Genomic DNA, 72,089 nt, shown 5'->3' with positions numbered 1-72,089 from the left:
AGAAAAGACTTCAGCTCTACTTCTCAAGATACTACTGAAATCCTGGCTTGTAATTCTGTCAAATCTTTTTTTTTCTTTTAATTAAAATTTGTTTAATGTTTATTTATTTTTGAGAGAGAGAGAGAGAGAGAGAGTGTGCACAAGCAGGGGATGGGCAGAGAGAGAGGGAGAATCCCAAGCAGACTCCGCGCTATCAGCACAGAACCCAACACAGAGTTCGAACTTGTGAATTGAGAGATCATGACCTGAGCCAAAGTTGGACGCTCAACCAAATGAGCCACTCAAGCGCCCTACTGTCAAATCTTTACTGAAGCAGGAAACAAAGACAACTAGAAACCAAACACTTAAATTAACAGTGCAGGAATTTATATCTTGAATCTTTAGGTTCTGGAAATGATTTTTTTTTTCTTGAAAACTGCCGTAATGTTACCTGTTATTTAGTGTATAGAGTTAGAAAAAAGGAAGGGGGCGAGAAGGTAAGGAATGTTTAGGTGGGAGAGAGCCAGACAATAATTTGGGGAGCTGTTTTCCTTAGAAAACCATATATGACATTTTTAATAGTTAAACAATTTTTCCCAATAAATCCATCCAGCTATGGAATTTGGTTAAGATTAGAATTTGTGAGGGGTACCTGGCTGGCTCAGTCAGTAGAGCACGTGACTCTTGACCTTGGGATTGTTCAGTATGAGCCCCATGTTGGGTATAGAGATTACTTAAAAATTAAATCTTAAAAAAAAAAAAAAAGATTAGAATTTGGAGCATTTTCTTCTGCTTAAATTTAAGTGGAAGCTATAAATGCCATTTTCAGAATCCTGATCTCTCCCACAAACCTTGCCTGTTTTTTTTTAAGCATAATGAGGTATTTGTATTTATTTTTATATGTATTCCACCAAGACTTCAACTAGATTCCAGGTGTTCACATTTCTTTTGACCTTAAAAATTCTACTTCAAAGCCATTAAATTAAATGTTTAAATGGCCCTTCCTAGCTTTAATTATATAGCTATATAGTCAGTAAGAAATGAATCTATATGGATAAGAACTTTATGAAAGAAAGAAAATACCCATTCTAAAGCTTGGCTTGAATGAGCACTCAGATACTCAGAAAACTTATTTCTGTATTTTTAATGAGGTTAATAGGCTTTCCTAAACATGATGGGAATATTTCCCATAAATATTGACTACATTTTAGGGGTTCACCATAAACAAAAAGTCTGATACAGACTCCTCTCTGAATCAAGGAATTCTTACAAAAGAACTCAATTTTATAGGTCAGTTTATCAATAACTATGTTCTAAAAAAAATAATAATAATAATAAGTCTACCCCAAAACTTGCTTCTGAGACTTCAAATGAAGCACTTTTTAAGAGCCTCATTCACAAAGAGAATCTTCCAGTTACTTCCATTTTCCTAACCAGGAAACAAATTTTAATGCACTACTTCTGTTCAATCATAGCCACCCTCCTCATTTTCATCATCTTATTTTTATTTTAACAGTTGTGTGTGTCCAGTAGGAATTGAAAAAGCAGACAAAGTCTACACTAATACCTCTTGAATCTATTAAGAGATCCAGAATTTTAAAGAAACCTAACTGTTCAGGCCCTTGGGCTCCATGATTCTGTATAACTTAAATCCTTTAAAAACGCCCAAGGAGAGGGGACGTCTGGGTGGCTCAGTCGGTTAAGCCTCCATCTTCAGCTCAGGTCACGATGTCACTGTTTGTGAGTTCGAGCTCCACATTGGGTCCTCTGCTGTCAGCACAGAGCTCACTTTGGATCCTCTTACCTCCCTCTTTCTCTGCCCCTTCACAGAGGGGCACATGCCCCTTCACATGCCGTCTCTCTCTCTCTCGCTCAAAAATAATAAATTAAAAAAAAATTAAACAAGAAAAAGAAGTCCAAGGGGTGGGGCACCTGGATGGCTCAGTTTTAAGCGTCTGACTCTTGGTTTCAGCTCAGGTCATGATCTCACGGTTCATGACTTCAAGCCCCGCATTGTGCTCTGTGCTGACAGTGCAGAGCCTGCTTGGGATTCTCTGTCTCCATCATTCTGCCCCTCCCCTGCTCCTTTTTTCTGTTTCAAAAATAAATAAATAAACATTAAAAAAAGAAGAAGAAGAAGAAGCCCAAAGGGTTGAGAAAAGGCTGGATAGGACTTTTAGGGTTTTTTTTTTTTTTGTTTTGTTTTTTGTCCATCGGCAGGACTCTACACATGGAATTAACAAAGAAACATTCTTTTTCCCAACAAGTAATTTTGAGCTGTATTATGATCTACTTCCGACAAGTGATGCTCACAACAATCCTACAAGGCTGAAATTGTCATCCCTGCTTTACAGATAAAAACAAAAACAAAAAACTGAAGCTTAGGAGGAGTCAGTGTTATGCCCAGGGCCACACCACCAGCCCTGAGATAGTTGTGATGGGAGTCCAGATCTCTCTGACCTTAAGTCCATTCTGCTACTATCCTCAGTGAACAGAAAGGAGGTCCTGGCTTATTCTTAAATGGGAGAAGCAGCTTTGCCATGATCACAAACACTATGGTGAACCTTGATGCATCCTATCATGGTGTATCTATAATAGTCAGAACAGGTTAATTATGCTATGAAACAAAGTTTCGTTCATATTGCGTATCTGAAAGCCACTAGCTGGGAGGCTCTGTATCCCATAGTCACCCCAGGACAGAGGCTGTATCATCTTACTAAGTCAACATCTCAATATAATGCTTTACGATTCACTACAGCAAGGGAAGGGAACATGAAAAGTTGCAACATGGCTCTTAAATGCTATTGACCACAAGTGACAAAAATCCATTCACATTTTGTTGGCCAAAGCAGGTCACAGGGCCATACCTAGGTTCAGGCCAATCTTCCCATATGCCTGAAAGAAGAAGAGAACCAGAAATTTTAGTCAGCTTCCATCATGTCTACAACAGGACTCTCGGTAACAGGGAGCACTGGGTCGAGTCATAGGTCTTTCATCCTAGTACTAGCTGTGCCACTAGATAAGCTCCGTGACTTTGTCCATGCTCTTACCCCACTGGCCCTCCTCTGTGAGGGTTTGGGATAGATGGTTACCTCTCTGATTTTGTACCAGAACAAATCTATTACCTTAGCTAGATCTCAGAGCCCTTGCACTTGGGATGGTATCAGTGGGATTCATCTCCAACTAGAGCACACGGCTCAGGGAAGATCCTGCAGGGTGTTGCAGAAATGGACTCATTTGTGCACACAATAGGGAAGCTGGCTAGAGTCAGCTCTTAAGAATTTTGAGATAGTCCACAAAAGCTTGATGAATATGCCAAGGATTCCAAGTCACAAAATACATTTTGTTAAATCACTTTGACAAAGCCATTTTAGTTTTAACTTCTGTGGCAGAAGCTTACTGTTGCTCAAAAATGGGCCCCACATATAGGTATTTCTCATTTTATATCATAGTTGCTTCCCTAAAAAAAAGGTGGTGTGTAAATTACGTTTAAAACATACAGAACCACTGTTTGAATTTATGGAAAAACATATTAGTTAAAGAAATCCAACGACAAAAATCTTTGAGAAAGAGTGAAAAGATCATTTCTAGTTTCACTTTTTCTGTAAAATGTTGCTTGATAACGCTCAGAATTTCTGACACAGTATACTAAGTATAAAGATAATCAACTGTTCATCTGTGACTGACTTGCATTTTCATAAAACAGCAATGATACCTTACATTGGTATAGCACCTTCCAGTTATAAAGTCTTCGTTTACCTTGGATAAGAGTAGAAAGAGCATAAACTTTGCTGTCACACTTAAATTCTGATATTGGTTTTCTTTCTTAGTAGCTATGAGCTTGTATACATTACCTCACCTCTTGGAGCCCCCATCTCATTTGTGAAATAAGAGTTTCATGACTGTTGAAAGACTGTTAATAAGAACTGTATGGTAACATGTCTACTATAGGACCTAACATGGAGAAGATGCTTAATGAAAAGTGATTTCCTTTTCTGGGAAGCAGAAAGGGGAGGTATCATTACCTGCATTTTACAGATGAGAAAGCTGAGGCCCAGAGTGATAAAGTGACTTGCCCAAAGTCTCACAAATACATGATTAGAGCCCTCACTGGCGCCTTCCTCTTTCTAGCACACTTTCTAGCACATGAAGCCCACAAGTCATTTCTAGCCCACATGAAGAGCAAGGACTACACGGTGGATAATTGTACAGAATGCGTGTATCATGTGACTTGGGGCTGACATTTGTTATCCTGTATGTGTTGTTTTTTTGTGACTTTGTCTTTTCTTTCTGCCTGGGCTAGTTATGCCCTGTGAGCCTTGTGCTCACGGGGCATCTGTCTCAGTGGTGGGTACTCAGTGAGTGCTTTTCCACTAACTGATTTTCAAGTTTTTGCAAATCCACCTAGCTCACTAGAACACAGTAGCACGTTAAACAGTTAAGAGGAATTGGTTTTTAGGAACTTTGTCATCCAAGAGTGAAAATTACAAAGGGCATAATTTATTTTAGGGTACAGTAGAAAAGTTAATAACACTACCAAAAATGCTGCGATGATTAAATGCTCTTATTGATGGTGACAACCTCCCTTTCCCTTCTGTGTGGCACTCAATAGTCAGTTATGACCTGGGTACTTTGCATTCTTTAACAGATGCAGACTAAGGACCTCGAGATGGCAGGCACACACCTATAATCCAGGTTATTTTTTTAAATAATTTTTTAATGTTTATTTTTGAGAGAGAGAGAGAGTATGAGTGGAGGAGGGGCAGAGAGAGAAGGAGACACAGAATCTGAAGCAGGCTCCCAGGCTCTGAGCTGTCAGCACAGAGCCCAACACAGGGCTTGAACTCATGAATAGTGAGATCATGACCTGAAATGGAGTCGGACGCTTAGCTGACTGAGCCACCCAGGCACTCCTACAATCCAGGTTATAATGATGAACAGGCATAATCCTTAGCTTCATGGAACTTATGGGGAGCTAAGACTGTCGACAAGTAAGTACACAAAATATTTATGACTATACATTGTATATTATGTATAATTATAAATTATAAATGAAGGAACAGAACAAGTAACTAAGAAAGAGCATAACTGGGGACAATTTACATTAGAAGGTTAAGGAAAGAAAGCCTCCACGAAGAGGTGATAATTACACTGAGATCTGAGAAAAACTGGTAAATATCAGCCAGGTAAAAAGTGAGAGAAAGAGAATTCCAGGCAGAGGGATCAGCATTGTGGAGTCCTGAGACAGGAAAGAGCTTGGAATGGAAATGAGGTTCAGGGGCTCTGGCAGAGGAAACTAAAGTAAGGCAAAAATGAGATGGGGGATTGGCCAGGACCAGATTCTTATAGGCACAGCAAGTTGCAACTGAAACATTATAAGCGGTGACGTCATATGATTGAACTTCTGTCCTAAGGGATCTCTGAACTTTTAAAGTAAGAATAGGTTCCATTTAAGAATGGATTCGATCTGAAGGGGGAGATGTAGAACTGAGGAGACCAGCTGGGAAGCATTGCAGTGGTCCAGGTGAAGAAGAGGGAGGCTTGCACTTAGTGGGAAAGTGAAATGGAGAGACATGAATGAGACTGAAATAACTGAGGGGTAGAATCAATGGGACATAGTGATGAATACGATATATAGCAAGACGCAAAGAAAGATGATTCTCATGTTTCTGGGAATGTGGGTTGATGTACTAAGATTTGAAGGGGGAGCAGACAGGCAATGGGGATAGGAAATGACATTTTGCATTTGAGATGCCTCTGAGACATCCAAGAAAAAGAAGTCATTTGGTATAGGAGTTTGGAGCTCAAATACATATTTGGGAGTCCTTGGCACATAGGTAGTATTGAAGCAGTGAGCTGGTGGGATCACCCAGGAAGAGAGTGTATGATATGCTTAGAGGAGACCCATAGCTGGGCCCAGACCTCTGAACTGATAAAGAAATTGGGGAGAACACTAGAAAAATGAAGTGCGACAGAAATAAAGAAAAATTGAGGCTTGGGAAGGAGGGAGTGGTCGGTTGCACTGTGAGAGGTAAGGTACGATGGAGCCTGAACAATACTCACCAACTGGGACTACACAGAAGTTCTTTGTGACACTGACAAGTCACAGGAGGGTGGGAGATGAAGCAGGAAGGGAGCTACAGAACCAAGAATGGGGCATGAAGAGAAGAAACAGCACTCCGAATACCTCCTGTGAAAAGCTTGGCTCTGAAGGAGAGCAGAGAGAGAATAGCTTAAGGAACATATGGGGACTAGAGGGATCTCTTACTATTTTATTTGAGAAATGTTAGAGCATATCTGTATGCCAAGGGCAAGGATCAAGGAGAATGCAAGAGGGAAGATGCCAGGGTGAAGAGAACAATGATGTCCTGAAGCCGCCAGACACCACACTCTACCTTCAGCCCCAGGTTCTAAAGTATCCTGCCTAAGGCCTGGAGGGGGTGATTTCCCCAGTGACTTCTTGGCAGTGGGGTCCTATGTATCTTCTAAGGAGCATTCACCTAGCAGCAGAGGGAAGCAGAGGCTCCTTCCTACTGTGGAGGAAGAAAGGAGAGATAGATGAAAAAGAAAAGGGGCAGAAGGGGGAAGAGGGGAAGAAAATAGAAAACGGGAATGGCCAGCCCTCCCCCGCCCACCTCCAGGTGGTTGATACAGGAGTGAAAGTGAACTCCAGGTGATAGAGGGGGGCTCTGACTCCTCAGAGGGCTGTCTTCCCCAGCTGAAGCTTAAGACTTGCCCAGACTCAGGAGGTTAGTTGCCAAGTCTTCTTTCCTTGCAGACCTCAGTCTTGTCAGTCCAGAGAAACTTCCAGTGTGGCAGCCACTATCCCAGAGCTGAGAAATCTGACTCTCATCTCTTTTTACCTCCCAATCCCCATCTAGGTCTTTTTGTTTTGTTTTAAAGTTTATTTTGTGAGAGACAGAGACAGAGACAGAGAGAGAGAGAGAGAGAGAGAGAGAGAGAGAGAGAGAGAGAGAGAGAGCGCAAGTGGGGGAAGGGCAAAGAGAAAGGGAGAGAGAGAATCCCAAGCACACTGCTTACTGTTAGCGCAGAGCCTGACACAGAGCTCAATCTCACAAAAACTGTGAGATCATGACCTGAGTCAAGATCAAGAGTCAGGTTTTTAACCAACTGAGCCACCCAGGTGCCCTTCCACCTAGGTCCTGAGCCACAGAGAACTGCGTGATTTCATTGAGCTATCACAAGAAGAAAGTGTTTTCCCTTCCCACCAAATTGGTTGTGTTTCCTGTAGGCATGGGGGTGAGGTGTGGGGAGGAGATGGCTTGCCCTGGCATCATTCATTCACTCTCTGAGGCATGAAATTTGATCACCAGTCTTTAACATGCATGACAACAAACGTTAATATTTGCCACAGAATTATCTAGCTCCCTTTGAAATTCATCTACAATGTTAGGCTCTTTGACCCCTACAGGTAGGGAATGCTACAGACTAACTTCATGTCACTTAATGCTGCTGCATCCACTATACAAATAAAGCCTTTCTTATAATATAAGACATAAGAACAAAGAAGTTCCTGACTTCTGGAAATAAATAGTACACTTCAATATTACACTACTACACTTCAACTCATTAGATTTTTGAGTTGCATAACCAGCCAGAATCTTCTTTACTTGTCTCCTAAGCATCAGCTTACTTTATAAAGCAACCAGCTAGCAATGATTCTTCAGCCTCCCACTTAAACCTTCAGTTAGTCTTTTGCCCAATGAAATGTCTTTTTTGTTGTGATTAGCATCCTCAGTCACTGTTTTTAGAACATTAAAAAAAAAATCACCAACTAGCACTGGTTAACACGCTTATTACCTTACATATCTCTCAACTCTTCCAAATTCACTAGTATACCAGAAAAAGATCCAACTTCTTTCAGCCTTTAAGTCTGCTGTCCAAAGGTCTGAGCATTTTCTAACTTCCAGGTGGTGGTGAGCTGGGAGGCATATCTGAAACTTTTGGCTGGGGGAGGAGACATTCAAATTTTAAAAGCAGGAGCCACCACTTGACTTCTTTCTCTGGAAGTTCAACTGCCTTCCCACTGCCTCTTCTAATATTCATCATAGTCTTAAAACCCATTATTCAACATAGTATCTTTCCAACTGCTGACAAGGAGCCATTTCTGTAGTGTGTGCTTTCTCTGCTCCTTCCTTTCCTCTCTCGTGCATCCCTCCCAGATGGGCCTGTGCTTCTTGTTAGAGTGGCTTTGTTCCTTGTTCAACTACACCTGGCATTGTGCTTTTGCCTGACCACAAGGCCATTTCAAAATGCTCGTTCTTTATAGCGTAACCTTTTCTTGTGCTGAAGCCTTATCCTTCATTTTGCTCTATACAGCACTCGTCACAGGGCATAATATAATCAAGACAATGGTGGCACAGAAGAAATAACAACTGAATGTAATTATCTATTGTGGAACTGTTCATGAGTAGTCTGCCTTCTGACAAACTATAGATAATAAAGGACAAAGCTGAGGAAAAGTCCATAGAATCTCACCATGGGAGGACTCCACCTCTGTCTCCATCAACTCATTAGATTTTTGAGTTGCATAACCAGCCAGAATCTTCTCTACTAGTCTAGGGCCAAGTGTCTTGTCAGTACTAAGCAAAATAATAAAAAATAAAAAAAGAATTGCTTTTTATCCATGCTGAGTTACTAAGATACAAACTTAGAAGTAACGTTCATGTTGAAGATTGTTACATATTTTGCAAATACTAAAAACACATTAAGGTTGATATAGTTTATATGAAATCAGCATAGTTACATATATGTGTAATAAAAAGAAGCAATTTTGTTGTAACCAATTTCTTAAAAATTACACAAAGATAATATCTATGGTTTATGCTGTTTCTGCCATTTTGACTAGTGTTTTCACTTCTTGGTATATTAGGTTAATGCTCAAGGTCCATTCTGTTTTTCAGCTTGCAAAATTAATGTCTAAGTGCTAATATGAGAGAAGTCAAATCTTATTTTTTTAGACTGCCTTGCTTCCAATGACTGGAATCAACATATCCATCCATTCACACACTTCTCAAATGTCAAAACAATGATGTTTATTCTTTCCTAATATTTGTTGAGGGCTTACTATGCCAAGCATTGTCTTAAATGCTTTGATATATTGGTTAGTTTTATCTTCATGCTAATTCTGTAAGGTAGTAATATTGCTGTCTCCTAGATGAGGAAACTGAAGCCCAGACAGAATAAGTACATTGTCCAAGGTCACAGCATGAATTTGCCTGCAGAACCTAGGCTCATCTTGACTAATTGCAACCCTGCCTCCATGATGGATCTGGACTATAGCTGAGGAATAAAATCTGAGAACTTACTGGTAACACATGGAGAAAACTGAAATTACATAATCAATTAAATGATCAAATAAGTTAATATTTGGAATAGGTATGAGGTTGGATTTGTAGATAAGATTCCCCAACTCGTCCCACCTGATATCTTATGTTCCTAGTACATCTGGAAACAATGTACATGACTCATCACATGTCCCTAATGCAGTTCTTGAGGACTTTGGTAAAATTTTACATGACTCAGCACCTCACTTCCTGCTCTGGCCATAGGACTTTGGGCCAGAAATAAGTATTTTCATGATTTCATTTAGCAAATATTTAGCTGCTGAAGTGAAGAGACAGCCAGGGCTGCTGTCAGATGTACTGCTTAGGGGTGGTTTGCTGGGATGTGAAGCCTAGAATGGACTATAATTCAGCCAGGCCAGAATACAAAGCCTAAAATTTGATTCAATTTTCTAGTATAATCTCATAAAACAAAAGAAAACAAAAAGTAAACAAAAATGTCTCACCTAAGAAAATATCTTAATTTCTTCAAAATTTACTTCTATGCAAAGTGTCTTGGAATGGAATAGTCATTAATTAGGCCAGAGATTTTACTACCTTTTATTATCTTCTAAGAATACACCTCTTTTTACTGACACTACAAGGCAAATTCACAGCTTTATTGTGAGCTCAAAACCAAATTTTGTAGAAGGGGCTTCTGGTATCTATCAAACCTTATTTAAAAGTACTTTACAAGGCTTTCTGCTACATTTCCTGACTTTCAACAGCTAGAGGTGCAGGTAGTGAATTGTTATGTGTGGACGTACCTAGAACCATCAATGGTGTATCTATTAATATTGGTTTCTAATGGGTGAGAGATGCAAAGAAAAACAAGTACCTGGTCCCTGCCCAAACATAGGCAGCTGGTCCAGTAGATGGTAAAACCAGGTAAGCTGTCATGATATAGCTAGAGAACAATTTTAAGCAATACAAATAATTAGGGTGTTTGTTCTGTTAGGGAATGTAGTGTTAGAGGAGCACTTTCATCAAGAGAAGCTACTTAAAGTCAGAAGTAGTAATATGTAATTTTAGAATGATTATGCTAAATTAAGTATCTATGTAGTGGCAAGAAAGCTGAATAATTTTACTTCCTAAATTTGCAAAGGATGTCTGCAGGGTGACTGAGTTCTTGGCAAATCAAATAAGGGCAATGGGAATAATTTCCTGTGTGACTTGAGGCAAGTTCATTCCTTGTTTTGGGCTTCAGTCTTCTTGTCTATAAAAGATGGGGTTAAACTGGAAAATTCTGTGGGTCTCTGACAGCTGTAACATCCTGAGGTATGACTGTGTCTCCATGCATAGAAATAAGACAAATCTGTAAACTGCCCAGCTTTTAGAAGGATCTATGAAACAAGGAAGGGTGTACCATGACTGTCCCCTGGGGGAGGCAAGGGATGAAGACATTTCCCAGCCAATGTTCCTGAGATATTTTCTTCATGGCGCTCAGAGAAATCTTTTCTTATCTTGGTGAATCTTCTCTGAAGGGCTTCATCAAACTTCAGGACAGATGGCATCCCTCACTTCTGCTAATTCTGAATCCTAGCAACATCTATACCCTCTCTCTAACTTTTAAGTTGTTTGATAGAGTTGACTGATTTTCTTTCTAAACTCATATGCTCTCATTTATCTATTTCCCTAGGATCTCTGTTTCTCTCTCGAATTCAGATTGAGTTAATCAATTTTACTATCACCACTCCCCAGTTGATTAAATCCTAAATTTTATCATCAGAGTATTTTCAGGAGATAATATGTTATAAAGTTTAAAGTAATTTTTAATTAACATCATAATATGCTCATAATTGCATTTTCCATAAATTTCTTTAAACTTATGGAATCCTGGTTGAAGGCAGAGTTTGAACCCTAAAACTAATCACTGGATATTTCCCAAGATACAATATGGTAGACTTCTCACCTTAACAAACTAATTTTTGTAGCTGCTTTCGTTATATGACACTAGGAAAAATAATATTAATACATTTGACATTTTCCAAGTATAACCCAAATAATACCACATAAATGTAAAATGAGGATGCTCATAATCTCTGTAGAAACTTAATGTATGATATTTAAAAACAAGTTTCTATGGGGCACCTAGGTGGCTCAGTCGGTCAGTTAAGCATCCGACTTCAGCTCAGGCCATGGTCTTGTGGTTCGTGGGTTCCAGCCCCGCATTGGACTCTGTCCTGACAGCTCGGGGCCTGGAGCCTGCTTCGGATTCTGCGACTGCCTCTCTCTCTGCTTCTCTCCCGCTTGCACTCTGTCCCTCTCTCTCAAAAATGAATAAATATTTAAAATTTTTTTTAAATAAATAAAAGGAGGAAGTCATTAAAAAAAGCTTCTAGAATTAACTAATTAAATTAATTAAATGCCACATGGCTAATGTATAAGTCCCTGTCATGTTAGTATATTAAAACCACAATCCTTATTTTACTTAACAAATGATCCTTATTACTACAAACCAAAGTCAAGACTACAGTTTCTTGGGGCGCCTGGGTGGCGCAGTCGGTTAAGCGTCCGACTTCAGCCAGGTCACGATCTCATGGTCCGTGAGTTCGAGCCCCGCGTCAGGCTCTGGGCTGATGGCTCGGAGCCTGGAGCCTGTTTCCGATTCTGTGTCTCCCTCTCTCTCTGCCCCTCCCCCGTTCATGCTCTGTCTCTCTCTGTCCCAAAAATAAATAAAAAACGTTGAAAAAAAAATTAAAAAAAAAAAAAAAAAAGACTACAGTTTCTTGTAACACATCCCTCTGGACAGAAAACTTCACTTAGTTATGCATTCAAAGAGCTTATTTGCTTCTGAAGATGTTTATGTGACCTCTGGAGAACACACCGCAGTGCAGATTTGCCCAAATCAATTTGGCTCTTTTGACTGACCACAAGGGCCAAGTCAATAAGAAAACATCAAGTCAGTCAAAAAACTGCTTTATGTTTTATAAACCAACTTCACTAGTCAAATGGGCTAAAACCATCAAACCAGTTCAGGTTGATGGACAGTCTTCATTTAATCCCAGTAGAAGAGAAACTGCCCATCATTCCCATTCCTTCAAATAACAAGAGTTGGGCCCACGTGGAACAAACCTGAGAGTGAGTTTCTGATCTAACACAAAAGCCAATCCTCAAACATTACAACAGAAACAGCACAGGGAAATAGGAGCGTGGCCCCATCTCAGCCAGCTCAGGGCCACAGTTAGGCGGGGGGTGGGGGGGGTGGGGGGGTGGTTAAGGGGGACCTTTTGATTCACAGAAGTGAGCTGCAAAGTAAAGGTGAGGCACTCTGAATCTTAACATCCATGTTGGATATTTTCCAAACAAATGCTCTTTTCTCCTTTCCAGTAATAATTCCACATCCATTCTCTGTATTCTTGAACCATCACACCTGTTGACATTTTGGGTATCACAAGAAAGCCCTGAAAGATGAGAGGAGAACCCACTGAAGTTATTTGTGCTTTTAGTTATTTCTGAGAGAAAGGTGAGACTGCAGCAAACCAGTAAAGCCACGTGCTGTATCAAAGCTCAAAGTCTCACATAAAAGCACCACCTGTAGCTTCTCCTTTGAAAGAAAAGTCCTTGGCAAACAATGGCCTGAGTGAGCCAGTTTAATCAGGCAGGAGTCAAGATCACTGAGACATAAATTAAGCATTCATCCTTGAGTAGCAGCCAAGCAGCCAAAGCCCCCATAATCCCAATTAATCCCATTTTGTGCAGTTGTCCTTGGGCCAAGGGCAGAGGGGAAGAGAATTTGCACATGTTGGTTCCGCATCAGCTCTTTACCTTTACAGAGGGTGGGTCTGTAATAAAGGAGTGCACCTATACAAGTGTTCTTGTCCTGACGGTGTAGCAATTAGCGCCCTCCCCTGCCCAGCTTCTGCGATCTTGTCAGCAAGAACTTACTTCAAGGACACCCTACACTTACAGAGAGTTAGATGCTCGGGATCCTTTACGACAGACATGACTCTGTTTCGTTCTTTTTGTACAACCGAATTCCCATCACCAACTCCTGTAGTCACACAAAAGGAACACTCTACAATCTCCTTGGAACTCATTTTTTTCAACTGATGCTCTGTTCTGGACGAAAAGTTGACTAGCTTCCCAGGGATAGGAAATTTCCCTCCAGAGAGCAGCCATTCTGTCCACAGATAGAAATCAGCCTAATAGGACACTGCTCACCTCTCTTGCTCCTTGTGGAAAGGAAACTCTACTTGCTCTCTGCGGACAAATCCTCACCTTTGCTACAGATTCACTGTGCGCAGGGCCTCAGGTCCACTTCCCACTTTATCAGAAGCTGGCCCAGACACCAGCTGAGTGGAAAGGGCTCTGTGACAGAGACTGCTAGCTGACTGGCCACCAAAAGCCTTCCCTCCTTCTTCAGACATACTCATAGGCCCTTGTCTCCAGACTTCCTTGTAGTTGGGGGAAAGAAAGATGACATATCTTTCTCCAGTCCATAGACTGGAGTCCATAGACTCTCTCCAGTAGAACATGAGCACAGGTGGTGTGGACCTTTATTACCTTGGCCTACAAAAACCTCCTACATATTCCTCTGTGTTCTTTCCCCCTTTCTGGCTAAGATGGAAATATATACCTAAACATACATACACACACACACACACACACACACACTCCCCCATATTGTCCTGAAATTTTTTTTAATGTTTATTAATTATTTTTGAGAGACAGAGAGAGTGAGAGGGAGAGAGAGAACATTCAGGCTTCCAAGTGGGGTTGGGGCAGAGAGAGAGAGAGAGACAGAGCATCCAAAGTGGGTTCTGCACTGACAGCAGGGAGCCTGATGCAGGGCTCAAACTCATGAACCATGAGATCATGACTTGAGCCAAAGTTGACTTAGCTGACTGAGGCACCCATGTGCCCCCCCCCTTTTTTTTTTGAGAGAAAGAGAGAGCGAGCAAGCACATGCAAGATGCAAGCTGGGGAGGGGCAGGAGAGGGAGAGAGAATCTTAAGCAGGCTCCACACCTGGTGTAGAGCACAACACAGGGCTCAGTTGTGAGATCATGACCCGAGCTGAAATCAAGAGTCAGATGTTCAATCAACTGAGCCACCCAGGTGCCCCTGAAAGTCAAGTTTTAAAGATGGGAGTGTCTGGGGCACCTGGGTGGCTCAGCCAGTTAAGCGTCTGACTTCGGCGCAGGTCATGATCTCGTGGTTTGTGAGTTTAAGCCCCATGTGGGCTTCTGTGCTGACAGCTCAGAGCCTGGAGCCTGCTTCAGATTCTGTGTCTCCCTCTCTTTCTGCCCCTCCCCCATTCATGCTCTGTCTCCGTCTCTCAAAAATAAATAAACACATTTTTAAAAAGTTAAAAAAAAAAAAAAAAAGATGGGAGTGTCATCAGCCTGGATCCCAAAGGACTACACAGAGCACAGCCACATATCCTCTTTATCTTTTTGAACCTTATACTTCCAACCTTATTGTACTGTTAGGCGAAAAAGAAATAAATTCCCTTTGTGCTGAGCAATTACATGTTTGGGTCTTTCTGTTACCATAACCTAATCTACCCAACCATGCAGGCTAAAAACCCACCAACTTCTTGATATTCTATAGGGCTCTAACTCTGGACTGTTGATCTTCTCTGGCCACAGGTCAGGAGAGAGGAAAGAGAGGTCAAGGTGGTCAGGACTCCACAGCCCAACCAGAATCTTGCAAACCTGAGCTTCAGAAGCTCCCTGAACTCTCTGTCTACATCCATCTTTTCCTGTATGTGAGCCCTTATGTTCTCTGTACTGATGGTGAGCCAGGCTCTCAGGGTCTTCTCCATGCAGAAGTACAGGCCTTTCTGGCTCTCACTCAGCTGACTCATTTGTGACTCAGACCTATGAGTCAAGCCCCTCAAGGTAATAGAGAAGTAAGCCCTGACCTTTTGTGCAAATTGGGCTGAGAAGAAATCTGCATGCCTTTCACTGAAACTTTTCACTCTAAATCAAATTTAAAAGAATGATGTCTGTGGGCTCTTGTTTTAACTGCAATGAGTCTCTGTCCCTTGAAGTCTTTGTTTCCTGAAGAATGTCAACTTTAATTTCCAGAATTTCAGTTAATTGTTTAAAAATAAATTTGAGAAAAAGAAATAAAAATAATGCCTATTTATTGATCTTTGAAGATGTTAAGCATTAAATTTTTTAGAAGAAGTAGTAGAAAATAGTACTAGCATTCTCATGACAATATACTGGCATCAAGAGAATTGACTTTAGGGGATCTAATTAGCATTAATAACAGGACAAATGGGACATTAAACACTTTGATCAATGTTAAGTTTAAAAAAAAACCACCTGTGCTTTAAGCAGATAGGGCTTTGAGAGAAAAAATACACTAATTTAATTAGAAAGGATCAGACTTGTTAACAGACAATGTAGAAAAGGTTCAGCTAAGGAAATCATTTGCTCATAAAAATCATTATTTATTTTTTTTTGTTTTACTCAAACTCATCGATATTCATTTTGTGTTTGTTGATAAGAAGTTACAAAGCAAGGTAAGAAGCTGTACACTCCTGCAGGTAAGTCAGCACCCCCCTAGATAGGTAGGGCTGTTAAAACTGAGTTTCTACTTATCTCTTACATTGCTGGTGGGAGCGTAAATCTGGCAGTTTCTACAAAAATTAAACACTTACCATATGACTCAATAATTGGTACGTGGAGCATTTATTCCAAAGAAATGAAAACTTACACTTACATAAAACCTTTACACAATTGTTCATTATCAGCTTCATTTGTAATAGACAAAAGCTAGAAACAACCAAAATGTCCTATAATAGATGAATAATTAAACAAAGTGTAGTACATCTATACCATGGAATATTACTCAGCCAAAAAAAGGAACCAACTATTTGGGTGCCTGGATGGCTTAGTCAGTTAAGTGTCCAACTCTTGATCTCAGCTAAGGTTTTGACCTCAGGGTCATGAGTTCAAGCCCCATGTTGGGCTCCATGCTGGACATGAAGACTACTTAAAAAAAAAAAAAAGGAACCAACTACTGATACGTGCAACAACCTGGATGGATCTCAAGGACATCTGCTGAGTGAAAAAAAAAAATCAATCTCAAAAGGTTATATACTATATGATTCCATTTATATAGCATTCTCAAAATGACAAAATTATACAAATTAAGAAGAGACTAGTGGTTGTCAGGAATCAGGGATTGTCAGCTATGGGGATGGGGAAGGTTAGTGAAAAAAAAACCAACAACAATTTTCTAACTTCCACTTCACATGGTACAAGTAATTTTAAACTCTTAAGTATTTCTTTTTTTTTTTTAAGTTTATTTATTTTGAGAGAGTGAGAGAGCATGTATACATGAGAGGGGTAGGGGCAGAGAGAGAAAGAGAGAGAGGGAGAATTCCAAGCATGCTCTGTGCTGTCAGTGTGCCTGACTTGGGGCTCAATCATATGACTGTGAGATCATGACCTGAGCTGAAACCGAGAGCTGGACGTTCAACTGACTGAGCCACCCAGGTGCCCCTACATTTTTAAATATTTCTAACTCTGTTTTCATGTGTGCTAAATATTTTGAACAGGAGTAGTCAATGACACTTTCAGAATAATGATAATGCAAAGCATATTTTCCCATATGAAAGAAGCGGTCAGATGATCTGTATTAATCAGGGACTTCAAAAGTGAGGAAGACACTTTAGGGAGTATATAACATGATCTATTAAGGAGTAGGAGAGAAACATTAGAACACCTGTTTCTATTTATTGCATACATAATGCATCTAAAATTTCTATTTTGGAGAGTCTTTTATAATACATATATTAGTTTAATAGTACCATTATATCATTTACACAAGTAAATGTGACTATGTACATGCAAGCTCAAAAATGTATCCCTGATAGGACTGTATGAAGGAATATTCCTCAGAAAGACGTAAGAAGAGCCCTGATTGTTGGTCTTCTGTTTGCTTTCAACTGTTGGTATCTGTGGCCTAAATTTCTGCTTTTAGTCTTCTTTTTTCCTCACTTAGTATGCATTTCTTGTGTGAGAAATCAACTCCCATAGTTATAACTGCTGTCACTGTGGTAAAATGGTAAGACTCTAGAACCACAACATGCTCCCGAGCAAGCTTCAAATTCAGCTGCCCACAGAACATTAGTCCATCAATATGGCCCCAATAAGTAAGCATACCACCCCCGCTCAAATTGAGCTCAATATTTTCCAGCCCTCCTCATTTTAAACCTGCTCCTTTTATTGTATTCCTCATCCTTGTCTGTAATTCACATGATCACCCTAGCCAGAAATATGATGGTTATCTGAGATTTTTTCCTTTCTCTTGCATTTCACATTGTTAACTTTTACTTTTTCATTATCTCTCAATTCCTCCATGTATTAGACCTTCAGGTACCAATGTAGATAAATCTCAAAAACATAAGAAAAGCAAGTTGTAAAAATATAGTATAATATGTAAAATTCTAAACCCATAAAATAGTGTATATTGTTTATGGACACATACATTCACCTAAAAACTAAAAACCTGCATGAAAATAATACACCCAACCCCAGGACAGTGATTATCTCTGTGGAAGGAAGGAGGAGGAATTAGAGATAAGGCCACATTTCTTTTTAAAAAGTTGCAACATGTTGACTTATGTTAAAGCTGGGTAGTGGTCACATGAGTGTCAGTTATATTACTATGTGAAGTTTTCTGTGTTTAAAATATTTCATAATTGAAAACTTTTTAAGAAAAAAAATTTAATTCCTTTCCTTACCTCCCCTGCCCATGGCCAAAGGGCCTAGTTCAACCTCCTGGTATTTCTCTATAGATGATTACAATGTTCTCACTGATCTCCCAGCCTCCTTTTTTGACCCTCTTTAACATTATCAGTCACATTCAGACAACACAAATATTCTATAATAAAAACTGGTGCATGTTACACCTCTGCTATGACCCTTTAATGGGCCTGTTATTAGTTAGAAAATGGCACAAAATGCTGAATAACAATCACAAAAATCTCAGATGCATGCAACAATAAGCATTTATTTGGCCTACGAATTATAGAGGTCAGCTGGGTTACCTGGCCTAGGCTGGGCTTTGCTGGTATGAGTTTGCTCTGGTCCACATGGCTCTCATCTTGCCAGCCTGGATATGTCCTCATGGTGATAGCAGAGATACAAGCAGGGAAATGGAAACATACCAGGCCTTAGCTTGAAGCAGGTACACCATCACCTACACCTCATTTTATTGGCCAGAGCCAGTCACCTGGCCACACGCAAAGTCAAGAGGTAAAGAAACATACTTTTATTTTTTGATAAGAAATGAAAAGTCACACAACAAAGAATGTAGATACAAAGAGGGGTGAAGAATTAGGGCCAATTAGAATCTTCAAAAAGCTGAGCATTTAAGGATAACTTTTCCTCCTTAGTGAGACAGAGACAGTACTCTATGAGGGCACCCTGCACCACCTTCCTACCCTCATACCTGTTGCTCTTCCCTTTATTTAGGCCATTCTGAACTATATGCATATTCCTGAATGGGTCCTGCTATTTCTTCTCTCTTTGCTTTTACATATGTTACTTTTTATCTTTATTAGGCAAACACCCACTTATTCTTCACTGCCTGGACTCAGATCTATTTATTTGTTTATTTATTCAGATGGAAAGAGAGAACAAGTTGGGGAGGAGCGGGGGGGGGGGGGGGGGGGGTGGCGGACAGAGGATACAAAGCAGGTTCTGTACTGACAGCAGAGAGCACAAACTGCAAGATCATGACCTAAGCCAAAGTCAGATACTTAACTGACTGAGTCACCCAGGTGCTCCCCAACTCACAACTTCTTGACCAATCTTTTCCCAGGCAGAATAATTTTCAGCTCCTACCTTCATCCCAGCAGAATGGCCCACACCCCCTCTATCTTCACTTATCTTGAGCATACAATATCGAAACCCAGGACGACTCTTACTGGACTATGAATTTTTTAAGAACAGAGATTTCTATCTTCAGTGCTTAGGATTTTACTGAGGCTCAATAAATGTTTGTTGAATGAATACAATCTTCCTAGGAACTAAGTAAGGCATACTGTGACAAAGGAGATCACATATATCTGGTTTTCAAGGGAAGTGAAACTCTAGTTGTAAATTAATATACTGATATCCTAGAAAAACATTTATTTAGCTTAGAACTTGATCATTTTCAAAGGAGCTGCACCAGGGGTCTCAACCTTGAATCATGGAACCACCAATAAGATGCCATACACCCAAGTGAAGAGTGGGCTAAGAGCCATCTGACCTTATCCATTACGTTACTATGCAGTACAGTTTGAAGATGGAAGAGACCTGAGGTATATATGCCTCATGAAAGGCACATCAGTAGGGTATATGAAGGAAATCAGAGGGCAAATCCCTTTCCAATATGTTAATAGCTAGAATCATTCACTGCCGAATTCTTGGAAGAGGTCCTAAAATCAGGTTGTGATTGATGACTCTACTATCCACTATTATAGGAGAACAAAGGGAGGGACTGAATCCATGAAAAGCCGTCTTTGGAGTTCACATGACCTTATGCGCTGCTATATTTAAAAATTATCTATATTTTCCTTGGTCAATACAGTCTCAATTTGGAGTGATAAATACCAGCCCCTTCTTTAAAACATCCATGGGTTTTGTATTCAACGTGAGGCCCCAAGCAGAAACACCCTGTGACACCACCTAGATTTATAAATAGCCAGAAAAAAAAAAAAAAAGAACAGTTAGCTAGAAACAATGGAATCACTGTTTTTGTTTGCTTGTTTCTTTATGGGGAAAATGTAAATTAAGGAACAAGAAAACAACACTTTAGTCAATCAAGAGGCATAAATGGCACCCCCAAGGCTTTACACATTCAAGAGAGAGCTAATTACAGCATTAACAAACGCTTTACTACTATCAGGAGAGAGAACTAGCTGCTTCATCTGCTGCTTCCATTTCTAATTTCCTTAAATCCAGGAAAATGTACAAAATGACTTTATGCCAATATTACATGCTACAAAGCAGAGTTCATTTGGGTGGTTCTGGCAAAGAGATTGTTCGTCAATGTTGTTAATGTACACTAGAAGACATCTGATGTGAAATTCATAATTGAAATGTTATGAGCGGTTTAGCATATGGATCCTTCACATCCACTTAATTGCCAGTTTAGTAATAATTTTATGTAATGAAGCATTATTAATAATACGTGAAATACTAAATTGACGTAATGCCCTAAAAACGTAATATGACATTTGCCACTGAAAGAATATTATGATTCCAGGTGTCTTTACTAGGATTTCAAAAACATATGTGATATTACATAAAACACTGAATTAATCTTTGGAAACAGCTTGGTTATGATGTATTTCAAACTGACTCACCAAGTTATAATCTTTTTTTTTTTTTAAGTGCAAAACTTTGACTGCCTTATGGAGTCACATTGCAACTGTTCCTTGAAGCTCTCACATTGTTAGATGTTTGCCACCTTGCTCCTCCATGGCTGAGGTGGCATTTGATATGCCAGGAGGGGAAAACAAGACAGAAAAAAGGTTTGTCCCAGTCTAAGCACTGAAAAAATACAGGGAAGCAGAAGCCAAATGGTCTCTATCGACAGATCCTCAAAATTTCATCACATTTTAAGGATTTTTAAAGTATCTTAATAGTTTCCAAAACCTTCTGATTGGGGTCATGACTATCATTTGTGAGGCCTGGGGGAAGAATGCAAGTGGAGGCTCACATACCATATGTTTACATACATAACAAACCATTATATAAAACATGATTTTTCCTATTGACAGATATTCTGTCATGTTACCAAAATGGAAAAATATACAAAAAGGCTTGGTTTTTGTTGTTCCATTGATGGGCTTGGATGAATAATAAAATAAAAATACACATAATTCATAAAAAATTAAAATTCATTCCATAAAATGTGTTTTTCCTGCTTTTATTTCATTCAGCGAAATTACTAAAGATGCTAAACACTAAGTTGTGTTTTATTGACAGTAGTGACCTAAATGACTTAAAAATAGAATGTAACTGTACTCAGGACAGAAATTCTAATAATTTTCATAACCTGTAAATTAAATTTTAAAAAATTAATATTATTTTTCCAATAATTTCTCTTCTAAAATATTCAAAATTATATATTAAACTTAAAAGGCAGAATTAAAATAATGAATATAAAAACTTAAGTCTGTTTATTTAAATAATGCTGAAAATTCTAAATCAATATTTTGAATTTTATTTCTTTTTAAAAGTTTATTCATTTTAAGAGAGTGTGCATGAGTGGGGGAGAGGCAGAAAGAGAGAGAGATTCCCGAGCAGGGTCTGTGGAGCCCGATCTCACAAACTGTGAGAGCATGACCTGAGCCAAGATCAAGAGTTAGATGCTTAACGAACAGAGCCACCCAGGCACCCCAATATTTTGGATTTTAAATGAAATCTTATTAAGAATTTTATGAAGATAAAACTATTTGCAATTATAGCATGCAATGTTCATCTTGTTGCCAATGTAAAGAACTAGTACCACACTTTCACATGTATGTCTAGACAAATATATCTCTATCTATATTTATATACATATATAGATATTTGAGTAATATGAATAATTTAATACTGTAAAATGTTCCTAATCCACCAAGTACAACCATTGCAAATATTGCCCTAACTTGTCAACCAAGAATTGGAACTCAACTGGAACGTGGAAGAGGAGTGAGAAAATGGGTGCTTAGCACTACTGGGAAACAATACTTCATAGTATAAGGGTCTATTGCATTCATGCTGACAGGAAGGATTTGACAAGTTAATTAATTTGTCTTTTCTCTTACCTAAGTGCTTTAGCCACTTAAATCCCCCTGCACTCAAAAGCAGTGTCCATCTCTGAAGCTGGCAGTGGCACAACCCACAACTCTCCTCAGCATTTAGATGCAGTTGCTTTTTGTTTTGAGGACACAGGCTAGGCCACATGGAAAAGTGTTTCTTGGGGCTTGAAAAGTGTTAGGCATATAAGCTGACATTTAGGGATTTGGGATTCCTATGTCAGCAATGAGTACTGGATCCTAAGTGACCAAGGTATAGGTGTTCCTTAATAAACTGTGTGTGTGTGTGTGTGTGTGTGTGTGTGTGCGCGCGCACGTGTGTGTTTGCATGCGCATGTGTATGTGAATGTGATTGTATGGTCCTCTAGAATGCAGGTCCCTGAACAAGGCCATCTCTTCCCTGGCTCTAAGTGTAGCACAGCATGTGGTACATGCATACTGAAAAAGTTTAATAAATGTTGCTTTCACACCAACTAACAACACTACCTCGTAGACTCTGTAATATTCCCCTACATGCTTCCCTATTTGAGCCAGACTATAGCTTAAATCTTCCCCCATCTATATGTGGTATGCTCTGGAGGAGTGGCCATCACTGGAGTTTTTGGGATGTCCAAGGCTGGTTTAGTTGGTTCACCTAGGTATTGTCATACTGCTTGTTAAAGTACTGAAATATCCTCATACCATTTGTTAAACAATAGTTTCCTTGAACCCCATATATGCATTCCACCCTCATGTCCCCCTCCTCCCTTCTCTGGGACCGTCTGCCCAAGATCTCCATACAGAATCTCTCCAGGACCCTGCTTCAGTGCCTAAGCCACATGTATTGCTCAATATTTCTAACATCACCTTTGTACATGTCTTACAGCAAGGCGAAAGTACAGGTGAAAGGGACAATGGATTAACACCATTCGCACTTATACCAAATAGATCTATTGAAGAGAGCATCACTGGTAGAATATTGGTAGAATATTTCTGGATGGCACCAACTTATCTGTATAAATAGAAGGAGAAGAGATGCCCTTTCATTGTGAGGTTGGCTATTGAAATCTGATTGAGGGTCAGCTAGGAGAGCTATTTCCATACTGACAGATGTTCAGTGGCTTTTGTCAAATGAGTTGGTGGCCTTTATCCAGTTCCAAGTGGCCAGATGTCCAAATCACTAAAATCACTATTCTAAGCTGATGTGTGATCTGATTAAGGTCCTTCTTGGGCTTTTTGGCTCAGAGTTCAGAACTGAATTAGAGTGGAGATTGAGACAGACCTATAAAGAAGAGCTACCACACACTCTGATTCTAAGACAAAACCAAATAATGAAATGTACCCAGCACTAACCTACTTTGCAGATAAACCTAGAATTTAATCTTTATAAACTATTAGTTTAGTACTTTTCAAGAAGTCTGCAAGAAAATAATTTGTTATTAAAAATAGTTGTGGGGGCTGGGTGACTCAGTCAGTTAAGCATCTGACTCTTGATTTCTGCTCATGATCTCATGCTTCATGAGATTGAGCCCCACTCTGGGTTCCACACTGGGATTGTGGAGCCTGCTTGGGATTCTCTCTCTCTCTCTCTCTCTCTCTCTCTCTCTGCTCCTCCGCTGCTCACATGTGCTCTCTCTCTCTCAAAATATATAAAACCTAAATAAATAAAGTAATTGTGTTATTTCAATGTCGTATATTTTTTATACTGACCAGTAAAGGCTGGGAGAGTGAAATAAAGGAAGAAGAGTCTACATGGTGGGGCATTTTCCAAGTTGAAATCAATTACTTTGATTTCCAAACCCAAGTCAGCCCAGCCTCTTCCAACCTCAGATTGAGGATGGCCTAGAGTATCTTCTAGAGCTTGGCCCAGTACCAAATAAGAGCTGAGCTTTATATGTACTTTGGTAACGTCCATGTTCAGAGGCAGATCCAGCTTCTGTGGGGCCTTAAGCTCACACAATTTGCAGTCTCTCTTTAAGAAAAAGAATACAAAATCATAAATTCAAAATTGCTGGGGTCCCCACCAGGGCCTTTCAGAGAGTAAGGGCCCTGAAGCTTAAGCTTCATTGGTATTAGGGAAGATCTGTGTGGGCTTTCTTTGTGTAGCAGACACCAAAAGACTCCAGCTGTGACCTGTTTTCCTTCTTGTAGGTTTTTTTCTTGTGCTATTGCACCTACCCTAAAGGAGATGCAAGCTAGGCAAAATTCATGAGGTTTATGTAGCAGGGGAAAATGGGATTTTCTGTCTTTACAAGAGATACAATTAAAGGGCCACTCCTGGGGCACCTGGGTGGCTTAGCCGGTTGAGTGTCTGACTCCTAATTTCAGCTCAGGTCATGAACTCATAGTTTGTGGGATAGAGCCCTGTGTTGGGCTCCGTGCTGACAACATTCAAGCAGAGACTGCTTTAATTCTCTCTCTCCGCCCCTCTCCCACGTACTCTCTTCTCAAAATAAATAAATAAACTTAAAAAAATAATAAAAGGCCACTCTTGAAATTTGAGCTCTGTGGCCATATGTGAAAAGGGTAGAATTTGTGCTTTTTTCAAGCTTAAAAATGGGGATAGCTGATAATTACACCTAGAAAACTCTTTCAAATCAAGTATATACATAAACTCTTGTGTACTCTGAGATGTCCAATGAAGGGAAGCAGGCTCTTTATTGTATACTTAATGGCTTACCCCCTTACGATGCCATACAAAGCCGAAGATGGGAACGGAACTGACATTATCATTACCATTATCACTCAGAAATTTTAGTTGAGATGTTGTTTCTGAAAGCCTATTTCTACTTGGTCTAAGAAAATAAATTATATAAACATCATCACATCTGTTCTTCTTTCTAAGTTTATGGGAGGCGATGGCTTTGAGAGTCAGGTGGGAGTGCATGTTCTAGTGCAGCAGTCTGAGGGAAATCGTACATACGATGCTATGGGACAGCAGGGATAAGACAAAAGGGCCAGGCCCCTGAGCTGGGTAGGGCATATGTGACGGGGAGAAGAGGAGGCATATGGATCCTGGTGATGAAGGTGAAGTAACTTTATTTTTTTCATGAAAAATATTTTTAGATTTCCAAATATATCAAGATTTCTTTTTTTTAAGTATTTATTTTCAAGAGAGAGAGAGAGAGAGAGCAGGGGAGGGGCATATAGAGAGGGAGACAGAGGATCCAAAACAGGCTCTGAGCTGACAGCAGACAGCCTGATGTGGGGCTTGAACTCATGCACAGTGAGATCATAACCTGAGCCGTAAAGTCAGACGCTTAACTGACTGAGCCACCCAGGTGCCCCTCAATATTTCTTTTAACTTACTTTTGGTTACTAACTTCCAACCAGGTTGTGGTGACTGTTCTTTAAAATGGGTTGAAATATATGACCTAGAAAATGACCTATTTTTGGAAACGTTCCACTTGTGCTCAAGAAGAATGTCCACTCTCCAGTTATTGGTAGGAGAATTCTATATGTGTCCACTAAATGAAAGTTATTAATTGTGTTCAAATCTTCTAAGTCTTCAATGATTTTATGTCTACCTAACTTACCAAATCTGAGAAAGAAAAGTAAAAACAACTCAATTTTTAAACGGGCAAAAGACCTGGATAGACAGTACACAGCCTAGAAAGTATTTATAGCCAATATGCATCCAAGAGGATGCTTAACCTCATTAGTAATTAGAGAAACATAAATCAAGACCACAAAGAGATACCATTTCTCATTTATTTAATCTGCAAAACTCAACAAGTCTGACAATATCAAGTGTTGAAAGGATATGGATCAAGAAGTTTTCTTATATATTACAAGTGGGACTATATAACCACATTGAAAAATAATATGGGGATGAGGCGCCTAGGTGGCTCGGTCAGTTGAGTGTCCGACTTCGGCTCAGGTCATGATCTCACAGTCTGAGTTCGAGCCCAGCGTCGGGCTCTGTGTTGACAGCTCAGAGCCTGGAGCCTGCTTCGGATTCTGTGTCTCCCTCTCTCTCTGCCCCTCCCCCGCTCATGCTCTGTCTCTCTCTGTCAAAAATAAATAAACATTAAAAAAATTAAAAAAAAAAAGAAAAGAAAAATAATGTGGGGTGGCACCTGGGTGGCTTAGTCAATTAAGCATCCAACTCTTGATTTTGGCTCAAGTCCTAATCTCACAGTTTGTGAGATCGAGTTCCATGTCAGGGTCTGTGCTGACAGTGCAGGGCCTGCTTGGGATTCTCTCTCTCCTCTCTCTCTACCCCTCTGCCCCGCTTGCAGGTGCACATGTGCTCTCTCTCAACGTAAATAAACACTAAAAAAAATAAAAATAATGTTGCATTACTTTGTAGAAGTGAACATTAATACACTCCAAGATTCATCAGTTCTATTCCTGGAGATACAGCCAAGAGAAACTCCTACATGCATGCATCAGAAGATGTGTGTAAAAAGCTCATTATAGCACTACTTGTAAATAGCAAAAAACTAGAAGAGACTCAAAAGCCCACAACACAAGAATAAATAGCTAATGAAATATTATACAGCAGTACTAATGCAAGAACATGGATGGATCTTAGAAATATAAGTTATTTGTATTTCTACAAAATACAAATGTTGGGGGGGCTGGGTGGTTCAGTTGATTAAGCATCCGACTTCAGCTCAGGTCATGATCTCGCAGTTCATGGGTTCGAGTCCCGCATCCGGCTCTGCACTGACAGCTCAGAGCTTGGAGCCTGCTTCAGATTCTGTGTCTCACTCTCTTTCTGCCCCTCCCCCGCTTGTGCTCTGTCTCTGTCTCTCAAAAATAAATAAATGTTAAAAAAAAAGAAAGATGAGTTATGTTTAAAAACATCAAATCCCAGGGGCGCCTGGGTGGCGCAGTCGGTTAAGCGTCTGACTTCAGCCAGGTCACGATCTCGCGGTCCGTGAGTTCGAGCCCCGCGTCAGGCTCTGGGCTGATGGCTCGGAGCCTGGAGCCTGTTTCCGATTCTGTGTCTCCCTCTCTCTCTGCCCCTCCCCCGTTCATGCTCTGTCTCTCTCTGTCCCAAAAATAAATAAAAAATGTTGAAAAAAAAAAAAAAACAAAAAACATCAAATCCCAGAAGTTATCTACGGCATGTAATGTTTTATGCAGTTCAAAAACAACCAAAAAATTGTTTAGGCATGTATGTGTGTATGTATAAATATTAACATATGCAAAAAACATTTACCATATTGCATATATGTAAGGTAAATAAACATTTTAGGACAGTGATTTTCTTATGGGAACAAGTGACAGGATGGGGGGGGAGCACAGAAGTAGATGTAAGCTACTGTCAGTGTTTTAGTTTTGGGACTGATTGGTTTCATAAGTGTTCATTATAAGAGTAAATAAATAAAGGATAGGACCACACATGGATAATGAAGACTATGTGTCATAAACTAATGAAATAGAACACTTCTGTTCACTTGAGGTTCCATTTAAATATAAATAAATGAAAGCTAGAGGAAGGCCTGAAGAATATCCAGAAATAATAAAAGGGTGGGAGATACCCAAGTTTTAGCTGTCTGTTTGTACTGTGAAGTATAATTTGGCCAGAATTCCAGACATCTGATCCCCTCAGAGCTGTTGGCAAACTATAACCCAAAGTGAAAGCCTAAGGCTGGGTTGATGGTAAGCAAGTCTGATGCTTATTTTCACACAACGATAGGTGTCTCAGCTCCTCTCAGATTCAAGAGCAAGCATCTGTTGCAAATGCTGTTTGTAGAATGAACCTTTTTCCAGATCTCATCAGCGCCTGTCCACTCCCAGTCCTGACTCTCAGTTAATTCACAGGGTCAAAGGAGATGGATTTAGCCAACATTTGATGAAGAAGCAGGAAGAGTTAAGGAAATGTATCATTCAACCTCACTCTTCTCCTGCCTTCCCATCTCTTTCCAGTGCCTCCCAATGGCCTCACAAAACAAATGATGCTACAGCTACCTCTGGAAGCCAGAAGACAAAGGATCTATTGAGGTAGTCCATATAGGTCAGCCTCTCAGGGCACAGAGCAAGATGGAGAAGCAGAGGAGTAATTCCAGAGAGATAAACAGAAGATATCCAACAAGGAGACAGGAATAAAAGTGAGAGTGAGGTTTCTTAGAAAGCTTCTGAGAGACAGACTTTTTAGCCATCTTTTTGCTCTTTCCTTGGTGGAATACAGACACGATGCCTAGAAGCACAGCCATCATATTTTGGACATGGAAGATGCAAAACACACGCTAAGAGTGGTGAATCAGGGAGAGCCTGGTTCCACAGCTGCCCTGAAACACCTATCCCTAGAAACACTACATGATAAAAACCAAAACCACCAAACAAGCAACCAATGAATCTTTTAGTTACTTAATGTCAGGTTTCCAAATTCAGCCAGATGCAATACTGACTAATTTAGATACCTTGCTAAAGTCTACAGTCAGATGTGCTCAATTGTTAAGTTTCTGTCCTCTTTGATGTTCTAGACAGTAAGCATCATCTAGGAATGACTGGAGTTAATTGTTGATACTTCATAAGACATTCATCTTCCTTCTTAAAATTAAAAGTTAACATAATTGAATTGACAGTAGAAATAAGCTGAAGTCAAAATTTTCTATTATCTGCATATTAATTGATAGCCTAAAGTTATTTCTTTTAGCTCATTTAAGATAGCTCTGGGAGCAAATAAGGTGTCAAATTTGTAAAACTTGTTTAGCATTTCTACTTAAAATGTCCACTTTTTAAGTTAAAAAAATATTTGATTTCTAGTGCACCAAACTGTATAAAGATTTTTTACCTAGAAAATAATTATGAAAATACAGCAAGAAATAGAATGATACCAAAATTACTCGTGTTTAAATAAATTCTCTCATAAAGATAAAATGAAAGTTATGTCATAGCTGAATAAACAACAAAAAAAAGATACTATAGCAAACTAAACTTGTACCTACTTATCCATATATCTACCCATTAGTATGTGTTATATGATGCATTAGATATTACTAAAGAGACATACTACTTTCTGGTAGCATCTATAATTTTTTAATATAAATTCATATTCTGACTACACCAAAGAAGTCTGACAGTTAAAGGAATTCAACTGGTGGATTTTATGGTAAAGAAAACAACTATATTCTAATTTAACTGTTTTATGAAATTTGCCTCTTATGAATTGGGGCAAACTGTATACAGATAAACCTGTGATTTGTGACCAATCTGAGGCCTTAGAAGCCTATTAAAGATTTTATACACTTTTATAGACCAGTTAGATCCCTCAGTCTCACAGTCACCAGTGGCCTATTCTAAGTGCATCCGTAAACCCTAAACTGTGGGGTGCTGATGTTCAGAAAAATGAGGTGTCAGTGGGGTTGGTGACAGAAATTAAGAGTGGTGGGTCACAGGCAGGATCTCTATATCCCAGAGCATCCACAGGGCATGCAAAGGGGTGGAATGTCTATACACACCAACTTCCCCTGGGCTCAGACATTGATGAAACTAGTTTTTGTTTGTTTGTTTTGTTTTTTTCAATATATGAAATTTATTGTGAAAATGGTTTCCATACAACACCCAGGGCTCATCCCAAAAGGTGCCCTCCTCAATACCCATCACCCACCCTCTCCTCCCTCCCACCCCCCATCAACCCTCAGTTTGTTCTCAGTTTTTAAGAGTCTCTCATGCTTTGGCTCTCTCCCACTCTAACCTCTTTTTTTTTTTTCCTTCCCCTCCCCCATGGGTTTCTGTTAAGTTTCTCAGGATCCACATAAGAATGAAAACATATGGTATCTGTCTTTCTCTGTATGGCTTATTTCACTTAGCATCACACTCTCCAGTTCCATCCACGTTGCTACAAAGGGCCATATTTCGTTCTTTCTCATTGCCCTGTAGTACTCCATTGTGTATATAAACCACAATTTCTTTATCCATTCATCAGTTGATGGACATTTAGGCTCTTTCCATAATTTGGCTATTGTTGAGAGTGCTGCTATAAACATTGGGGTACAAGTGCCCCTATGCATCAGTACTCCTGTATCCCTTGGGTAAATTCCTAGCAGTGCTATTGCTGGGTCATAGGGTAGATCTATTTTTAATTTTCTGAGGAAACTCCATACTGTTTTCCAGAGTGGCTGCACCAATTTGCATTCCCACCAACAGTGCAAGAGGGTTCCTGTTTGATGAAACTAGTTTAACTCAACATACTGTGGTTCAATAACATGAAACTTTTCTCTGGAATTATTATTGCACTATTTTGTGCAACCCTTGCTCTCCAGATCAGATTTAACTTAATAAAACATCTCTGGAGGATATGTAGTAAACAATGAAGTTTTGGTTGCCTGCCTTAATGTAGCCAAGTATGAAAGACGCTTATTACTTTTGGTTACCACCCTTTTTCTTAGCGACATTGCTTCGGTTAATCTTACCTAGTAAAAAGTGGCTAGATGTTCTTTTTTACTCCTGGCAACCTGCTAGACTATATTTCCCAGTCTCCTTTATACTCAGGTACAGCCATCTGATAACTTCTTCCCAACAGAATGTGGGCAGAAGTGACATATACCACCTTTAGACCTGGCCTATAATGAGCTTCTTTTCTCTTTCCCTTATGTCAGCTAAACGCATAGGATCCTGTTAAGGCCTTAGAGAACAACATAGCCATTAACTGCAAGGAGCATAGGTCCCTGAAAGACTGAGTAGAGTCTTCCTGCCAACCTTATTGGATTGACATGAAAAGGAAAAACAAACAACAACAATAAAACACATTTAATGTTACACCACCAAGACTTTAGGACTATATGGTATAGCAATTAACCCACCCCAACTAATAATACTCAAGATCTGTATATGGAAAGATTACTATTATCTTCTCAATTCATATAAATAAATAAAAATAAGTAGATATGAGACTTACTGATTATTCCAGTGAAAGTTCAGAAAATACTTATTCCCAGGATGCCTGGGTGGCTCAGTTGGTTAAGCTTCCAACTCTTAGTTTCAGCTCAGGTCATGATCTCATGGTTCGTGAGTCTGAGCTCTGCATCGGGCTCTGCGCTGATGGTGCAGAGCCTGGTTGGGATTCTCTCTCTCTCTCTCTCTCTCTCTTTCTCTCTCACTCTCAAAATAAATAAACTTAAGAAAAATAAAAAGAAAATACTTATTCCCAAATGACTTTAACAGACTTTGGCATAGAGTTCTATAGGCTCGATAAGCATCAGACTTCATTTTTGGTGAATAGATGCCACAAAACTGAGGACTTTCATTCCTGTTTCTTTCACCTAGAATCTATTTTTAAAACCCAGTCTTCAGAAAATTATTCATTTTCAGTATTACTCACACTATACTATCAATAAGTCAGAATACAAGACTGTCATCCCTTCTTAACAAGGAAGAAAAATAATTGCATATATAGTTTTTTAATGTTTCAACATTTTTTATCTAATCATTGCTTTTGGTTCAATAAGAGTAAATGCTTGTGCCAGTGGCACATGCTTACAAGAAATAGTTTAGTTAATGCGCTAATTAGTGCATTCATGCTACTGCCATGGGTTATCCTATATTTAATATATACTCATTATATTCAGATAAACTCTAGCTTGCACAAATTGTTCTTGGAAATGGCTTATTCTCTCAAAGTCTTTTACTCACCCCAATCTTTTATATTATGCTATTTGACCAAATTAGTAATGTTTGACTCATTAGCATGATGGGCCTCCAGTTATTTTTTTCTCTTAGATGCTTTCAATCGACTATTCAGAGATTAGTTTTCCTTACACAGAGTCATTGAACTCAGTCATCTCAAAATAGCTAAAACAAAGCAGTATAGATCAGCTCCAGGTTCAATGGTCACACTGTAGGAACACAATTCATTTGTTAATTAAATGCATACTATCTACACTACTGCCTCCTGCTAGCTTCAAATTTCTGTGAGAATTCTCCATTTGCCTGAGGAATGAAAATAAAATAGACGCACTCTCTGCTTTGCTAAATAGTCTTCCTTGGAAGCTTTCCTCCTACTCCTATTTTTTAAACGTTAGTTTGTGGATTAGCCTAGCAGAATTTTTATATCAACTCAGCCACTTGTTTCTGCCCACTGCCTCCAAATTAAGGACATTATATCAATAATTAGATAGTAACACAACTTTTGGAAACAACCAACTGCCATATTACAGTTCTGCCCAGAAGCCCCAGAGACAAATCTAATTTGGACCCAAACTTGTAGACAGATTTTGCCCTGCATATACGGTTGAGTCTGCTCAATACTGAGCTCCCTGAAGGCAGGGACTATAACTGTTTGGCTTTGTGAGTATATGCAGCACCTGGTACAGTGCCTAGAACATACATGTTTCCCAAAAAGTATTTTATTGAAAAGAGGAGGTTTTAAGAGATAAGGTTGGAGTACTTCATATGCCATACTAAGTAATTTGGACTTCATCCTGGAAGAACCAGTAATTTAGGCAGGGGAGTTACATGAATACATCTTCATTTTTAGAAAGCTCTCTCTGGCAATATATGCTAGATACATTGGACTCCAGGCTATGTGAAGGTAAGGGACTTTGCCTATCTTGATCATTCCTGGTATCCCTTGTACACAGCACAGTGCCCGGAACATATAATCTACTTAAGAGATAATTGCTAAATGAATGAATAAAAAGTCCATGAAGTTAATCTCTGAATCCTCCAGAAAAACAGGGAGATTTTAAGGCCTCATGAGAAATTTTGATCTTCTCTAGGTTACCCTTGTGATTTGATTTTGGAGCTCTTAGTTGGTTGTTGATCCATCTGAACCTGAGAAATTCACCAGAATAGAGTGGGATGTCACTCTGATCTGGAGAAATCTTTTTGGAACCACCTAGACCTATCTCTTGGGCTTAAACTGGAACTGATTTATTCTCCAAAACATAGAGAGGGATGAGCCATCCTTCTTGAGAACATTTTCTCAAGGGACACATGGAGACTGCTTGAGGTCCTTGTCAGTCCATTCTCAAAGTAACAGCATTCCAAAAGAAGAGTACAAACCATGGGACCAGCAGTTAATTTTATGGTTGATAAACATGTTTCAACCTTGAGCTCCCAGATGATGCGTTTCTATGGGTCAACTGAGCAGCCTCTGGAGTGCTGACCTGTGAAACATGGGTATCACAATCTGCCATTTGAGGCTTTTTACCGACTCTGGTGTCCACAGAGTTCGGTAAGTCTTGCTTCTCACAAAGCCTCCTCCCTGCTAACCCTAACTGTTCCCAAATAAAAATGAGAAAATTAAACATTTACCTTGATGAGAAAATAGAGCTCTTTCATTGACACTTCTTCACACCCTCACCAATGTGATTTAGTTATAGTTTTTAGTAGCTGTTTTTACATTTTTAATTATTTTGTAGAGTTAAAATATGTAATAATGGATAACTGTGCAATACATTAAATACTTATGGGTATGTTGTGCCTTCTGTTATAATATAAAATCCATCTATTCTGGTTGATGGGTTTTAACCTCACACAGAATACTTTAAACTCCATTTGGACTTGTGCCTACAATCACCTTAGCAAAGTCTCTTAAGTAACTGCGCACAGCCTAATTAGTATGCATTATCAATTAACAAACTTAATAGCCGGCAGATTGATTAGATCCTCTGTTGCAGGGGCAGAGCTGAAGCGAAACAGAATGAAAAATCATTGCACGCATACACTGCAGCTTTGTTATTTTCTCAGATCCCCTCCTCCTCCTTCACATTCCTTTAATTAATGTATGCATATGGTTCTGCATATCTGGTAAACCTGAGCTTTTCCGAACTCTTTCATAAAGCTCATTTGTAAACAGAGGGAGTCCATGCCTCCCTTTTCTTCCAGGGGTTCCGTATATCTTTTTCACCCCTCTTCTTGCCCTTTGTACAGCACTGAATTTTAAAGGGCTGCTTCTCCCATTCTGATTACCCTCCCCGTGCTGGAAATGGGAGAGGAATACAAAGATGAGTGGGAAGTATAAGCTTTTTAACACAGAGGACTGCTCAGGAGTCACATCGGAGGGGTTTGACAACCATAAAGTGCTTCTGGCAATTATTTCCAAAAAGAATGGTACAAATGGACTGTCCTGTTACATCTTGTCTATTTTTGATGGACTGGAAACAATATGAATAAATGAAGGAAAATCCACATTTTCTGAAAGCAGGGATCAAGCTAAAAGGAGTTGCTAACTGCACTGTTCATAAAACGCTGGCATTATAAGAATTTTACACCTTCCATAAACATTCAACACAAAACTCTAAAAAGACTTCTGAAGACATTTCCAACACCATAAATTGTCACCCTGTAGTGCTGGTTTGGGTTTTATTTTTCTATTTTAAACAAAGTAATGGTTCACGCCAGTTTTTTTATTTATTACTGTTCTCAGGTATAGTATCTTTTTTTACTTCTATGTGGGAAGAGTTATAATTAGAAAATGGAGGAGACAAAGAGAAGTTTTAATTTCTGGTTTGAAGGCCACCTATATGCTGGTGGTTTATTGACTATTCCCTCTAAAATCGTATTAGGGATAATCCCAGGAGTCCCAGGTCTAGTCAGTTTTTTCTTGACTGTCCTTTGCAAAGAAGGTCCTGCCTGCCTTCAACTTCACCTCCTGCCATTCTCCCCCTTGTTCACCGCACTCTAACCACATTGGCCTTCTCACTGTTCCTGAACAAAGTTCATCTCTCTACTTGCTTCCCTCTGCCTAGGATGCTCATTTTTGTTTTTCTTATGACTTTTTCTTACCATGGAGGCCTCAGCTCGAATATCATCTCCTAAGAGAGGCCTTCCTCAATCACTGGTCTAACGTGATGCCCACCTGCCTCACCCAACTACCAGTACTCTTTTCACCACTCTAATCATATTGATGTCATAGCTCTTCCACCATCTTACATTTCCTAACTAATTTGCTTCTTTATTTAATACCTGCATTCCCTGTAAGAATGCAAGATTCTCATTAGCAAAGACCACACGTGTTTATTCATAGCTGTTTGGCTTCAACACTAAGCACAGTGCCTGGTACATTTTAGGAACGTAAACGTTTGTTGAATGATAACATGATTCAATAAATGAAAAGGGAATAAATAAGAAGTGGGATTAATGTGTATGTGCACGGGCAGAAGAGAAAAAGTAATCAACACTGAATGAACCTGAAGCAATATCAACATTTACAAAATAAGCCCATGGACAAAGGACATTTCTCCAAAGAAGATATTCAAATGGCCAATAAGCATATAAAAAGATGTTCATCCTTATCCATTAGAAAAATGCAAATCAAAACCACAATGAGATACCACTATACACACACTAGGATGGCTAGAATCAAAAAGACAGATAATAACAAATGTTGGCAAGGATGTGGAGAAAGTGAAAGTACACGGCTGGTGGGAATGCAAAATGGTGCAGCCTCTGTGGCAAACAGTCTGGTAGTTCCTCAAAATGTTAAACATAGTTAGCATATGACCCAGTAATTCCACTCTGAGATATGTACCTAGAGATATAAAAACATATGTCCATGCAAAAACCTGTACACAAATGTTCATAACAGCCATAAAGTGGAAACAGCTCAAAGTCCATGAATGGATGAATGGATAAATAAAATGTGCTATGTCCATACAATGGACTATTATCCAGCCATAAAAAGGAATAAACTACTGACACATACTACAACATAAATAAACCTTAAAAACATTATGCTAAGTAGAAAAAGCCAGTCAAGAAAGACCACATTATGTGCATTTCACTCATATGAAATGCCCAGAACAGACCAACATATAGAGACAAAGTGTATTAGTACTTGCTTTGGGCTTGGACAAGCAAAAAATAAGGAGTGACTGTTAATGGATACCAGGTTTCTGTTTTAAGTGATGAGAAGGTCATAAAATCAATTATGGAAATGGTTGAACAACTCAGTGAATATACTAAAAACCAGTGAACAGTCCGTTTTAAATGGGTGAATTGTATGGTATGTGAATTACAGCTCAGCAAAGCTGATTTTCAAAAAAAAAAAAAAAAAAAATCCGTAAAAGAGACTTTTAAAAAGGAATGACAGGAGCTGTGAGGAACACCAGGAGCACAGGGTATCAGGGTGTTTCATGAAGAAGGTGGTTATGTGTGGCCACTTTCGCCATTGATCAGATAAAACAAGGACTGAGAAGTGCCCACTGGAGCTAGAAAACAGGGAGGCACTCAGTGGCTTTGGCAAGGCAAACATGAGATCCTGGGAGTCATCTCATTTGGGGTTCCTCTGAAACAGCCCCTGAAATAGGGATTCACCGGCAAGTGTTTCTTTGAGGATAGAGGGGTATCGTGGTAGGGGAGTGGGGAAAAAGGTGCCAGGTATCAATCAAAGCTGACTCCCTCTGTACTTCTGGAAGGCTGTGCCAACGCTTGCCCCAGAACTGTCCTGTCCCGCAAGGGAGTAGCTGGGGCGGGGGAAGTGGGGGAGCAGCCCCTACCTGCTGCCAAACATCAGGAAACGCTGAAAAGTCTGAGGGCTCTGAGTAGGCACCTGCGCGTCCTCTGTGGTAGCTGGGGCCGCTCCTTCCAGAAAAAGCGTGGGTGTCCGCAAGGTTGAGCCGGGAGGCGGTAAGCGCTGCAGAGCGCATGTGCGAGGCAGGAGCTGCGCGCCTCCCGGAGAATGCTGGGAAGGGCAGTAAAGTGGGCGATGGTGCCTGGAGTGGGTAGGTTCCTGAGGGGGAGGGGTGCAGCTTCCTCCGGGGGGTATGGGGCTCTCTGCTGAGGTGAGCAGGTGGCAAGGTCAAAGGTTTGAGGAGGGTGAGCAAAGCTTTACCCAGCTGGAGTCTGACCTTCTCTGAGACAAAATTTCCATGTTCCAAGCTGACTGAGTCAGCGCCCACCCTTCTCCTTCTCATCTCGCAGGGATCCCATATCATATCTCTGCACATCTCCTTCTGAGCCTTGTGCTTGTCTTTCACGTGTCAATCCCACCAGCAATCTGTGAGCCCCAGAGGGGTATAGACCAGAACTATGTGATCCCAGTGCCTAACTGGCCCCCATCTAAGACTATAGTTACTAGGACAACATGGAGGGTAGGTAGTAATGCTGTTTTGTTTTGTTTGGTCGTCTTACGAATTTTACGCCCAAATTAATAGAAGGCTTTTCTGTCTGGGGTGGGGCTGGTGGAGGGGATGGAAGGAAGAAGAGGCGTGGAGAATGCGCGGCCGAAATGTAGGGCGAGGGGAAGAAGGTCCTGCTTGTCCTAAGCATGCTGGTGTTCCCTGACTTAATCACAGACTCTCAGAGCAGCTACGTGATTTCCTCAGGGGCAGGAACTGTGTCACATTCGTTTTGAATCCCCAGTGCTTAGGTCTCTCAGGATCTTAGGTTCCCAGTAAATGCTTTTAAGTGGAATTGAAATGGGGGGGTTGGGGGTAAAGACATCCAAAGTGGTTATTTGTCCCCAAGCTTCCCTCCTCAGCAAGCCTCCTTTGGGGGCCCTCTCCTGGGACCGCCTTTCTGTATAGGACCCTTTGCTGGCTCCTGTTCTACCAAGACTTAGTGCAAAAAAATAATAAAATATAATTAATAACTTTGGGTGATGACCAGAAAGCAGCTCATAGTCTGGCAATTGATATATAAAAGGAAAGAATCAATATTCATCCTGCCTTTTCTGTTCCAACAATACCTCAAGGTAACCAAATAGTTGTTAAGCCAAAGTCCTTCATAAAATAACTACAGTAACAAATTCAGAAGGAATGATAGAATTATATCACTGTTTTGCAAAGAATGGATCTAAATAACCATCCCTAATGGCTGTTCAAACCATTAGGTGAAAGGCCAACGGGTAACTTTGTATGATGGATCAGGCTAACAACCCCTCAACCTACTGACCAATTGTAAAATCACAAAAAAGGAGACAACCAGATAATATGTGTCTCTTGATGTAATGCAACATGAAGCATTCATGCCATTATGTTCTATGACGTAGTTTTGACAAAAAAAATAGAGCTTAAATATGATTAAGTCTATTGATTTTACTATAGGACATACAGAGAACGGAAGAATGTGTTAAATTATGGGAATGCATTTAGCAAGAGCCAGAATATGATAAATTTTATGAGAAAAATAATCTGGCTTCTTCAATGAATAAACAAAATGAAAAGGAGAGGACCTAGAGATTTAAAAAAATGCTTTAGAGACATAAAAAAAATGTAGAGTATACAACTTGCTTGGATTGTGAAAACAATAAACCAACTGCAAAAGAAGTTATGACACAATTGGAAAATATACAAATACCAGTTAGATATTTGATGATATTAATGAATTATTGTTAATTTTTTAGGTGTGATAATAGTATTGTGGTTATTTTTTTTAAAGAGTTCTGACCTTTTAGGAGTGCCTGGGTGGCTCAATTGGTTAAGCATCTGACTCTTGATTTTGGCTCACGGTTCGTGAGTTCAAGCCCCTTATCAGGCTCTGCGCTGATGGTGCAGATCCTGCTTAGGATTCTCTCTCTCCCTCTCTCTCTGCCCCTCCCCTGTGCGTGCATACAGGTGCACACTCTTTCTTAAAAAATAAACAAAAAGATATAATTAAAAAAAGAGTTCTCATCTTTTAGAGGTACAAATTGAAGTGCAGTAAGACCTTGGATAGCGAGTAACTTGTTCTGTGAGTGTTCTGCAAGATGAGAAAACATTTCTAATAATTTTTTTTTTAATTTTTAACGTTAATTTATAATTGAGAGACAGAGAGACACAGAGCATGAGCAGGGGAGGGGCCGAGAGATGGAGAGACACAGAATCTGAAGCAGACTCCAGGCTCTGAGCTGTCATCACAGAGCCCGACACAGGGCTCGAACTCACAAACCGGGAAATCATGACCTGAGCTGAAGTCCAACGCTTAACCGACTGAGACACCCAGGCACCCCTCTAATAAATTTTTTAATAATTTTTTTGTTGTTTATTTTTGAGAGAGAGAGAGAGACAGAGCATGATCAAGGGAAGGGCAGAGAAAGAGGAAAACAGAATCTGAAGCAGGCTCCAGGCTCTGAGCTGTCAGCACAGAGCCCGACATGGGGCTCGAACTCACAAATCGGGAGATCACGACCTGAGCTGAAGTCAGACACTTAACCAACTGAGCGACTCAGGCACCCCTGTAATAAATTTTAACTTGATAAACAAGCGATGTCTTGATAAACAAGACTTGTTTGTCTTGATAAACAAGCGATAAACTACTCTTGCAATACGAGTAGTGCACGATGCCGAATGTGACATGATCACAACTGAGCTAATGGTTCTCGAAATTTGCTTTCATATACAAATGCTTTGGATTACAAGCATGTTTCCAGAACAAATTATGGTCGCAAACCAAGGTTTTGCTGTACTTCCAAAAGAAAATATCTTATTTCTGTTAAAAGAAAAAAAGAGGAGGGGGTGTGGAGGAGATGCCTAGATAAACACAACTGGTCAGGTGCTAATAATTGTGGAAGCTGCAAGCGCAAAGACACAGCAGTTTAAACTAGTCTCTCCACTTTGGTGTATATTTGGAATTTTCTATAGTGAAAAGTAAAACCCTTGCTTCCCTAAGGTTTTCAGTATTATGCTTTCCTACCAGAATATCTGTGCTCTAGATTATAATCTAAAGGAATAAATAAACAGATAAATGAACAACTTGCCTCTCGTGAACTGTTACTGGGTATATAGTGACACGTTTGTCTGTGCTACTTAATTTTCATGTACATCACAACTGAGAGACGCTGAAACTCTTTGCAGGAAGACTTCATTGTTTATTTACTAACATAAAAGAAGTATAGCAGTAAGGGAAGGGGATGCAAACAAGCTAGTTTCTTTTCCAGTCACTTTGTAAAAACTTTGAAAATGTGTTGAGGAAATCTAACTCAAAATTGGAGTCAGAAAGCCATGAAGGGAGGGCTTTTATGTGCCTGTACCACTCATAGCAGCTTGCACAGTCCAGCAGGAAGAAGGAAGATTTCCTCTTGGTCCAGCAAAAGCGAACTACACCTGTAGCCAATAAGAAGTCACCGTCACTTCAAACTTTCATTTTTCTCCAGTGAACTTTCGTTCAAAACAACCCCTCCCAATTCCCCTTTCCTCTATGAAAGGACAGCCTCCTCCTTTTTTTCTCCAGACTTGCCTATAGTTCTCCATTGTTTGCTTGTCCCAAATTGCAGTTTCTCTGCTATTCTTGAACAAACCCTATTTTGTTGGCTAAATCACTCACCTTTTCCTTTTAAAAGATTTGCAAAACAGAGGGAAAAAGAGGGACAAAGCTAGTTTAACAGAGCACTTGCTTGACAATTCTCACCGAAGCAGGTTGGAATAATAACAGTTAATAGTTACTGAGTACTTACTAATTGCAAGTCACTGTGCTAAGCATTGTCTATTGCCTACACTGTGAAATAGGTATGATTATTATCTCCATTCTACAGATGAAGAAACAGAGGTTTGGAGAATTAAAGTAACACCCCTCTTCCATCCATGAAACTGCTAAACACATTAGATGATTCTGCTTCCTGCTCTGTGGCCTTTGTCCGTTCTGTTCCTTCAGCCTCATAATTGCAGCTGCCATTTTTGAGCACCCACTATGTTTTAGTAATCTGTAATTTACATGTATCAATTCACTATAATTCTGACTCAAACTCCAAGAAGGGAGTCCTATCACCCTCATTCTGTAAATGAAGAACAGAAGGGCAGAGAAGTAAAATGCCCAAGATGACACAGCCAACAATGGAGTAGGTTTCAAACTAACCCCACAGCCTGTCTCTTAACCACTGCCCTGTTAGCTACAACTCAAATGATCCCTCCTCTGTTCCCCACTACAATGCTTATTCCCTCACTTTTGGTACCACTGTCATTGTGTCACCCAAGTTCTGCTGTCCGTTCGGTAAATACCTATTGGCCACTTTATATGCAGGCACCGGACCATCTGTGGTGCCTGGCACAAAGATGATACTTCATAAATGTCATCTGAACTACACCACAGTCCCTAAGGTCAGGATGAAACAAACCACTACTTATAGTCAATTTTTAATATACTATAAAATTATTTCCTCACTCACCCCAAATACCTAAGTAAAATCATATCTATCATTCTGGAAATTATTGTTTTGGGGATATGATAGTGTGAACAAATGCCGAATTTCACCAGGACTGGCAGTGGCCCAAAACTCTGAACAGTAATGTGGTATTGTGGCAGGTTCAGGTCAAGAAACCTATAGCATTTTGAGGCAGAGAAAAGCCAACAAGATTTTAACCATGTGTTCTTTCTCTGGAGCTAGCAACTTCCCCTCTAGATTCTTTAAAATTATAAATTGCCACTCCAACACTTTTAATTTTCACACTGCTGATAAGATATAATTGTTCAAAGTGGAAAGAAAAAAATCACTCTTCATTATTTAATGCAAATGAACCAAATTGGAAAAAGTACATGTTTCCGCCTCTGAAAAATCTATGTCTCTTATTTTTATCTTCCTCAGTCCTTTGTTTTATATCATTTACACACAATTCAGAAAATGCCTGTTTAAATTCACTTTCTTAGCTTAAGTTACTAACCCCTTGTTCTTGTATTTGACACTAACTCAAATAGCCTTGAAACAATTATCGTCTCTATTCCCTTCAGAATTGTCTATACTTTAATGAGTTCCTACTTAATCTCTCCTTTACCAAAGAATACCACTCTGATTAGCTAAGATCCTTAAATCCCCATGTGGTTCTCTTTGCCCTCTGTTGTACCTTCTCTATTTCTGCAATATCCTTTTATAATAAGGTGACTGGAATTGTGCATGGTATTCCAAATGTGGCCTTGCCAATCCTCACAAAGAAACTGGATAATTCCCTGGATTTATATTCAATCCCTCTTCTTAAGCATCCCCAAATGAGGCTCTTACACTGTCTTTATGGTCAATAAACTCTGAAAGTTTGAAATCTTGAGGTTTTTTTCTATTTCCCTTTTATCCATCCAAATTTCCAGTTTCCAAACACACCAGGGAATTGGGAGCCATTTTGGCAATTAAATATGCACTATTTTTCAGTGCTTCAGTGGCATAAAGAAAGTATACATGTCCTTTAGTCAGTTTCATTTCAGAGAGCAGGGGCTAGAGACTCTTTTTTCATGGAGCCAAAGGCTAAAAGGGGCTTCATCCTTTGGAAGGTTAACACTGAGTTTGTTTTGCACAGATCCCATCTCTTACTCCTCCCTAGTACCTCCTTCACTGGAAGAGTTGGGTCTAAAGCTGAAGATTAGGCTGTGTGGAGAAGAAATAGCAGAGGCTAGTCAATAATATACGTTCTTGAGTAGAAAATTTGGTGAATTCAGGTCTTTGAAAAAATCACAGGACCTAAAGAACACAGTGCTTCAAATACTTTTTCATCTCATCTCAAACATGCACATCTGTACACACACACACAGACACACACTCACTCACTCACTCACTCACTTCTATATCCCAGATCTTCGATCTGGGTAGGAGTTATCTAACTGGAGTGGAGGTGAAGAAGGGCTGAGTGTTCCAGGTAGAGTGAATCACATGTGTTGTCTTTCCCAAGCTGGCCTAAGAAGTCACACAGCATCATTTCTGTTATGTTCTATTCATTTAAAATGAAGGACAATGCCAGCTCATATTTAAAAGGAGGGAAATTAGCTTTTTACCTATTAATGGATAAGTGTCAAAAAAATTGACATAGGGGTGCCTGGGTGGCTCAGTCAGTTGAGACTTCAGCTCAGGTCATGATCTCATGGTTTGTGAGTTTGAGCCCCACATTGGGCTTGCTGCTGTCAGTACGGAGCCCACTTCAAATCCTCTGTCTCCCCTTCTCTCTCTGCATCTCCCCTACTTGTACTCTCTCTTTCAAAAATAAATTTAAATAAATTAAAAAATTTTTGACATAGTAACATGGTAATTTGGGAGGGAGCCCTATGAATTAATTCCCAGCCTGCTTTATTTGTATTGTCAACACACTCAAAAAATAGAACATAGACTTTCACAAAAAAATAGAACATAGACCCTTTCACAAAATAGAAGGGTATAATGTTTTCTCACCACATCAGGATACATGACTGAATCTCTGTCTCCAAATTGATCCTGAACATTATGGGGGAGATTCCTACCCTGTTACTAAAACAGTGAGGAGGGAGGAAAGAATAGAGACTATTAGTCTATCTAGGAGTCAGAGGAATTAGGGAAAGCAGTCAACTCCTCTGTGGTAGAGGCTACCTTAATCAAGAGAAAGTAGAAGGAAAAGCATTTTAATGACATACTCAGGTTTTTTGAAATTGAACTTGGAAATATCTAGGTTAATGATCTATTTTTCAATATGAAAATTCTGCTTATATTGACTATTTTGCTCTCACAAATGTCAAGCCATTTATTGTATGGTTAAGGTGCCCATATTTTCAATAGAAGTATTTCCTTTTAAATGTTAAGGGATATCAACCCTGAAATCAATTCATTTTCTCCTTGTGCTAAAAATTAGAATATCATAGTACGACACAGTCTAATTGATGTTAACAGGATCAGTGCAAAGAAGGAGACCCAAACTCTTGTATTTGATTTTCCTTTTAAGACTCACAATTGAGTAATAGTAGCTATTTTGAATTCATCTACACTCATTGATCTAACTTGTCAGAAATCAATCAATAATCAATCAATATGTTCTCTGAACTAAGCAGTGAATTTGGGAACACTCAATGCAAATCCTAGCACTGCCATTGTGACCCCACTCCAGCCACTTATCCTTAGTTAAACTGCTTCTCAGTTTCTTCATCTATAAATACAGCATTGCTGCTTTTGCTATAATAAAAATAAGTTGATTTGCAAAGTATAACCCCTAATGCCTAGTTATTTTCTCCTGAGACTCTGTCCTTATAATTCCAGAAGCAGCTAAGAGGGAAAAAATTGGGGTAGTACAGATAGAGAATGTAGATTCACTCTGACTGTGAACACTAATGTCTTGTATATAACATAGGCAGTGGAGTCTTTGCCATAAAAAACTTTATTCATTATTAAAACTAATATGAACTTGTTAATATTCTGGTTAACTATTGCTGTGAGATAAACTAAAACTTAGTGGCTCAAAATGATAATTTATTATTAGGATTATATATGTCATGATTTTGTGGTAAAGAATTCAGACAGGACAATGAGGATGGCTCATCTCTGCTTTAAGATGCCTAAGACCTCAGCCAAGATACCTGAGGAGACTAGGAGCTGGCAAGCTGGTGGCTGTCTGGGTCTCTGTCTCTTTCTCCTTACCTCCTCTCCTTAAAGATACATAACTGAATTTGTTTCTCCACATACCCCCTCCATATAGTTAGTCTGGGCTTGCTCACAGTATGGAAGCCTCAGTACAGCCACATTCCTTACATGGAAATTGAGGGCTCTAGGAAAGATTATGTCCATGAACAGAAACCAGAAGATACAAGTTCTCTTAAAACATTACCCAAACTGACACAGTGCTGCTTCTATCATATTCCATTGGTGAAAGAAGAGTCCACACAGATTCCAGGGAAAGGAGCATAGATTCCATGTCTCAATAAGAAGGGTTTTTAAGAATCTGAACCACCTTTAATCCATCACACTTATTTGTATCCTACTATGTTTTGCAATGTAGCAAGCATTTTAGCTTCTGGTAATGGAAGAGAAGCCGCTATTGGACCACCCTCCTGCTATCTTTGGACCACAGATAACAACTATAATATTGTACAAAATATCAATAAACAATACCCAAAGGCACTGGAAAGCAATCAAAAGCAGGACCTGGAAGGGAGCCAACAAATGGAGTAAGGTGTGGTACTGGATGACTTTTTCATTTTTTGTAGCTTTTCACTTTAAAGACAGGCCCTAGTCCATGCTGAGCAGAGCAGCTAACACTAGGATAGAAGGTCTGAAGTCCTACCAGCTTGAGGAATAAGAGGAAAGAGAAAAGAGTTCAGAGCTACCATAGTAGCCTAAAAGTAAAGTGAGAGATGCCCCCAAAAAGAAAGAGCCAGAAAAAGAGCTCCAGATTTTGTGTATAAACAGCCAAGTCTCCAGATGACCACTAAACTACTTACATCTAGGGCAGACTCCAAGCAGCCCAGGTGAGGCTGAAAGCGCTAAATGAGATTTCAGCTGCTGTCTAAACAAGTTAGCTCCCTGTTTTATTAAAAACAAAACAAAACAAAACAAAGCCAGTAACTTTCAGAAAGACAAAACAATCTAGGATCTTTATATATATCATTCAATGTCCAGGACACTATCCAAATGTCTAAATATATTAGAAAATGTGACTGAGACTGAAGAGTGCACTGAAAGTGCACCCAGGAGTGCCTGGGTGGCTCAGTCAGTTGAGTGTCCGACTCTTTGTTTCAAGTCAGGTCATGATCCCAAGGTTGCTTACGATTCTCTCTCTCTCTCCCTCTACCCCTCTTCCCTGCTCACACATGTGCTCTCTTTCTAAAATCAAAAGAGAGACAGAGAGAGAAAGAAATTGAAAGCAATGAAAATCAACCCAAAGATGACCCACATTTTGAAATTAGCAGAGAATTTAAAGCAGCTGTCATAACTACCTAGGAACATGAAGAGAAAAAAGCTTTTAATGAATGTACAAATAAGAAATCTTGGGGCGCCTGGGTGGCGCAGTCGGTTAAGCGTCTGACTTTAGCCAGGTCATGATCTCGCGGTCCGTGAGTTCGAGCCCCGCGTCAGGCTCTGGGCTGATGGCTCGGAGCCTGGAGCCTGTTTCCGATTCTGTGTCTCCCTCTCTCTCTGCCCCTCCCCCGTTCATGCTCTGTCTCTCTGTGTCCCAAAAATAAATAAAAAACGTTGAAAAAAAAAATTAAAAGAAATCTCAGTAGAGGAAAAGAAACTACAAAAATGATTCAAATAGAAGTACTAGAAATGAAAAATAAAATATCTAAAATAAAAATTCACTGGTTGGGCTTAGTAGAAGAATAGAGATGACAAAAGGAAAGAGTCAGTGAACTTGAAGACCAACCAACAGAAATTATTCATTCTGAAGAACAGACAGAAAGAAATGAAAACATGAACAGATCCACATGGATCCATGGGACAATATCAGAATGTGTAGCACAAGCGAAACTAGAGTCCAAAAAGTTGAGGAGAGAGGGCATGGGGCAGGGAAAATTATTTAAATAAATTACTAAAATCACCAAAAATCAGGTGAAAAACAGATCTACAGATTCAAAAACTCAACAAACCACAAGATAAAAAAAAATCTATACTCCCTGTACATCATAGACAAACTTCTGAGAACAAGAGTTAAAGAGATAATGTTAAAAGCCTCTAGAGAAAAATAACACATTACACACTGGGAAACAACAGTAAGGATTAAGGCTGACCTCTCATCAGAAACAAATGAGGAAAAAAGAAATCTTTAAAGTACTTAAAGAAAAACACAACTGTTCACCCTTAATTCTATACCCAGCAAAAATATTCTTCGAGAATGAAGACAAAGATGCTCTTGGATAAAAAACAGAATACCAAGAAAAGATATAATACCTTGCTAATTCTGATTGAACTTACTAATGGTCACTGTTAATTTAGTATATAAACATATTTTGTTCTTTTGGAAGTCCCAACTATTCTGCTACTCCAGTTTCTTAGGCTAGCTCTCATCTGTATACAAATTCCTCACTTGCCAAACTCTACTCTGCCTCCTCTCTCCTCCTATGTAACAAAGAGTACTGAAAGCTTATTGACTGAACAGTAATAAAGAGCTATCATTTTGAGCAACTACTCTGTCCCAAGGTCTGTCTATGGATATGACATTTAATCCTTATCCTTATCAACAGTTGGGGCTGATATTATCAGGATAAAATTACAGATGAGAAAATAGGCTGAGAGAAACTAATTACAGGCAATGTGTCTAAGGTCACAGAGCTAGTTAGTGCGAGAATCAGGCCCAGTAAAGGTCCTTGACCTGCTTGAATAATATTTCATGGACATTTATATATAGCTTGAAAATTGACTAAGTCCCTTAAGGGCTTCTTCTATGAGCTTCCTTCTACTATTTGAATAGCTCTGTTTTTTGTTTTTTTTTTTAAAGGCAAAGTTTCAGGCTAACACTCTGGTAGTCTGTTAATTGCCTGCCACCTGCCTGACCCCTCCCTTTCCCCACATTCTCCTTCCTTTAACACCAGAGAATACCCCAACAGCTCCCAGCACAACACACACTGCTGTTGTAGCTGGGCTTACAGCTTGTCAACTAGAAACTATACTTCCCAGCCTCCTTTGAAGCTAGGTGTGGGCATGTAACCAAGTTTGTGCAAATGGGATATGAGTGCTTACAAGCATGGCCAGAGTTCAACTTCTGGTTTTAAAAGAAAGACACACGTGGCTTAGATCCCCTATTCCCCTTCCTGAGGGCTGGAAAAATGCAAACATGAGCATGTGCTGTGGACCTGGACCTGAAAGCCACGTGTGAAAGGCAGCAGAGCCAACCTGTGCACCAGTCCTTCAAAATGGCTCCCGATGGCTCACTGCTGAACCAGGCATGGAATACTTTTGTAAGAACTTAAAGAAAACTGAAAGGTTCAAAAATTTAAAGGAATTTGTTGAAAACCTGGGTATGTGGCCACCTCTGTGACTTGGCATTTTACCTAACCTCTCTAAGCTTATATGTCCCCGTTTCTAGACTGGGGTGATTATTTTATTTCCCTCGTAGGGTTGGCTTGAGGATGGAGTAAGAGAATACATATAAACATTAGCACAGAGCAAGAGCCCACAGATGATACATTTATTGTGTGCCCCCTGGCTAGATGCTACAGGATGTATGCATATAGACAGTATTTTCCTTCAGGTACGGAGTACCCTCTGACTCTGAAGAGAATACCTGCTTAATGAATACTGTTGACCTATGAATGGAAACAGAACCTGCAGCTACTAAGGCAGGTGGGAATAATGCCGTAGGCTGTTGTAATCTTCATTTGACAATCTTCCTCACCATTCCCAACCTTTCATCTTTCTTAAAACAATGAAGGGTGTTTTTAAAAAACATTTTTTCCTTTATACTTGTAAGGGATGACACATATACATGCTTCAGGTTAATTCTTAGAAAATTAATAACTCATTTTAGGCCAGTTCATTACTAGATTACTAGGATGATAAATTTCTTTTAATGAAAGAAATTACTATTTTTCAGCCACAGTTTTAGAGACTCCCCTCCCAGTCCTGTCCCTAACCCCAGCCCAATCTGAGCCTCCCTCAATTTTCTTTCAAAGGAATATGTAGTACATTTAGAAGGTGACAGCTTGGTATTCAACATTCAGTTCGTGTCTTCGGCACCAACAGTGGAAAGGTTAGAAACATAAGCACAGCCCCTTGTTTATTGCAATTTCACAGCCGTGGCAAATGCCACGGAATTGGCAGCAGGAATTAGTTAAAACTTGGCAGTAATACTTCCTTTCCTCTCACTGCCTCATCTCCTTTCAGGGTGGTTGCCAGTTAATGCTTATAATATGTTAATTTGTGAAAATAGGGACTAAAAGGAGGAAAAGGAAAGGAGGGCTTGGGGAGTGCTAGGGCAGGCAGGGGAGGGCCAGACTGGCCAGGGAGGAGGAGAAGCCAGAGAGAAGGGGATAAGAAAATAGGAAAGAAGGATGAAGGGGCAGAGGATAGAGCAATGCACAGTTTGGGTGGAAGTAGAGACGACCTTTAAATGAAAAGGGGAAAAAAAGAAGTTATACACATGAAGAAGAGGAGTCATTTCCATTTTCTCTCTCTGGCAATGATACAAGGACGATGGGGGATAAATATAGTAATAACCTTAAAACTGATGGAGGCAAATCTGAGTCTTGACTCCCATTTTGGATTTTGGGAAATTTAAAAGACCACTATTTGTATCAGTTTCCAGGCAGTCATCTCCCTGCCTCGCCCCCACCTCCACCCCACCCAGTCCTGCTTCTGGTGATATGTTATTGCCAACATCTTTTAGTCTAGGAACAGTTCAAAGAAGGCCAGACTCCAACTCCCCAACCCTAAATTCTAACCTCCCCAAAGGGTTTGGACACTTGGGATCAGCCAGGACCTAGGGATGGTGACAGTAAGGGCAGTGGTAGGGGTTTAGAAGACATGTTGGTGGAACTCTCATGCAATGGGGCCCTGATGTCTTTAAGAATAAGGCCTCCCCCGGGGTGCCTGGGTGGCTCAGTCGGGTTAAGGATTAAGCCTCTGACTTCAGCTCAAGTCATGATCTCACAGTTTGTGAGTTGGAGCCCCATATCGGGCTCCGGGCTCCGTGCTGACAGCTCCGAGCCTGGAGCCTGCTTCGGATTCTTTGTCTCCCTCTCACTCTGACCCTCCCCCTTTCACACTCTGTCTCTGTCTCTCAAAAATAAATAAATGTTAAAAAAAAAAAGACCTCCTGCCTGCTGTACTCCCCCATTGCCTGAAGTTGCTACCTCTGCACCCAATGCCCTACCAGCATCCCTGAACTCAGGATGCAGCTCAAATGTCATAGAAGGAGGAGAGGGGCATTGCCTCCTGACGTGCTATACCATGGTAGGAGAAGGATAACAGAGAAATGCAAACATAGAGAGAAAAATGGACTAGAAAACCCAGAGATGACAACAAGCTGTGAAATCTGAATCTCAGTTTCTAGATACTTCTCCTACCAGTTCTGGCTCAGCAATATGAACCAAATGCCTTTGGAACAAACAATTCTTCTTTCAATAAATATGCCGAGTTCAAGAAGACCTAGAACAGGGGACCATTAATGTTTAAGTAAGCATATCTGTTTCCATATTCTTTCCAATGTAAAAGAATCATAATTTTTGCAGAAGGTTCTGAATGAACATTTGGATAGTGTGGGATTTGTCCACATTTGGGTGGGTGTCCACATTTGGGCATTCTTCTACCCTCCCAATGCCTTTTCTTTGAACTATTACAGGCAAACCCCTTCTCCTTCTTTGTTGTGATGCAAATGCCCTCCACATTGGCAAAACCACAAGAAAGCCAGGAAAAAAACCTGGTCTTTAGCCTAATCCCCAGCTCTTCCTCCATAGGAAGGCAAATCCAGCACCATCTTTTCATTAGCTATCTCTCTCCAGCAGAATGACCATCAGAGAGCAAAGTGCCCTTCACTAGCTCAAAACAAGCCACTTTCATTCCCAAAAACCTACCAAGAAAAATGCTCAGCTCCCCATCAATGGCTTGAACTTTTCAGTTCCACCTGAGACAGATTTGAGTTGACTTGTCAAAGGCTGAGATAGAGTAGGAGTTGAATTTGAAAAGAAAAAAGGGGAAAACACAAGTGGTTGGATATTTCCTCTCTGTGTGTTGAGTTTTTCTGATTTCTTTCTTTCTTTCTTTCTTTTTTTTTTTTTTTAGTTTATTAAGAGAGAGAGTGTGTGTGCACATGCATACAAGATGGGGAGGGGCAGGGAGAGAGGGAGATAGAATATCAAGCAGGCTTCATGCGGTAAGCGTAGAGCCTCATAAACTGTGAGATCATGACCTGAGCCAAGATCAAAGTGGGATGCTTAACTGACTGAGCCACCCAGGTGTCCCTCTGCTGATTTCATATACCTATCCCCAGTACAAATAATAGGTACTTCCTTTTGGAAAACTTGTCACCAGCTGAAACTGAGAGGGTTCATATAGAAAGAGCCACTTGTGTTTGCCACAAGTGATAACAGCAGTGTGGTATATTGGTTAAAGCACAAAGTATGGAGCCAGACTTCATGAGTTCAAATCTCACCTCCACCATTTACTATTTCTGGGACTTTAGGACAGTTATTTAACCTATGCCTCCATTTCTTCAACTGTAAAATCCGAGTGTTATTAATGGTGTGAATTTCATAGAGTTGTGTGCTGATTAAATAAGCTAATAGCAAGCACACAGCACTGTACGTGTATTAACTATTATGATGATGACATATACTTTGGAACATGTAACAGGGTCTTGGTTGCTGAGACAGCCATGCCTAGGAGGAAGAGCCCTGACTTAAATAACCCCCATCTTCCAATTGTCTTGCAGCTGAGATTTCTCACTATAATAAAGAGAACAGATTGAAGAAAAGATGAACAATTAAGGCGGTATCTCCCAGCCCTGTTGGGTACAACTCCCCCACCCCAACTAAAGACTCTAAGTTGACAGCTATAAATTAAAGAATTCCTAGGAGGAACTTAGGCTGGGCACAAGGAAGAAGCTCACAAAGTACGCTTTTACTGAATATGTAATTGTGAGTTTAGGGTTTTCCTGAAGACCAGCTGTCTCAAAATGAAACATTTGGAGCGATAGTCACATTTATTAGCACAGAATTGATTTACAAAACTCAAAGAGGGCACGGAATTCCTATGAACTGTAAATTAGTAAATTGCTTTTTAATCTACCATAAAAGATCACTGAAAAGTCCTTTTAAAATCAAAGGTCTGCTAATTCAATCATGAACACGTTTACCCAATGGTGCTCGAGGCAAGAGGAAACCTTCAGGGCTGCGCAATTGCCATTTAAAAGATATAATTTAAGAAATGATTTAAGTTTAATTACAATATCCAAAGCAGATATGTGTTATTATGAGGAGACATTGGCCTTGACACTAATATTTGCTTTAAAAATATTTTAAAATGAAATGGCACTTCTTGCATTCTGTGTTTCCGGATCATTCTTATTGCTCTGTGCCCCAATGAAGACAACAGTAAGGATGTCAATACTTCAGACAGCTGTACTCTTTGGGGAAGAGTGTGTGCTTTCCAAGCTTCAGTGTACAGAGAGGACAAGAGAGAGAGAGGTCGAGTTAGTCTGGCATAGGAGTTGTCGGCTACACACTACATCGGACACAGAAAACATTCTGGTTCAGCAATCTGTCCCCCAGGTGACGGATGCAGAAATCAAAACCTAGAAATGTGAAGTGCTTTTGCTTACCATTTATTAGAACCCAATGTCAGAAGTAAAACCCAGTTCTTTTCTTAATTCAGTCCATTTTCCAGTTTATCAGTTCTCAAATTTGAAAGTGCTTGTGAATCTTCTAGAGTTCTTGTTCAATATGGTGATTCCTGCTCCTCCCATTCTGGCTCTGCAGGATTTAACAAATTCAGGTGATATGAATGCAAGTGGACCCAGAGACAACACTGAGGAATTCTGCTATAAGTCACGTGTCTTATGGCAGATGCTTTTCAATTTATTAAGCTACTCAACTAATCAATCCAGAAATGAAAGCCCTTTGAAAAGTTGTACAAATGCACCTCATATATTGCCCCACATGGTACACTTTGTTTGTCAGTATACTTTTCTACTCAAAGTATGAGCTGTGGAGCAGCAGAATTGTCCTCACCTGGGAGTTTGTTAGAAAAGCAGAATCTCAGGCACTACTCCTGACCTAATAATGAGTCAAAACCTGTGTTTCAACAAGATTCTTAGGTGATATGAAATGCACAGCAAAATTTGAGAAGCACTGTTAAAAGTCCAGCCCCTGGCTCCGAGAAACCTGTTGTCATTATCGATTACTGCATAATAAACTACCACAAAATCCTGTGATATACGAAAATAATATTATTCTATCTCATGATTTTATGGGTCAGGACTCACCTGGGTGATTTGTCCTGTTCTATGATGACTGCAACCTCAGCTGGGTGGCTTAAACATCTGAAGATGGGGCATGGAACCACTAAAGACCTTCAATACCCAAAGCAATCTTGAAAAAGAACAAAACTGGAGGTATCACAGTCCCAGATTTCAAGATATACTACAAAACTACAGTAATCAAAACAGTAAGGTACTGGCACAAAAATAGACACACAGATCAATAGAACAGAATCAAGAGCCCAGAAAGAAACCCACGATTATATGGTCAATTAATCTCTGACAAAAGGAGGCAAGATTACGCAATGGGGGAAAGAAAAGTGTCCAACAAATGGTGTTGGGAAAACTGGGTAGCTACATGCAAAAGAATAAAACAGGACCATTTTCTTACACCATACACAGAAACAAACCCAAAATGGATTAAGGGCCTAAATATGAGGCCTGAAACCACAAAAATCCTAGAAGAGAACACAGGCAGTAATTCCTCTGCCCTCGGCCATAGCAACATTTTTCTAGATATGTCTCCTGAGGCAAAGGAAACAAAAGAAAAATAAACTATTGGGACAACATCAAAATAAAAATCTTCCTTAAAGCAAAGAAAACAACCAGCAAAACTAAAAGACAACCTGCCGAATGGGAGAAGATATTTGCAAATGACATATCTGATAAGGGTTAGTATCCATAATATATAAAGAATTTATGCAACTCAACACACACATACAGTCCAATTTTAAAAAGGGCAGAAGATATGAATAGATATTTCTCCAGAGAAGACATCCAGATGGCCAACAGACACATGAAAAGATGTGCAACATCACTCATCATCAGGAAAATACACATCAAAACCACAATGAGATATCATTTCATACCTGTCAGAAGGGTTCAGACCAAAAAAATACAAGAAACAACAAGTATTGGCGAGGATGTGGAGGAAAAAAGGAACCCTCGTGCACTGTTGGTGGGAGTGCAAACTGGTGGAGCCAGTGTGAAAAATAGTATGGAGGTTTCTCAAAAAATTAAAATAGAATTACCATATGATACAGTAATTCCACTCCTGGGTATTTAACCAAAGAATAAAAAAAACCACTAGTTGGAAAACATATATGCACTCCTATGATTATTGCAACATTATTATTATTTTTTTTAATTTTTAAATGTTTTATTTATGTTTGAGAGAGAGAGCGAGAGCGAGCGAGCATGAGAGAGGGAGGGGCAGAAAGAGAGGGACACACAGAATCCAAAGCAGGCTTCAGAGTCTGAGCTATCAGCACAGAACCCGATGTGGGGTTTGAATCCACAAACCATGAGATCATGACCTGAGCTGAAGTCGGAGGCTTAACCGATTGAGCCACATCATTGTCTCTCAACATTATTTACAGTAGCCAAGATATGAAGTGACGCAAGTATCCCATGATAGATGAATGAATAAAGAAGAGTTGTGTGTGTGTGTGTGTGTGTGTGTGTGTGTGTTACTTAGTCATAAAAAGAATGAAATCTTGTCATTTGCAACAACATGAAGGGATGTAAAGAGTATAATGATAAGTGAAATAATTCAGTCAGAAAAAGAAAATACCATATGATTTCAATCATATGTGGAATTCAAGAAACAAAACCTGCAAAAAAAAAAAAAAAAAAAAGGGACAGACCAAAAAAACCCAGACTCTTAACTATAGAGAACAAACTGGTGGTTACCAGAGGGGAGGTGGTTGGGGGGATGGGTGAAATACGTGAAGGGAATTAAGAGTACCTTTATCATGATGAGCACTGAGTAATGTGTAGAATTGTTGAGTCATTATATTATACACCTAAAACTAATATAATATCACATGTTAACTATACTGGAAATAAAATTTTAAAAAGAAAAAGAATAAACATAAACAATCAGGGAAAAAGAGAAAAAAAAGGTCTGAAGATGGGTGGGACAGCTCGACTACATCCATAGGTCTGGGGCCTCCATTCTTCTCCATGTGGCATATGCTGGAACTGGAATGTCCAATATGGTACCTTCAATGGGATGACTGGCACTTGCACTGAAATGAGTGGAAGATGGGAGCTCAAAAGCATCACTCTTTCTACACAAGGTAGTCTCAAGGGGAGTCAGACTTCTTAGATGGAGATAGGAAGTAGAGGCTGCCAGTTTCTTAAACCTGGTCTTGGAAATCGTCCCATCCTCATCTTGGTCCTGGAGTCACAGACCCCACCCAATTCAAGGGGACAGGACATGAACCCCAACTCCCAATGGGAGGAGAATTTCTGGCAATCTCTAGTCTACCAAAGACTTACTAATCGTACATGGGAATTGCTTAGGCTTGTGACGTACCTTGAGCCAAGTCTATGATCAAAGAGCCAGATTGTGAGGTCTAAAATGTCAGTAAAATCTGAGGCTTAAGAAAGAAGGAGATTGCCAAGAAAAGGCTTTACAGGAGGAGATGGGGCTCAAATTGGTCTTGGAAGTGAGAGTAGAGGCTGGACAAGAAGAAAGAAAGGGGCAAGGCATTACAGAATAACTTCTCGATCAACCATAGCCTGAGGCTAGTTTGTTTTTCAGCTCACCTCTCACCCTATTCTGGGCCTTAAGTTTCCATCACACTATAAGAATATCTATATTGTTGTTTCCCACGGCAAACTTGTGTATAAATTTTATACATATAAATTTTGCGTATAAAAAGCAGAAGTAGCTTTTCAGGTTAAAATTTCCAGAGAAATCTGAAATTTGCCACAGGCTCACCTCCATGCTAAGTATTCAGAGAAAGTTGGCAGCTTTGAACTATGTCTGAGAGAGTGGATAGCTCGAATGTGGAACATTTTCTGTGTAGAAAGTATAGATAATTCTAGGCCTTAATTTTCCTCTTCTCTAACTGAAAATATTTAGCTATTCTGTGGGAAACCTAACCCTTAGTATGAACTTAGATCCAGAGAAGCAGACAAAAACATATGCGCAGATAATTGTCGAAAAGCAGGAAACCAATTAAACATAAAGTAGGGTCCCAATTATATAAAAAACAAATGTAGATAGATAGAATATTGGAAGAAGAAATGGCAAAGTATTCACTGGCGATTTCTGAGTTGTGAAAATATGCATGACTTTTTTCTCTTTTCCATATTTCAATCAGTTTTCCACAATGAACGTGTTATTTTCATAATCATAAAAACATATACAGTCTACAGATATATTTTGATTTGGATTTTCACAGAAGATTCTAAGAACCCTCACATAGCAATGAATTCTTCAAAAACACAGTTTTTACAAACCCTGTCACAAATCCTTCCAGAGACCCACATCCTAGTGTTTGCCCTGACAAATGCCAGTTCTGTTCTTCAAGATTTACTTGTCAGGAAATCAAGACACACAGAATGAGTTATTTCAGAAGGAAATGTTCCGGGATTCTGGAAACAGATGATGCTTTCTTTCAGCCTGCTGTCATTCTTCTCCTTCACTAAGATATTGTCGTCATCACTCTGGGTTTAACTCAGCTTGACAGTAGCCGCATTTCTGTGTTGATCTTCATCTCCTCTTTTGGTAAAAGTCTGTAAATTGAGGCTTCGCTCATAGCTATTTCATACTAATCAGACACCAGGACTAAATTAAAACCAAGAAAGGACCTGGGGTGAGATAATGTGAAGCCGACTGCCGCCCCAGGCAGACATTTTATGCTCTGGACCTCATCTTCACGAATGCTGACAAGGCATTCTCTTTTACAAGCCAGGGGCCATGGCTCTCACTACCTATCTTAAACTACTGGTAGCATAACCCCTCACTTGTTTTTCTTATTCACTCCCAGTTTGCCCTGCTGCTAAAACATTCTGCTTTTCAGCTGCCATTATGAGCGTCTAAATCATCCCTCATCTAAGGCACCAGGTTTCTTAGTGCAGAAACCACAGACTCAGCAGCTAGGATGTCATCAGCATGCTCTAGATTACATCATCTCCTTCTGCCAACCTTAATACCACTATGGTAACCATCAACAGCAATACCCATGATTATTTCAGGAGAAATATTGAACAGATGTGACAGCCTTGTCAAACTCCTTTGCTGGTGTCCAACCACTCTGTTATACCTTTTGCAATTCTAAAATATCTCTTCTGGTCATAATAGAGACAGCATGCACTGACCTAGTGAGTGGGAAACTGTTCCTGTAGCATCAACTGGCATACTGAATACCAACTACCAGCACCAACTTACACATATAGCGCCTTACAGCCCTCTAATCATTTTTACACACATTCTCCTTTTTAATTCAAGACAGCTGAACCTGTGGTAGTAAAACTGGAAAGAGCCCTGGACTTCCTCTCAGAAGTTCTGAGTTTCTGGGCACCTTACTACCTGTGAACCTTGAGCAAGCCACTTTGAGCTTCTTTTCAGTAAAATACTTAACTCTTTTCAACGCAATTTAAAAACCACATGAGATGGTACATTTAAAAATAACGAATGGTGAAAACAAGTACGCAGATATTTGCTCATGGCAGCACTATTCACAGTGGCTGAAAGGTGGAAACAATCCTAATGACCATCAATGGATGAAAGGATAAACAAAATGTGATATATGCATGCAATGGAATATTATTCCGCCATAGAAAGAGATGAAGTGCTGATACATGCCACATCATGGATGACCCTAGAAAACAATATGCTAAGTGAAAGAAGCCACACATAAAAGGTCACATATGGCCATGATTCCTTTTATATGAAATATGCAGAATAGTCAACCATCTATACAAAAATCAGATTTGTGACTGCAAGGAGCTAAGGGGAGATGGGAATAGGGAGTGGTTGTTTAATAGGGATGGGTTTTCGGTGGGTGATAAAAATGTTTTGGAAACTCCAGAGAGTTGGTCGTTGCACAACATTGGTCACGTACCAAATGCCACTGGATCAATCACTTGAAAATTTTGTATTATATGCATTTTACCTAAGTTAAGAAAACAAATTATAAAGCATATCAAAGTCCTAGTTTGTGTATCCCAGAGACAAAACAGTCTCAGGAAGATTAAGGGACTTATAAAGGGCCAAAAAGTTAAAAAACAAAAAGAAGCAAATTGAAGCAAAATAAAACAAAGAAATCTACTCTGCAAGCAAAATTCTGGTCTTCTGATGGGCCAGGGAGATCTTTATTCCATTACTGCCATCCTGCTATGGGTGTGAAAAGAGAAGTTGAAGCTTTTGAGAGGTCACCGTTCTCCACTCTGAGCTTTTGCATGGTTCCCATGCCCTATTGCCTCATCCAGAACACAAATTGCTGCTTTCAGCCACCTCTTCTCATTAGTTCACAGAGATCCTAAGACAGAAACGATAATCTGGCATAAAGAATGGGGTCTTTGGAAAACCAGAAAAGCTTCTCTCTTTACCTTGTCTAAAGAAAGAGAAGGTTCCTGAATGCCTTGTAGTAAGTTGGGAAGATAGAGAGCTTTGTTAGAAATGTATTATCCTAGGCTCCACCCCAGTCCAACTTTTTCAGAATCTGCATTTCGCCAAGATTCCCAGGCAATTTGTGGGCATATGAAACGTTTAGACACACTGCGCTGGGGTTCCAGACTTGTAACAGAGCCTCCATTTACATGAAATATGTGGCTGCTGGAGATGTGAACGATCAGTTATGTTGGGTCTGTTGGGCCATTTGTTGTGAATAGAAAATATATACACTTTCATCATCATCATCACCATCATCATCATCAACATTTACTTGTGAACAGTGGAGAAGGCACATGGACTGTTCGTGGAATCATACCTACTTTGTTTTCCTAATTATACCTAACTTCACAGATATTCCTAGCCTCAATTATTCTTCTGTACACTGGAAACAGTAATTATACTTCTCTACTTTTCTAGTAATCTCCCCAGTTCACATGTAAATGTCTACAAAGACATTATTAAAGTACCAAATGCGACAGTCAGTGGGAACTTTAGAGGTCATCCGGCCAGTGGTTCCTAAATGCTCTTCCATGGACCAGTTCTGAGTTGGCCACGTTAGAATCACCTGGGGAGCATTTCAAAAAGGCACATTCCTAGGGTGTAAAATCAGCCCGTTAAATCTGGGAAGAGGCCATGGAAGACATATTTTTAAGAAGCTTTCCAGGTGATTCCAATGCATAGTCAGGTTTGGAAAAATTTGCCGGGCTCAGCCCCTGCATCCCCTCCACAGCTTTCCCACCACCTTGGCCCAAATACCTTCAGAGATAAGTACATTTCATTTCAGAGATCTAACAGTCAGAAAATTCCTTCCAATGCACCAAATCAATACCTACCTCCCTATAATTTCCACCTATGGGTTCTGTCCTTCTGAACCCTACAGAATAATCTGAGTGTGCTTGAGATGTAGACCTCTTCCATATCATGCAACTGTTCTTCAAATGTCTATCTCCAGGCACTGTGTCCACCCATGTCTTCTTCCTAATCATACTTTTTGCCTTGAAATCTGTTTTGTCCAGTGATAATAAAGCTACCAACTCTCTTTTTCCTTTCTTTTACCACTTAACCTATAATAATTTTCATGTATAATAATTACATTTGTCTCTTATAAGAAACATAAAAGCTAATTTTTTAAAAATTCAGTTAATAATTATTTGAATTGGCAAATTTAGTCAAATTACATGAATTTATTGTAATTACTTACATACTTGGGATTATTTCTACCATGTTATTCTGTGATTTTCTTTTATCTTGTTTTTTTTTCTTCTTTTCATTTTTCTTTCCTTTCCTAAATTCTATTAGACTGATTGAATATTCTTTATTATTTTCCTTCCTTCTTGCCCCCTCCCCTACACATCCCTGGGTCTGGAAGTTGTACCAGCTTCAGTAGTCATTCTTGAGAGGTTTTGTTTTCCAGTTAACAGAACAGGAATATCTAACAAAATATAAACAATCCATGTTAGTTGTTATTCTTGAAAAACTGACATGCAGGGGCACCTGGGTGGCTCAGTTGACTAAGTGACCAGCTCTTGGTTTCAGCTCAGGTCATGATCCCACAATTCATGAGTTAGAGCCCCGTGTCAGGCTCTGTAGAGCCTGCTTGGGATTCTCTTTCTCTCCTTCTCTCTCTGCACCTCCTCTCTCTCTCTCTCTCTCTCACTCTCTCTCTCTCTCTCGCTCTGTCTCTCTCAAATAAATAAACTTTAAAAAAAGTTTTAAAACAATGACATGCATACTTAACAGAATCTAAAGATAATTAATGTCTATTCTGCCTCCTTAACAAATCTAGGAATTTAGAACATTTTTACTCTGAATAATCCCCTCCTGCCTTCCATATACTTATTTCCAATATTTTAGATTCATCATATTTTTATACCCCCAATAAATTACTGTTGTTGTTTTATGTCAATTCTTTTTTAGACTCACTCACTTTACTTCCCATTCTGTCCTTCCTCTCAGTTTTTCCTGAATTCAATTTCATTTTTCACTGAGGATCTGTTAGTGGAAAATTCTCTGTGTTCATTTGAACACATTTTCATTTTCCCTTCACTCTTCTATGATAATTGACTGTATAAACAACTCTTTATTGTTAGTTGTTTTCTCTTAGCACTTTGAAGATTATTCATTGTCTCATGGGTTTTATTATTGTTGTAAAGAAGTCAGTGGCAGTCAAAATATAGTTCCTTTTTAGATTACCTATCTTTTTTTCCTCTGAATGCATTAAAATTTTTCTTTTTGACTTTGGTATTTTGCAGTTTTATTACAATGTGTCTAGATGTAAATTTTCTTTTTACACCTCCTGTTTGAGATGTATTGTCTATCTTTAATCTAGAGATTTCTTTTATTAATCCTGTAAAATTATTACCATTGTCCTTTCAAATATTGTCTCTTCCCCAGTTGCTTTATTGTCTCCTTAGGAAAATCCTATTAGACATATTTTTTACTTTCTTATTCTAAACTCTATGTCTTTAACTCTTTAAAAATATTATCCATCTGTTTTATCTCTTCATGCTGCATTACAGATAATGTTCTTTCAGCCTATCTAATCTGCTATATAGCCTGTTCATTGAGTATATAATTTTGAAAGTTACATTTTTCATTACTAAAAAAGTTCAATTTTTTTTCAAATTTTTTCTTTTTATTTTCATGCTGTCTTGCTCTTTTCTTATTTGTATTGCTTCCTTTTGTCTTCAATATTTTAAAAATTCCAGTATACTTAACATATAGTGTTATATTCATTTCAGGTGTATAATATAGTGATTCAACAATTCTACACATTACTCAGTGTTCATCACTATAGGTGTACTCTTAGTCCTCATCACCTATTTCACCCATCCCTCCAACCACCTCCCCCTCTGGTAACCATCAATTTGTTCTCTATAGTTAAGAGCCTGGATTTTTTTTTTTTTTGCCTTTTTTTTCTTTGTTAGTTTTGTTTCTTAAATTCTACATATGAGTGAAATCTTATGGTATTTTTCTTTCTCTGACTGAATTATTTCACTTAGCATTATACTCTCTAGATCCATTCATGTCATTGCAAATGGTGAGATGTCATTCTTTTAATGGCTGAGTAATGTTCCATTGTGTGTGCGAATATATATATATATATATATATATATATATATATATATATATATATACTCTTTTTTATCCTTTCATCTATCGTTGGAAGCTTGGGTTGCTTCTACATCTTGGCTATTGTAAATAATGTTGCAATAATCATAGGGGTGCCTATGTTTTCAATTTAATGTTTTTGTACTCTTTGGATAAATACCCAGTAGTGGAATTACTGGATCATATGGTAGTTCTATTTTTAATTTCTTGAGAAACCTCCATACTATTTTTCACAGTGGCTGTAACAGTTTGCATTCCCACCAACAGTGCACAAGGGTTCTTTTTCCCCCCACATCCTCACCAACACTGTTGTTTCTTATGTTTTTTATTTTAGTCCTTCTGAAAGATGTGAACTGATACCTTTTTGTTGTTTTGATTTGTATTTTCATGATGATGAGTGAGTGATGTTGAACATCTTTTCATGTGTCTGTTGGCCATCTGGACGTCTTCTTTGGAGAAATGTCTGTAGATGTCTTCTGCCCATTTTAATTTTAATATTTATTTATTTTTGAGAGAGAGAGAGAGAGAGAATGAGCCAGGGAGGGACAGAGAAAGAGAGAGAGTCTCAAGCAGGCTCTGCACTGTCAGCGCAGAGCCCGATGTGGGACTTGAACTCATGAACTGTGAGATCATGACCCGAGCCAAAATCAAGAGTCAGACACTTAATGACCGAGCCACCCAGGTGCCCCTCTTCTACCAATTTTTAAATTGGACTGTTTGTGTGTGTGTTGAGTTGTATAAGTTCTTTACATATTCTGGATACTAACCCCTTATCAGATGTCATTTGCAAATATCTTCTCCAATTCTGCAGGTTGTCTTTTCATTTTGTTGATTGCTTTCTTTGCTGTGAGGAAGCTTTTTGTTTTGATGTAATCCCAATAGTTTATTTTTGTTTTTGTTTTCTTGCCTCAGGAGACATATATAGAAAAGCGTTGCTATGGCTGAGGGCATGGAAATTACTGCCTGTCTTCTCTTCTATGATTTTTATGGTTTCTGTCTCACATTTAGGCCCTTAATCCATTTTGGGTTTATTTCTGTGTATGGTGTAAGAAAGTGGTCCAGTTTTCCCAACATCATTTGCTGAAGATACTGCTTTTTCCTATTGCATAACTTTGCCTCCTTTGTCAAAGATTAATTGACCATATAATCGTGGGTTTCTTTCTGAGCTCTTGATTCTGTTCTATTGATCTGTGTGTCTATTTTTGTGCCAGTACCCTACTGTTTTGATTACTACAGCTTTGTAGTATATCTGGAAATCTGGGTCTGTGATACTTCCAGTTTTGTTCTTTTTCAAGATTGCTTTGGCTATTAGGGGTCTTTTGTAGTTGCATATAAATTTTACAATTATTTGTTCTAGTTCTGTGAAAATGCTATTGCTATTTTGATAGAGATTGTATTAAATCTGTAGATTGCTTTGGATACTATGGATATTTAATAATATTTGTTCTCCCAATACATGAGCATGGAATATTTTTCCATTTGTTTGTATCATCTTCAATTCCTCTCATCAAAGTTTTATTATGTTTTCAACATTTTAAACAAACTTACTTCATAATTTTTAACAGATTTTTTTATTGTCTGAGCTCTATAACATCTAATCCTGCCATTATTCTTTGTGTTGATTTTCACATGTGTACTTTATACTTTTGTATTGTGAGGTCATCTTCAGTAGGCTTTCTTTGAGTTTTGAATGGTGGAGGAATGGTCCTTCCAAAGAGATTTTTGCTTTCACTTCTGCCAGTTGGCTCACAAATATCACCAACACCAGACTTTTTAAGGTTTTTTTTTTAATCACCCAGTACTCATCACAGCCCTCCTTAATCCCCACCCACTATTTCCCCCATCCTCCCTCCCACCTCCTTTCTGATAACTGTAAATTTATTCTCTTTAGTTAAGAGTCTGTTTCTTGGTTTGTCCAGACTACTTTTATGTTAATTCCTGACCTTAGGGGTCCCTTTACTGCAGTTATTGTAAATTAATCCCTAAACCTGCACAAGGAGCAGATTCACCCTAGGGGGAAAAAGACTTTTTTTCTTATCTAGAGCATAAGCAGAGATAGACAAGTTTTCTTGTGTTGATGGACAGATTTTCTTTTTCTTTTTTTTTAAATTTAATTTTACTTTTTAGATTTTTTTAAAATGTTTATTTTTGAGTGAGAGAGACAGAGACAGAGACAGAGGGTGAGTGGGGGAGGGGCAGAGAGCGAGGAAGACACAGAATCCAAAGCAGGCTCTGGGCTCTGGGCTGTCAGCATAGAGCGTGACATGGGGCTTGAACTCACGAGGCGTGAGATCATGACCTGAGCCAAAGTCAGACACTTAACCGACTGAGCCACCCAGGTGCACCTTTTTCTTTTCTTTTTTCAATGTTTATTTATTTTTGAGAGAGAGAGAGTGATCAGGAAAGGGGCAGAGAGTTGGGGGGAGGGGGTTGGGGGAGTACAGAGGATCCAAAGCAGGCTTTGTTCTGACAGCAAAGTGCCCAATTCAGGGCTTGAACTCACCAACCGCAAGATCATGACCTGAGCCCAAGTAGGACGCTTAACCAACTGAGCCACCCAGGCACCCCAGATCTTCTTTTTCTAATGCATTCGTTTTCTGAGGGTCCTTGATTTATGCAGAGATCTCAGTTTTGATTTCTGCCTCATGTAGAAGACTTTTCCTCCTGTCTCTGTGGTGTTAACACCAAAGAAACTAGAGTGCCAAGTGGATCCTAGGGCAGTGCTAGCGTCAGCTCATAAATTTATTACTCCGTTGTATTATTTTGTTTTGGGTCCTTAGGTATATCCCTTTCTTTCTTGTGATATCATCTGTTCATTCAAAGGGATTAAAGGATTAAAATATATTTAATCCAGAATTTCTCCATGTTTGTGGCAAGAAGGCTCTCGGTTCATCTAGCCTGAAATATTAATGGAAATAAAAATACCCTACATGTTATCTGTATGCAGCGTTATATAATAGCTAAATAGTAATTTATCTCACCACAGATTTTCAAATATACTCAATGATGTTCAATATTAAAAGGTGAAGGGGTGCTTGGGTGGCTGAATCAGTTAAGCTTCCAACTCTTGATTTCAACTTAGGTCATGATCTCACAGTTTGTGAGTGTAAGGCCCTCAATAGGCTCTGTGCTGACAGCATGGCACCTGTTTGGGACTCCCTCTCCCTGCCTCTCCCCTGCTCATGCTCTCTGTCTCTCAAAATGAATAAATAAACTTTAAAAAATATATTAAAAGGTGAATAACAATGTTTTGTTATATCTATAAGGTGTTCATATGCAAAGTGTGGCTGTTAAATACTGAGATAAGTTTATAAGCTAAACAATTATATATCTTTGTGTAGGCACTATTTGCAAATGTTCTCTGGTAAGTGAAAATGAAACTTCAAAAATGAGTTTTCCTCTTATGTAGCGACTGATTTCTTAGAAGTGAGTAACTTCATGTTACACTAGGCATCTTAGATTTTGAAAACAATAACAGTAGTCTAATTCTTCAATGAAAGTAGCACAGAAAAAGGAATCAGAAACATAAACACTAATCAAACACTTTAAGAAGTTTTGATATAGGGCAGAGAGTTAGCCAATATGGTTATTTCCCTCAATTTCACCATTAGTTTATTGCCTAACCCAAGATAAGCTTTCATTTTTTTTTTCAGGGCTATCTCTCTACCTGTAACTTGTAGCTTTACGAATGATTATCGTGATCTAGGAGAGCCTCTAAGGCCACAGGGCTCCATGTCCTCATCAATAGTAGGAGTAAGTGGTACTACCTGGTCAAGGTATCTCCATATTTAAACCCCATGGTTCTAAATCCTGGGTAAGAGACACCTGTTAAAAATACAAGTCTTTTTTTTTTTTTTTTTTTTTTTTTTAAGAATGTCAGTGTAAGTCAAGTGGGGATATTTTACGTGGAACCACATTATTTATCAACAAGTATGTTAATAGCTATAAATATGACCACATGCAAAGATATGATAGCAGTAAATAAAAGCACAGAACAAGGAATCAGAAAACCTAGGCCCTGATCAAACAAGCCCTCTAAAAATATAGCCTCCAATAAAAAGCTAACACCAAAATGTGTTCTATCTCTACTCAGTAAATATCAGCTTCAAACCTCCCATGCTGTGAGACTTGTACATCTTGTTCCGTGAGTGCTGTATTCCATATCAAGCCCAATATCTGCTTGCCTTCAAAGCACTCTAAACTGCACTCATCCTGCATTTACCACTTTTCTTACAGGTATTGGTGACAAGACCTCAAATGGATATGAACTATAAAATAAATATCTATGAGTCCATACCAACATAAATAAATGATTGAATATGTAAGTAAATGGGAGAGATAAATTTCCTTACAGAACAATTCCAAATAATTTATGTAGATACTCCTCCCTGTGCGTGTGAGCTGGACTCAGTGACTTACTTGCAAAGAATAGAGTATGGAAAGGGTTGGAGAGGGACTTGATAGTGGAGGGGCCTAGAAAACACCATGTCAGCAAAGTGATTGAGGTTAACCACTCTAGAGGTAAGTCATGGTGATAGCATGTACCTCCTGATGTGATATGATGGAAATATTTTCTCTAGGACATCCTGTCTCCAAACTCCAGTTTAATCATGATAATAACATCAGGCAAACCTGAATTGAAGGACATTCTACAAAATACCTAACCCGTACTCCTCAAAACTCTCAATGCTGAAGAGCGAGGGAAGACTGAGAAACTTCCACAGTGTGGAATCCCAGAAGGGATCCTAGAATGAAAAAGGGATATTAGCAGAAAAGCTAGTAAAATCCAAACAAAGTCTGGATTTTGTAAATAATATTGTACTTATGTTGGTTTGTTAATTTTGGCAAACGTAACATGGGTATTTAAGATGTTACTATTGGGGAGAGTAGATAATGGGAACTCTCTGTACTGTCTTTGTAGCTCTTCTTTAAATGAAAATTTATCCAAACTAAAAAGTTTGTTAACAAAAACATGACCTGTGGCTCCTGGGTGGCTCATTCAGTTGAGTGTCTGACTTCTGACTTTGGCTCAGGTCATGATCCCAGAGTTGTGGGATAGAGTCCCACTCTGAGTATGGAGCCTGCTTGGGATTCTTTCTCTCCCCCTGCCCCTCTCCTCTGCTTTCTGTCTCTCTCTGTCTCTTTCAAATAAAAAAAAGAAATAAAGAAAAAAAATGACCCCAAAGTATTGAAAACAGAAAGCTCAAATAAATACGTACACATGAATGTTCATAAAAGCAGTATTCATAATAGCCAAAAGGTAGAAACAACCCAAGTGTCTATCAGTGGGTGAATATATAAATAAATTGTAACATATTCATGTAATGGAATATTATTCAGCCATAAAAAGAATGTAATACTGATGTGTGCTACATCATGAAATAACCTAAGTAACGTTATGCTAAATAAAAGAAGCCAGAAACAAAAGGTCACATATTTTATGATTCCAATTACAATTACATGAAATATCCAGAATATGTCAATCCATAGAGACAGAAAGCAGATTGGTGGTTACCAGGGGCTGGAGAAGTGAAATGTTTTGGAACTAGAGAAGGTAGTTATTTTACAACATTGTGAATGTACTAAATGACACTGAACTGTTACCTTTAAAATGGTTAATGTTGGGACGCTTGGGTGGCTCAGTTAAGCTTCTGACTCTTGCTATCGGCTCAGGTCATGATCTCATGGTTCATGGGAATGAACTCCATTTCAGGCTTTGTGCTGGCAGTGCAGAGCCTGCTTAGGATTCTCTCACTCTCTCTCTCTCTCTCTCTCTCTCTGCCTCTCCCCTGCTCATGTGCATGCTTTCTCTCTCAAAATAAACATTTTAAAAAAATAAAATGGTCAATGTTATATTATGAGAGTTTTACTTCAATTATAAAAAAGGAAATAATCTAAATGTTGAGTTTGATGAGAGTCTCAGCTAAGAGACAGAGTAAGAGAAAACCGGTCTAGAGTGACAGATGAACTATATAAAAAATGAGTGGGAGCTAGCAATCTGAAGATAGGAAATGAATAAGCTGTCATCTAGAAAAAGATATCAAAGAACTTAAGACTGTATTTCTAGGAAATGTTATGTGGACTTTATTATCAAAAGGAAATTCTTATTTAAGTCAGGAACAACTCTGCATTTTTAGTGCTCTTCAACTTTTCTCAGAATATATTTTTCCAATGATCAAGAACAGGGTTCTCCACATCTAGAAAATAAACTTCAGAAGGGAGATCACATCTACCGTTTTTGCACTGAATTCTTAGAGCCTAGCAAAATGCCTGGTATACATTGGTAGGCCCTCAATAAAAACTGGCTAAATTTATGAATTTTGACAAATGTGGGATATACTTTTGGTAAAGATTAGTAATAAAATATTTTGTTTTGTTTCAGTTATTTTTTTTACAAATGTTGCCACTATAATAATTAATGTGCTGTTGTTACTCTGTACTATTGTTCATCAATATACATATTTTTCGCTTTTTTTCCTTTTTTTAATGTTTATTTATTTTCATGTGCACGAGAGAGTGCAAGAGAGAGCGTGCACAAGGGAGAGGCAGAAAGAGAGAAAATCCCAACCAGGCTCCATGCTCAGTGCAAAGCCCTACGTAGGGCTCGATCTCAAACCCCCATATTTTTAAATCTTAATGAACTCTTCTGATGCAATGGCGAGCTTTTGATAAGAGTTTAAAAGACTATCATAAACCAAACTGTAAACTTTATTTAACTTAAGCACGGGCAAAATAATTTGTTTTTTAAACTCATTCATTCAAGACACTTCTCTAAAGAAGACATCCAGATGGCCAACAGGCACATGAAAAGATGCTCGACGTTGCTCTTCATCAGGGAAATACAAATCAAAACCACACTCAGATACCACCTCACGCCAGAGTGGCTAAAATGAACAAATCAGGAGACTATAGATGCTGGCCAGGATGTGGAGAAGTGGGAACCCTCTTGCACTGTTGGTGGGAATGCAAACTGGGGCAGCCACTCTGGAAAACAGTGTGGAGGTTCCTCAAAAAATTAAAAATAGATCTACCCTATGACCCAGCAATAGAACTGCTAGGAATTACCCAAGGGATACAGGAGTGCTGATGCATAGGGGTACTTGTACCCCAATGTTTAAAGCAGCACTGTCAACAATAGCCAAATTATGGAAAGAGCCTAAATGTCCATCGACTGATGAATGGATAAAGAAATTGTGGTTTATATACACAATGGAATACTACGTGATGACATATGGCCTTTGGTAGCAATGTGGATGGAACTGGAGAGGGTTATGCTAAGTTAAATAAGTCATACAGAGAAAGACAGATACCATATGTTTTCACTCTTACATGGATCCTGAGAAACTTAACAGAAGACCATGAGGGAGGGGAAGGAAAAAAAAAAAGGTTAGAGAGGGAGGGAGCCAAAACATAGGAGACCCTTAAAAACTGAGAACATGAGGAGGCCACCTGTTGGGATGAGCACTGGGTGTTGTATGGAAACCAATTTGACAATAAATTTCTTATTTAAAAAAAATAAACTCATTCATTCAGAGGCAACTGGGTGGCTGAGTCGGTTAACTGACTCTTGATCTCAGCTCAGGATATATATATATATATATATATATATATGTATATATATATATATACATACACATATATGGTGTGTGTGTATATGTATATACATATATATATATGTATATATACACACACACACATACACACTCATTCATACAGTTGAAATCCCCCATGCTTTGTCAGTGTCCCTAGGTCTCTGCCCACTTTGCTGTCCACCTTTGCTGACACAGTAGCTAGAATCTTTAAACATAGGCTCTTTGAGCTAAATATAAGGATAAAGAACTATCTAGATTTTGATGAAGCCATTTTTTATACTATAATTCTACTTGTAATCATTTACGTGACAGGGACTATGAACAACAACCAATCATTCCCTTCAGTGATTTATAGAGCAACATTGCATCTAGAGGAGATAGGTTAGTTAACCTGCAAAGTTTAAAAGTTAAAACATACAAAGGTCAAAACTTTCCTTTATGTAAGAACACTTTGTAGAATAATGATGTCCTTGAAGGGCAGGCTGTGCGAACTGCTGTAGTTTATTTTTCTGCTCCATCCATCACTGTGTAACCTCTGGTGTGACACTGATTCCTTAGACTCATGTCCTCAGCTGTCAAGAAGCGTGACAATAGTACCAACCCCACAGGCTGCTTGTGAGGACTGCTGGAACTGATTTACCTAAAGCTTCCAGAACAGAACTGTCAACTCATGCCAGCCATTATTATTACTATCAACAGCATTACTATGTAATATTGTGATCATAAAATGAAAAATAGGCCTTTTAAAATTATTTCCTCAAAGAACAAAGATTTTCTTCAGAAACTGATAAGTTGCTTAATGATAAGTTATATTTTGTACAAAGGATCTCCTGCCAAGATTATGCATATGTTCTGTAAGCAATCCTACTGAAGATTTGAAGAATAAAAAGAAGTCCATGCAAAAAGGAAAACTATAATGGTGGAGGAGACATACCCTTCATTTATAAGTTTTATAGCAGTCAAGTATCTCAGTACCAGTAATTAACCCAAAGGAATACATTTTAAAACATCACTCAAGGAGCACATGGGTGGCTCAATTAGTTAAGCGCCTGACTCTTGATTTTGACTCAGGTCATGATCTCATGATTCGTGAGATCCAACCTCACATTAGGTTCTATGCTGACAGGGCAGAGCCTGCTTTGGAGTCTCTCTCTTCCTCTCTCTCTCTCTCTGTTACTCCTCTGTTCTATCTCTCTCACTCTCAAAATAAATAAGTAAACTTTAAAAAATAAAATATCACTAAAATGCCATTTCATCTAGAATCTTCAACATATAAGTTTAGGGGCCACAGAACATACTGGTTTCTTTCTGAGATATATGAAAAATTAATTCTTAAGATACATGATATCCTTTAAGATTAATTTCAATAACTAAAGCATTTCAGTAAAATGAGTTTATAGAAATAATTGTTTATAAATACTATACAGGTCAGGAAATCAGTCACATAGGAATCTAGAGAAATAATTGTTCTATAAGGTGCAAATGCCTTAGGAAGAATAATCTGAAAAACACTTGTGTTGACTGGAGGGAGGAAATTTGTTATCTAAGTGAGATCTAGAACTGGAAACAGGTGAGCAAGTCCCCTTTCCCCAGTTCCACCATTTGTCATGCAGCCAAAGACGAAGCTCTCAATTTCATTATGCTGCTGTATTCCTGTCTCTATCTAAATAATACTTGCCACTTAACCCCATTAACAGATATGCTGTGAGTATTCAAGAGATAATATTATTTAAGAACCTTAACTTACCCATAAACACAAAAACTTACCCCTGATAAATATGATGGTTACTATGGCAGGCTCTGTTAAAGATGTTTGGTGCTTGCCAATGGCAAGGATAAGAAGGATAAGCCAAGTGAGTGGCTCCAACATGACCTTGGTCCAGATTTGGGAGTGGCCAGAGTGAGATAGGGAAAGGTAAGTGGTGGGTCTATACATGGGGTGCCTGAGGGCCTTTGATGAGAATGAAGGTCCAAGATTGCCTGTCTGGGTGGCTGAGACAGTTGGAGGTCTAGACAAGAAGATTTGTTCAGCACTGGACAGCTCCCAGCCTAAATGAGTCCACCTGGGAGGGAAAAAAGTCCTTTCTCCCAACCTTTCCCAGGAGAAACTGAAGACTGTCATCAATGGCCTTTGTTCACTCTTCCAGAAGAGCAAATCTGAAAATGCATTAAACATTTCAAACCTTTCTTAAATACTGAAAATAACAAAAACAGCAATGGGGATTTGGATTTTAATCACCCACATGCATGCATCTAAAAACAATGACTTTTTTTTTTTTTTTTAATTTAAATGTGCTCCTCCAGTGCTGTGCGTGGAAAAAAAGCAAACTTCATTTTCTGTCTTCGCCTTTTGGTTTTATAGGGACAAAATGCAGAATAAACTTCCTTAATTTTCACTTCAGTGTTTGCAGCTTAGGATTCCATTAATATATCCTTTCCCTCGGTTGTGCAGGGTCCTCGTTTGCAGTCAGTTCATTCCACACTGATGTATATTTCATTGCCCAAGGCTTAATTTTGATTTATTGTCCATCCATAAATTAGAAAAATATGCTCTGGAATTCCATCCCGCTGAAAAGCTGTGCCTGATGTCAGGGGACTGGGTGATATTTAAGATGTCAGAAATACATATTGGATTAGTGTGCTTTGTTTCCCCACAACAGCAGGTGTTTAATCATAGCTGATGGCTGAAGTTAAATGCATTAGGACAGCAGCAGCCAAGAAGATGGAGTTTTTCTAAACCATACAAACTCCAGGATAAATAACTCAAAACTAATTGTGTGTCCACATCTTAGATACATTTTTATTTACTTAATACATTAAACAATGAAAATAGCCTCTGGCACTTAACTTCATGTTTAAGAGCCTGTACAAATATTTTATATTAGTGAAGTGTTGGCTGTTTAAACATAATTACTATTTCCCTTACTGGCCCTCTGGCGGTTTTATGTAAAATATTTCTTAAAGCAGAAAAAGAATAAAGGCTGAAATCTCTCAGTAATTCAAGGATAAGAAATTTTTAGGGTTTGCTTTTTTTAAAAATATAATTTGAAATGCCTATATCTGTCTATATGCCCATTTTGCCATAATCCAAATGATGCTCCACATACCTACTGACCAGGCATTTTCCTTCCTCTTTTTGTAAGTACCGGATCTCTTTGCCATTATGTTTATATTAATTAGAGTTCTATGTGTATAGAAAAATGATCAGGCTTGGTCTGGAGCAATTTAACTGGAGGCTGGAGAGAAGACGCTTAGGAGAGCAAACATTTTCAAGGTGCAACCGGTGACCTGTAACAAGCCAGAGAGATTCATGGCGAGAATCGTATATTTTGACACAACAGTGATTTGATTAAAAGAGAAAGTAATGGTTTTAAACAGTCACTATGAGGATGTAGCCAGACTTTGGTAGCTTTTTGCAATTTACTTTACAGACCAGTGATAGAGCAGGGGAGAGAACCTTTGCTGCTGAAACAGG

The sequence above is a fragment of the Panthera pardus genome, unplaced genomic scaffold, assembly GCF_024362965.1.
Source record: "Panthera pardus isolate Hobbes unplaced genomic scaffold, ASM2436296v1 HiC_scaffold_2, whole genome shotgun sequence".
In the NCBI taxonomy this organism is placed as follows: Eukaryota; Metazoa; Chordata; class Mammalia; order Carnivora; family Felidae; genus Panthera; species Panthera pardus.
This window is presented reverse-complemented; position numbering follows the sequence as displayed.